The sequence below is a fragment of the Trichechus manatus genome, unplaced genomic scaffold (assembly GCF_000243295.1).
Source record: "Trichechus manatus latirostris isolate Lorelei unplaced genomic scaffold, TriManLat1.0 scaffold00013, whole genome shotgun sequence".
In the NCBI taxonomy this organism is placed as follows: Eukaryota; Metazoa; Chordata; class Mammalia; order Sirenia; family Trichechidae; genus Trichechus; species Trichechus manatus.
Window position 1 is genome coordinate 11,916,725 of NW_004443949.1, and position 55,701 is coordinate 11,972,425.

A 55,701-nucleotide genomic window follows, 5' to 3' on the forward strand; every position below is an offset into this window, starting at 1 on the left:
AGTTCTGTAAACCTTCATCTAAGGTACAAAAAAAAAAAAAAAAGAATTATCTATGTGAGATCAAATTGACAACAACGCAAAAGGTTTGATGGGAAGCCTAGGGGCCAGTGAGTTAAAGATAATGGTGATGGAATAATTTGCAAAAGGATAGTGAGAATAGCAGCACAACTGGAAGAATGTAATTGATGTCATTGAATTGTACATGCAGAAATCTCTGAAATGGTCTGTCTTTGGCTATGTATATTTTTACCAAGAAAAAAAAAAAAACAGAGGTCTTCCAAGGTCGAGAAGGGAGAGTGTTGACATGTCGTGGGGTTGTTAACCAATGTCATAAAATGATACGCAGTGACTGTTTAATGAGAAACTATTTGTTCTGTAAACCTTCACCTAAAGTACAATACAAAAAATTAAAAAACAGAAAACCCTATGGAGGAGTTTTGTTGTATAACACATGGAGTCACCATGAGTCAGAGTGGACTCATTGGCAGCGGCTTTGGTTTGTTTTTATATTACTTTGAAGTTGTCTCTTCATGGTCAGGGAGAATTCTCATTATATGTCTTCACCCTCTAAGCTTCAGAGGAGTTCTGTATTCTATTTAGAAGTGGGCATTTTTCCTTTGTAACCCATTCTCTTTTACATATTAACAAACAAGCAAACAAAACAGTGTGACTTGTCAACTCCTCACCCCAAAATTTGTCTTATTGATATCTTGACGATACAAAACCAAAAACCAAACCTGTTGCCATTGAATCAATTCTGACTCACAGTGACCCTATAGGACAGGGTAGAACTGCCCCATAGCATTTCCAAGGAGCAGCTGCCTAGGTTTCGGTTAGCAACTGTAGCTCTTAACCACGACACCACCAGAGCTTCAAATTCATACATAACCCCTCTACCTACAGAAGTTCATACATTAACATGCTAAAAAACAAAATAAATTTTAATTCGGTACATGAGGTTGAGTAGGACCAGTGAGTCATAAGTCCCTTAATTGTCTTCCTCATTTCTTCTTTTCAGTCATGGTGTACATACTACCTTCATCCCAATTTACATGCAAATTTTCTCTGACCAATATAGTAAACAAAAATCAAAGGCCCTTATATAGCCACACTTCAGCACCTTTATTTGCTTCTTTGTTATCAAAAACAAAAACAAAGTAAAATGAATTTTACTGAAGTAGTTATAACTGGCAAAAAATAATGCTTCACAACCGCTATTTTCACATCAGAAAGCTTTACTTCGACTTCTGAATTTAGACTGAATTTTCATTGGGGAAAAAAAAAAAAATCTGTCCTCAATTCGATTCTGACACATGATGACCCTTTGTGTTACAGAGTAGAACTGCTCCACAGGGTTTTCCTGGCTGTAATCTTTTTAGAAGCGGATCACCTGGACTTTCTTCTGTGGTGACACTGAATGTGTTTGAACTGACAATTTTTAGGTTAGTAATGGAGTGGAAACAATAAATTGAAATAAATTTATGAGGTCTCCTCCTTATATTACATAACTCTGTTCTTTTCTGTGGCCATATCCTGTATCTGTGGTTCCCAAACTACGCACATGCACCGAAGTGGAATGAAATATTTTCAATTATTTTTAACATCTACACTTGACATCAATAGTATATTGTGCAAAATACTAACTCAAAGTAATTTACAAATTTAATGTTAGATCATTCTATGTTTCTTGCAATTATGTCACATCTTTACAAAGTTGGATTTTTGGTGGTTGCTGTTAGTGGTTGTCGAAAAGCAAAGATATCACCTTGAAGACTAAGGTGTGCCTGACCCAAGCCATGTGTCTTCTATCGCCTAATATGCCTACGAAAGCTGGATGTTGAATAAGGAAGACCAAAGAAGAACTGACACCTTTGAATTGTGATGTTGGAGAAGAACATTGACTATACCATGGACTGCCGAAAGAACGAATCTGTCTTGGTAGAAGTACAACAAGAATGCTCCTTAGAAGTAAGGATGGTGAGACTACTTTGGACATGTTGTCAGGAAGGATCAGTCCCTGGAGAAGGACATCATGCTTGGTAAAGTAGAGGGTCAGCGAAAGAGAGCAAGACCCTCAACAAGATAGATTGACACAGTGGCTGCAACAATGGGCTCAAGCATAACAACGATTGTGAGGATGGAAAAGGACAAGCCCATGTTTCATTTTCTTGTACATAGGATCACAGTGAGTTGGAACTGACTCGATGGCACCTAACAACATAACAAAAAATAGCATTGATGGGAAAGTCAATGTACACCATGACCAGTAATACTACAAATTATGATCATGTAACCTGCCTTAGTTATTAGTGCTGATATAACAGAGATGCCACAAACGGATGGCTTTAACAAACAAATTTATTTTCTCACATTTTGGGAGGCTAGAAGTCTGAATTCAGGGTGCGGGCTCACTGGGAAGTCCTCTTTTTGTCAGCTCTGGGGGAAGGTCATTGTCTCATCAGCTTCTGTTTCCTAGTTCCTTGGAGATCTCCAAGTGGTTTGGCATCTATCTTCCCCATCTCTGCTTGCCTAATCTGCTCCTTTTATATTTTGTAAGAGATTGACTCAACACACACACTACACTAATCTTGCTGCATTAACATAACAAAGAAATTTCATTCCCAAATGAAATTATACCCACAGGAATAGAAGTCAGGATTTACAACATATATTTTGAATGAACATAATTCAATCCATAACACTGCCTACAGTCTTATAATTAGGCAAGGAAAAGCAACATTTTTAATTCACATTCTGTTATATTCTGTAATGTCATCAGTTTAATCATTTAGATAAAATAAAGACATATTTTATTTGGAATGCTTATGATGAGTCAGATATTTTGCTTGTTAATAACCTGAACGATAGTTTGTCAAATATTTTATTACTTGAGCCTGGTATAACAAGTTAGGAATTTACCTTTCACAACTCACTTAGTTGAATAATAACTATGTATGTTTCATTTTTATTACTGATTTAATCTTCCATGATCCCTTCTTTTCTCTGGATATCCTTGTGTGTGTGTGTATGTGTGTGTGTGCACAGAAATAAGTTTTAAACTGACAAATAATGAAATCTCATTGAACTAAAATAATCTTTTTTTTAAAGTATTTCTATTCCTTTTTCCATGTCTTTTCAATTTTCTTTACTTTACTTGCATCTGTCTGTATAGGGGAAGGGTAACGTGAACCCTGGCAGTAGGAAAAAGTAGAAATTGTACACATGATCTGTCCAATAGATTCACGTTATTCCTTTTTTTTTTTTTAAATATTGTCTTGTTTGTTCTATTTTTGAACTGGTTTTAATGAGATAGACTGGTTCTATCTGACTGTTTAGGAAACATCATGTAGGAACTCACTGCTACAGTGCATGGCCTCAGCTATATGTGTTTAAATGCAAATTTCCCTCACACTTTGACCTCTTTGTTGTGATAGAACTCACCAGCTCTCCCTCCCTTCACTTTCTTGCTCCCTCAAGTTCCCCATTATTTAAGTCGTTGTGCTTTCTCTAATATATCAAAGAGATTGGGTAACATTTATTTCTTCAAAATATCTGCCTTGCCCCATCACTGCTGCATCAGTGCTCCAAAACTTGCTGCACAGGCAAACTTTTAGAGTGAGGTGCTCTTCTCCTGGAGTTCCAAATAGGGATGGAGGCAAAAACTCTCTTGTCTTTCAATTTCCATTCAACCTCTTTAACATACTTCACAACAAGACTTGAACCCTGAAAGATAGGTCAGGCCACAATTGACTAAACACTTTTTCTTAGTTATCTAGTGCTGCTATAACAGAAGTACTCAAAGTGGATGGCTTCAACAGTTTATTCTCTTATAGTCTTGGAGGCTAGAAGTCCAAATTCAGGGTGTCAGCTCCAGGGGAAGGCTTTCTATCTCTGTTGACTCTGGAGGAAGGTCCTTGTCATCAGTCTTCCTGTAGTCTAGGAGCTTCTCTGCACAGGAACTTCGGGTCCAAACAACATGCTCTGCTCCTGGCATTGCTTTCTTGGTACTATGAGGTCTCCAACTCTCTACTCGCTTCCCTTTCCTTTTATCTCTTGTAAGATAAAAGGTGATAGAGGCCACACTTCAGGGAAACTCCCTTTATATTGGATCAGGCATGTGTCCTGAGTAAGGGTGTTATATCCCACCCTAATCCTCTTTAACATAATCTAATCATGCCTCATTAACCACAGGCAGAGATTATGATTTACAACACATAGGGAAATTACATCTATCACAAAAACGAGGACAATCACACAATACTGGGAATCATGGCCTAAGCAAGTTGACACATATTTTTGAGGAACACAGTTCAATCCATAACATATGAACTGCCCTGTCTTTCATATGAACTGCCCTGTCTTTCATTCAGTTCTCTTCTTGGCTTCCCAGAATGTTTGGTTTTTAGTTTCCTTTTTGCCCACCCTATATTTTCCCTACGTTATATCCTCCTTAATTCTGATGTAGAATTTTTTCTGCCTTCTTCTGGGACAAAAATGACAGAATAAGTGCAACCAACAATTATTTACTTGGTAGAAATGAAAGTCAGATCAAATTGATTTTTCTTTATAGGAGCACAGGTGTAAAAACACTCTTAGGTGATATTACATATCATTTACATTTACAATATTGCAATACACTGTTAAAATGGGACTTGTTTTAAATCAGTTTTTGCTGAGGCATCAGAATACCAAGATAAGACAATATTTGGTAAATATTCCCACATGCAAAATGAGATGGTATACATTATATTACAAAGAAGGTGTATATAAACCTGTTTTGAGACTCTTAGCCATCAAAAGCCTTAAGGATGTAAATAATTTAGAGGTTATTATGAAGGAGTGATAATTTCTTTGGAAAATGTTGTTAGAATATGTTGGATTTTATTAATTTGCATGGAGAGGGAGAATATGCAATTTTAACTTAAGTCCAGTGAGAGGAGTTTAATTTGCATTTAATCTGAGGGAGATGCACCAGAACAGCCTCAAACTGAAGACTGTCCAGGTAGGTCTGATGATGGAGTAATCAAAGGTGGGTTCAAGGAGAATGAGCAGGGCAAAGGATAACTGAGTGTTGCCCACGAGCTAGATGTATGCCAAGAGGGAAAGAGCAGGTCTGATGTCATCTTAGAAGTTTGTTGCCCTTGAAGACTTTCTGGAGGCATGAGACCAGAAGTGACAACTCAGAAAGGAACTGTAGTTGAGAGTACCTGAACTGGCCAGCCAGAGTAGACGAGTTCCCATATCATAGGAAGTGAAGTAGAACGTTACCAGAAAGGAGCACCAAACAATTCATAATCTGCACCTCAAGTTAAAGTGTCAGCTTTAAGCATCTGCCAATGCCAGAGGAAGCTGATGCCAAATTATATCAATGTGAGTGAAATCGTATTTCCCCTACTACTTACCTCTCTTTCTTCCAGCTGATCCAGATTCACAAGGGGCTAAAAAGCAACAGAGAATGTGTAGTTTAGGTGGCAAAGTAGAGCAGTCTCAATGTAGAGATATAAATAAGCTGACCGATCGTTTTCCCAATTCAGGCTCCCTAAATCAGAAGCAATTCCAGCTAATTGGGAATCCCTAACTATAAGTGGATTTCAGGGTACTTAGAGATCCCTCTGGACAGAGAAGAGAGATTTTCAGAGAGTGAAGAGTCCCAGGAACCACACAACCACTGTCAAAAATGTCTGTGTATTAGTCAACATTTTGGGACAAGGACATACTGTCTACTCTCCTAGGGAGAAGCAGAACAGCAAGTGTGAAGGAGCTATCCATTTGACCTGTAATTCCCTCAAGTCTTTAGCCTGTCTTGACTTCTCTGTTGTATAGTACCCTGCCCGCAATCACCAACCTTGGCTATGGCTGTTGAATTCTGTATCATGGAAGAAGGGGCCGGGGATACATCTACCAAGTGAAAATGGAAGTGAAGCAAAAGTGAAATTTAAAAGCTGTTCTTCAAATTTATGACAAGACATTTTCCATTTGAAGCTATCTTCACCTAGACACACACCAAGTTATGACAACTTTTGTCTCCCCAGTGCTTGCTCAGAGACGTTGTGTTTACAGATGTGTGTTACATATCACATTTATAGTTTCTCCAGAGTTCACTTGGGAGTAGAAAGCCCTCTTTAGCCACTTAATCCATCGTTAAAATGGCTTTCACTTTTCTCTGTTTTAGAAAGTTTACCATGTGCATTTCATGGCCTGTTTGGTTATGTAAGTTTTCATCTACTTCAGATCTGTAAAAAATGAAGAGGGGTCAGTTACACACATGGAGATTTTCCAGTTGTTCTGATGAGAAAAATTGTATGAAAAACTTAAATCGTCAATGTGCACAGCTCTTTGACTTATCTTAGTCTCCTTGTCAAAAAAAAAAAAAAAATTACTAGTAAGAACTGCAACTACCAGAATCCAATATATATCTTGTCTCTGTCCCAGCAGCACACACAATCAAGCAACTTTTTGACTCATCATTTTTCTAGGCATTTCAGAATAAGTGTCATTTGTATCTGGAGCCTTGCCTAAATCCTCAAATTCAATTAGGTCCCTGTATTACAAATCACATGATTTCTCTTTTTTATCATCATTCATAATTGTAATTAAAGTGTATTGTAGTTATCGCTTTCCTATTGCTTTTCCAAAAAAGGTATAAACTAGAAATGCCTGAATATTTTTTCTTAGTGATTAATATATCCAGACTTGTTATTGTGTCTGAAGTAATTAAGTTTTCGATAATTTTTTAAAATAAATTGATTAATGAATATATAGTGATTTCCATAGAATAAGCTATGGAAAGAGAAGTGTAATGATTGCAACAGTCTGGTGTTCAAAACAACAGAAATCAAAATGATGCTAAAGGTAAAGAGATATAGGTGTCCAGATTTTTATTCAAGGGTCTGTGTGTACATGTGTGCATGTGTGTGTGAGTGTGTGTGTTTTCTAATGGGGGGTGGCACTGGGATACTCCATATTGAATAATTTTTTAAATGACTTTCAAATAGAGTTGTTAAGTTTTGCTGTATTATCTTTCTGAAATAAGATATATTGTTTAGGTTTATTTGACACCCATATTGGCAATAATAACATAGTTCAATGATGATGTTAAATTAGAGATCACTTAGCTTGTCAAGGAAGTTTTTTGTTTTTTGTTTTTTCCCCTAATGAATGAACTCTAAATATTGTTACCCTGTGGCTAAACTCATTCAGGAGGTACAGAAATAAACCTCATTATTGCTAGAATTACTTAGGGCACTGATTCAAGACCTATCTGAGGATTTTGGATAAAGCTCCACAGTAAGTGAAGGAACAGATGGACAAGTGTTATGCTTTTTGGCAACCTGTTTTCCATTATAGAAACTAAATTGGCTGTTTTGCATATGTGTAAGACAGAGTACTAAATACCTCTTTGATCTTTCCCACTACTGCAAATATTGCATATGTCTGTTCTGCAAATGCCATTTAAAACAAGTATTAAATCAATTGGTATGCATCCAATCATTCTGGAACTTTGATATTGCTTTTAAGGCATGTTAAAGGGCCTGAAAAAGAAAGCTGATGGAAAGTCAGTTGGACAGAAGTTGAGCATCTCAAATTAAATGACCAACTACTTTTGTTACAAATGCATTTTACCTACATGTTTCTTATCAAATTGCCTGTCTTTGTGCTACTTTGTACCTATTTGTATTATTCTAAAGACCACTTCAGATAAAGCTTAGAATTATACATAGAAACATTCTGAAATGAAATAAAGACATAGAAATAAACTGAAAAATATTACTAAAACTAGAACTACAAAGGGAGTTAAGTTAGACAAATAACACTTAAAGACACATTTTTTCCATTGTTACATGAATAACTAGTTAAAAAAAAACTGTATTGCAAATAAATCCCATTTACTACTGCACCAAACCTGTCTTAAAAAAGAAAAAAATCACATAAGATAATATTAATGACTATTACTATAATAATTTAATAAATTATGTTTTAAATGATAGAAATAAATGGAAATATATACCATATTCCAGGATAGGAAGACTTAGTGCTTTAAGAACACTAATATTCCACAAATTAATTTATAATACTAAATCTGTAACTATCAAATTTTAACTTGATAATTTGATTGCAATATCAATCTAGATAAGAACAATGTATATGACTAGCTAAATTAAAAGAGAATAGTAATGGGAAGTTCATAGATAAGGAAGACTATAAATGTGCAGGAATTTAAATGACAGTTTAAGAGCATCTTTAAGCATCTATGAAATAACTCACAATGGCACAATGGAACTTCTGTATATCTTGTACACCATAAGCAGAGTGCAGGGAAGAGCATTTCCTTGGGCTCTTATAGCTATTGACCTCCTACAGCATTTTATGTTCTATCACTGTATGTAGTTGCATGTAAGGACTCTCTCGGAGACTTAGAACCACTTACAGATCACATTCGGAGAAGGATGCCACTAGTTGATTCCCCATTATCGTGTTCCTTGATATTAATTGTAAATATTCTGTAGTCTTATTCAAAGTTAAACCATGGGTTAAAAGGGAAATTATAGAACAATATATTAATGTCACATGCAAGTAAAATTATGCCAGAGAAAATTCAAAATGGTTACAGCAGTATATTGACACGGAATTGCCAGAAATTTAAGCAGGATTCAGAAGAGAACATGGAACAAGGGATATCACTGCTGATGTCAGATGGATCTTGGTTGAAAGCAGAGAATACCAGAAATACGTTTACCTGTGTTTATTGACTATGTGAAGGCATTTGACTATAAGAATCATAACAAATTATGGTTGACATTGTGGAGAATGGGAACTCCAGAACACTTAACTTTGCTCATGAGAAACCTGTACATAGATCAAGAGGCAGTCATTCAAACAGAACAAGGGGATACTGCTTGGTTTAAAATAAGGAAAGGTGTATGTCAGGGTTGTATTCTTCCACCATACTTATTCAATCTGTATGCTGAGCAAATAATCCAAGAAATTAGACTGCATGAAGAAGAATATAGCATCAGGATTGGAGGAAGACTCATTAGCAGCTTTCCATATGAAGACGACACAACCTTGCTTGCTGAAGTGAAGAAGACTTGAAGCACTTACTGATGAAGGTCAAAGACCACAGCCTTCAGTATGGATTACATAAAGAAAACAAAAATCCTCACAACTGGAGCAATAAGCAAATATCATGATAAACAGAGAAAATATTGACATTGTCAAGGACTTCAGTTTATTTGGATCTACAATCAACACCCATGGAAGCAGCAGTCAGAAATCAAATGATGCATTGCATTGGGTAAATCTGCTGCAAAGGACCTGTTTAAAGTGTTCAAAAGCAAAGATATCACTTTGAGGACTAAGGTGTGCCTGACCCAAGCCATGGTATTTTCAGTCACCTCATGTGCACATGAAAGCAGGACGATGAATAAGGAAGACCAAAGAAGAATTGATGCTTTTGAATTACGATGTTGGCGAAGAATATCCAATATACCATGGACTACCAGAAGAATCAACAAATCTGTCCTGGAAGAAGTACAGCCAGAATGCTCCTTAGAAGAGAAGATGATGGAACTTTATCTCATGTACTTTGGACGTATCATCAGAAGGGACCAATCCCTAGAGAAGGAGATCATGCTTGATAAAGTAGAGGGTCAGCGAAAAAGAGGAAGACCCTCAAGGAGATGGATTGACACAGTAGCTGCAACAATGGGCTCAAACATAACAATGATTGTGAGGATGATACAGGACAGGCAGTGTTTCGTTCTGTTGTACGTACGGTCACTATGAGTCAGAACCAATTCCACAGTATCTAAGAAAAGCAACAGGAAGGAAAGGGGAAGGGAGTAGATATCTGCGATCTTGATATCTTACTTCATTGTTTTATCTTTTCCTTCCATCTTCTCATACTTTTCCACAACAAAGTTAAGACTTCCAATATGCTTTTTTTCCCTGTGAGGGGCTGTGTTTTAATCACATCCTCTTTCAAATTGAGAGGCAATAGTAGTTTGATACATTTATCGGAAGGAAACCTGCAACATGCTTACCAATTAGGAGAAATACAAAATATCAATGCCCCTGCCATTTAAAAAAAAAAAAAGAAGCAGCAGCAAGTACAATAAAGAAAATGTAATAATGCCTTCTAGGTTTCACCAATATCCATTGCATCCAGAACTGCAGTGGAGTGTGGTGGAAGTGAGGTGCTGTGTTTAACCATGTAACGATCTGGCAATCCATCATGCACTTTCTCTATTTCCTTGTCCCGACAACCAGGATTGAAAGCTTCTATGGTCCTAGCAGTTGTCAGCACCCCAGGCATAAAGAGACAGAATTCCTTAACTCGGTGGATAGAGAAGTCATTTAGAAGATATTCCTGGCCAGAAACAACTACAGTAGATCCTGTCTAAGCAAAGAATATATTTTTTTTATTTCATGAAGCTAAGAAAAAGTAGGCTATAAAAAATAATTAGAAGTCCATATTAGGTTTTAAAAAAGTAGTATGGGGAGTATTTGAAAAAACTAGGAGGCCTGAGCGAAGACTGTGGTGAGAGAGGATCAGCTGTGTGCAGAAGCTGGCTCATACCAGCTTGCAAGTGTTGATTGTGTCCTTCTCTTCACAGCTCTGTGTTCAATGGCATTACATCAGTAACTTGAAATTAGGCGCTGCGGGGTATTTACCCCACAGACATTGGCAAACACTGCTTATGAGGGCTCTGTTTTCCTTGAGAGGGATGAATATTAAACATTCACCATCACACCACTGAAGAGGGTTGTGCTTGAAATCATGACTTAAAGATGGATCATCTGGAGGATATTACAAGGAAAAATGTGTGATCACGGAGTGAACGGCTGAAGAAGAGATTAGAGAAAAGCATTGAAGTCTTGCATGACGGTTTAAATGGTGGTTTGAAATAGAAAAGAAGACAGTTAGTCCCTTGTCATTTCCTTAAGTAAAAAATATGGTGAATTCTTGGCAGAGAGGTATATTGCTAGGAGGAGCTAGGGGAGAATATGGTACAGTATCGGCCCTGGGCCTCAAAGAAACAGAGATTTTTTTATAAAGAGATCAGGAATTAAATTCCTGGAAGTAAAAATGGAGAACAGTCTTAAGACTGTTAAGTTTCAGCTCATACTATGTTAAGTCATTAAATTTGATATTTCTATAAATAAGAAATTATTTTCATTTCTAAATTAATTTCATTGGATTATAAATTTCTTTATACTTTCTTTCCTGGAATTATCTGCATTAACTTTTACTTTCTCTCTTTCCTTTGATAAAAGTGCTTAATTTTTCCATTTATGTTTATCTTGAGTTTCTAATTTTTCTTGATCATCAAAAACAATAGAGTATTAAATTATATCCATGCAATACTACCTATCCCAAGTATACTTTTAGAAAACAACTTATAAACGTACATAATGGTTTCTGTAAAAACTTACATTATATATGCATTTTAATACCTACATTATGCACTCATCTTAGAGAGAAAAAGCTTGTAATGCTATAATCTTTTATTTAGATGATTTATGGTTTGGGTTTTGTATTTATGACTGTTACTCTTCATCAAGTTTTTTTTTTAAGTAGTTTTATCATTTCAAAAATATAACTATTGAAAACTTCTATATTCAATCATATTTTGGTCTTATCCTAGAAACATAGAACACTTAAAGCTTTTTTTCCCCTAACTTCAATTTTATAACGAGAATAATAACCAGTGAGTGTTCCAATGGCAATTAACAGACAAAGTAAATGTGTATTATTTGGGGCAACATGAAAAAAATGTGCATATAGTATTTTACAGGTAATCGTTATTTTAGATAATAAGTACTTAAACAAATACATGACATTGACATAAATTTCAGAAGACTAAGTTCATCATATAAGTTATTCACCATTAAACTAATGACTAACAGTTACTATTGTTACTCGCATTTCAAGAAAATGAAACATTTTCCTAAATATAATCTAGAATTCACAAGGCATGGGAGAATTTAGTTTGTTTTAATATCGTTTAGTATTTTAAATGTATAAACATAGTTTATCATCTGAGTACACTTCATGCTGGAACTATTTTCATTAGTATTTGCTAACAGCAGAGGGAGATATTGAACTATAGATTACATATTTTTCCCTGCATGCTTTTTGCAGAATGATTTATGGCCAATTAACATTAAATTTTGAACTTTATTTTCTTTAGAAAACACTTTCATTTACATATGTTTTCTGAAGATGTCTTTTCCTTGAGATATGTTTAACAACCAACAAGGTATTTTATAAAATTCACAATGTAGTTTATTTACATTATGGTAATATGTCTTTTGACATTTTACTTAACTTTTTCAGAAACATCAAGTTAATTAAATTCCTTAAAAAGTGTATTAAAGAAATAAAAAGTGAGGGAGAAGATAAAACTGATATCATATAGAAATAGCCTTGAAAAATATGTTACTTTGACAACTTCAGATGGAAGTATCAGCTTAGATTTAATAACATTGCAATTGCAGTGTTTCTAACTGTGGGTTTAACTTTGGGTTCATGTCATTAGAAGCATTGCTATAGGTTCTATTGAGACCCAACATGATTCTATATAGAATGATTAAAACATGGTTTTTGTTAAATTAAGCCACCTCATTTTATGTTTCATTTTATTATGTTGATCTGTATTATAAAGGATATTTCTAATAAGGTCACATTATGGGGAACAATTTTCCCCATTAGTGGATCCCTACAGCTGAGATTTAAACCATTTAGAAAAACAAAAAACAAAATTATTTTCCTCATTTTCAGGCCTCTGCAGCTGAGATTTATGACATTTCATTTGACTCATAGAGGTAGAAAAGAAACAAGAGGGCTCAGGGGAGATGCTGGGTATAAAATTAATCTATAAGGACAGATTAGACATTGACAGGCAAGATAAGCTAAAAGAAACCATAGAAAACCAGAAACCAAAACAAACCCTTTGCTATTGAGTTGATTCCTACTCGTAGTGACCCTATAGGACAGAGTAGAACTTCCTCATTCATCCCTGGGTGGTGCAAAGGGTTAATGCGCTCAGCTGCTAACTGAAAGGTTGGACGTTCAAGTCCACCCAGGGGCACCCTCAGAAAAAAAGACCTGGCAATCTACTTCCAAAAAATCAGCCCTTGAAAACCTTATGGAGCATGGTTCTACTCTGACACACATGGAGTCACCATGAGTCAGAATTACCTAGATGACAACTTAGAGTATATATTTCAGGCAGAAGGTGCAGTTTAAGCAAGGCAGTTTAAATAAGGAAGGAGAGGCAAAGATATTAAGGAATCAAAAATTATAGGTATCATCAGTTATGAGGATGTAAATAGATATGTAGTAAGATTACAGAAGAATTTAACCAGGAGTCAAATTGTGTAGAATTCTGAATGCCAGACCAAGTCATTACACTTGTAAAAAAAATAGAAAAATTTCCTAAATCACTAAACCAAAATACCAAACCCACTGTCTTCCAGTCAGTTCCGACTCATAGCACACTATAGGATAGAGTAGAACTTCATTGATTTTCAAGGCTGTAAATCTTTACAGAAGCAGAATGCTACATCTTTATTGGCAGAGCTGCTGGTGGGTTTGAACTGCTGACCTTTTGGTTAGCAGCCCAGTGCTTTAACTACTGTCACCAGGGTCTTTAAATCACTAAAATCTATCATGAATGTGTTTTCCAAACATTAGCTGATGAGTCTGAGAGTCATCAAGACAAGTAAAAAATGGAGAGCCAATCCTCTAACAGAGGCCTGAGCACTTGGGGAACCTGTGGTGATTATCTGAGGCAAGAGTGCTTGAAAGTGAAATCCTGAATGTGGAGATCACAGGGATTGGAGACATTTTCTACAGACCCTTGAACACCAGGGTAAAATGATAAGGTTATCCTGTTAAAATATTAATAGGTAAATTTTAGTCTATAGGTGTTTTCTTATGTCAGAGAACTACAGTGAAATCCGGAAGAGCCGGAACTCCGCGGGACTGCCTTGTTTTTCCAGGCCTCATAAGATTTCTGCCTTTGACAGAGTGTACTTGTACCACTTTTCTATCTCTCGTTGTAGTGAAAAATACTTGAGTTTTTCTTTTCTGACTGGTTTCTGTCTTACACAGTTCCCAGCTTTCGCATGTTTTGCTGTATATGTGGAAACCAAAGCTTGTTGTTTTAGAATCACGTGTAAACCAAAACTACACCTGTTGTCACTGAGTTGATTCTGACTCACAGGGACCCTATACTTGAGAAGAAATATTTGGATTGTAACTTTCTGGCGCACATAATCGTAATTACGGCAATTAATTAATCTTGCCCTTTAGGCAGGATATGACAAATATTTCTTGAATCCTACAAGAAAAACCTACTGCCTTTGGGCTTATTCCCACTCATAGCGACCCTATGGTTTCCAAAGCTGTACATTTTTGTGAAAGCAGACTGCCACATCTTTTTCCCGAGGATCGTGGGTAGAGTTAAATAATCCATTCTCTACGTATTTGCTTTAACACATATTGTCTTAGTTATCCAGTGCTGCTGTAACAGAAATACCATAAGCGGATGGTTTTAACAAACAGAGATTTATTCTCTCACAGTCTAAGAGGTTAGAAGTCCAAATTCATGGCACCAGCTCCAGGGGAAGGCTTTCTCTCTCTGTTGGTTCTGTGGGAAGTTCCTTGCTATCAATTTTCCTCTGGTCTATGAGCTTCTCAGTGCAGGGACCCAGGGAGTAAAGGACATGCTCCACTCCTGGCACTTCTTTCTTGGTGGTATGAGATCCCTCTCCTCTCTGCTCACTTTTTGTTTTATATCTCAAAAAAGATTGTATCAAGATACAACTGAATCCCATAGATTGAGTCCTGCCTCATCAGCATAACTGCCTCTAATCCTGCCTCATCAACATCATAAAGGTTAGGATTTACCACACTTAGGATAATCACATCAGATCACAAAACAGAGGACAACCACACAATACTGGGAATCAGAAAATTAGAACAAGTCCACGAGAGCCAAAATATGACCTTGAGTATATCCCACCTGAATTTAGAGACCTTCTCAAGAACAGATTTGATGCATTGAACACTAATGGCCGAAGACCAGGTGACCAGATGAGTTGTGGGATGACATCAATCATGAAGAAAGCAAGAGGTCATTAAAAAGACAGGAAAAGAAAGAAAAGACCAAAATAGATGTCAGAAGAGACTCTGAAACTTGCTCTTGAATGTTGAGTAGCTAAAGCAAAAGGAAAAAATGATAAAGTAAAAGAAATGACCAGAAGATTTCAAAGGGCGTCTCCAGAAGACAACATACAGTATTATGATGACATGTGCAAAGAGCTGGAGATAGAAAACCAAAAGGGAAGAAAACGCTCAGCATTTCTCAAGCTTAAAGAACTGAAGAAAAAAATCAAGCCTTGAGTTGCGATAGTGAAGGATTCTATAGGGAAAATATTAAACTACGCAGGAAGCATCAAAAGAAGATGGAAGGAATACACAGAATCACGACACCAAAAAGAATTGTTCAATGTTCAAACATTTCAAGAGGTTGCATATGATCAGGAGCCAATGGTACTGAAGGAAGAAGTCCAAGCTGTGCTAAAAACATTGGCGAAAACCAAGGTTCCAGGAATTGACGGAATATCAATTGAGATATTTTAACAAACAGAAGCAGCACTGGAAGTGCTCACCTGTGTATGCTAAAAAATTTGGAAGGCAGCTACCTGGCCAACTTACTGGAACAGATCCATATTTATGCCAAGTCCCCAGAAAGGCGATCTAACTGAATGTGGAAATTATTGAACAATTATCATTAATATCATGTGCAAGTAAAATTTCACTGAAGATCATTCAAAAGCGACTGCAGCAATATGTCGACAGGGAACTGCCAAAAATTCAGGCTGGATTCAGAAGAGGATGAGGAGCCAGGGATATCATTGCTGATACCATATAGATCCTGGCTGAAAGCAGAGAATACCAGAAAGATGTTTACCTTTGTTTTCTTGACTACGCTAAGGCATTCGACTGTGTGGATCATAACAAATTATGGTTAACACTGGGAAGAATGACAATTCCAGAACACTTAATTGTTGTTATAAGGAAACTCTACATAGATCAAGAGGCAGTTGTTCGGACAGAACAAGGGGATACTGTGTGGTTTAAAGTCAGGAAAGGTGTGCGTCACGGTTGCATTCTTTCACCATACACATTCAACCTGTATGCTGAGCAAATAATCCAAGAAACTGGACTACATGAAGAAGAAGAACAAGGCATCAGGACTGGAGGAAGATTCATTAACATCTTGCATTATGCAGATGACACAACCTCGCTTGCTGAAAGTGAAGATGACTTGAAGCATTTACTGATGAAGATCAAAGACCACAGCGTTCAGTATGGATTACACCTCAACAGAAAGAAAACAAAAATCCTCATAACTGTACCAATAAGCAACATCGTGATAAACAGAGAAAAGATTGAAGTTGTCAAGGATTTCATTTTACTTGGATACAAAATCAACAGCCATAGAAGCAGCATTCAAGAAATCAAAAGACACATTGCACTGGGCACATCTGCTGCCAAAGACCTGTTTAAAATGTTGAAAAGCGAAGATATCACCTTGAAGACTAAGGTGCGCCTGACCCAAGCCGCGGTATTTTCAATTGCATCATATGCAGGTGAAAGCTGGACAATGAATAAGGAAGACCAAAGAATTGACACCTTTAAATTGTGGTGTTGGCGAAGAATTTTGAATATACCATGGACTGTCAAAAGAAAGAATAAATCTGTCTTGGAAGAAGTGCAACCAGAATGCTCCTTAGAAGAAGGATGGCGAGACTATGTCTTACATACTTTGGACATGTAGTCAGAAGGGATCAGTCCCTGGAGAAGGACATCATGCTTGGTAAAGTAGAGGGTCAGTGAAAACGAGGAGGACCCTCAATGAGATGGATTGAAACAGTGGCTGCAACAATGGACTCAAGCATAACAACGATTGTGAGCACGGCACAGGACCAGGCAGTGTTTCGTTCTGTGGTACATAGGGTCCCTGTGAGTTGGCACCAACTCGATGGCCCCTAACAACAACACGTAATAAAAATATATATGTATTTGTATATATGTATATATTATCCCACGTATATTTAAATGTATACAAATAGTCTGTGTGTTGTTCTATTTTTTCATATGTATTAAGTTAAAACAAGTATGATTAATTTCTGATTATTTATATTCTACCTATCTGAAACCCTGTGTGGCGTAGTGGTTTAGAGTTACAGCTGCTGACCAAAAGGTTGGCAGTTCGAATCCATCAGGCATTCCTTGGAAACCCTATGGCACGGGTCTACTCTGTCCTATAGGGTCGCTATGAGTCAGAACTGACTCGATGGCAACGGATTTGGTTTGGTTTTATTGGAATATTGTATTAAAAAATTTAAAAGCAGTTATGGTAATATACCTACCACCCATCTGTCAGTTTGTCATACTTTAGTGGCTTATGTGTTGATATTATGCTAGGACTTACGCCATGATATTTCAGATATCAGCAGGGTCACCTCTGGTGGACAGGTTTTAGCTGAGATTCCAGACTAAAACAGTCTAGGAAGAAAGGCCTGGCAATTTACTTCTCAAAATTAGCCAATCAAAACCCAATGGATCACAGCAGAACATTGTCAAAGTTACTGACTTTGGACATGTTATCAGAAGGGATCATTTGCTGGAGAAGGACATCATATTTGGTGAAGTAGAGAGCCAGTGAGTGTGTGGGAGGATCTTCATGACATGGATTGGCACAATAGCTTCGAGGTTGTACTCAAATATGCTGACGATAGAGAGAATTATGCAGGATTGGGCAACATTTCATCCTGTTTTACATAAGGTCACCATGCAGTCAGAGTTAACTCAACTGCAGCTATCTTTCTATCTATCTGTCTGTCTGTCTGCCTGCCTGCCTGTCTATCTACCTATCATCTCTCTATCTCTTTTTATAGTAATATATATCAATATATAAATCAATATTCCTAAATAAACAAAAATGCATATATTATTTCTTAGTGATATAAGTTGTCACACAGCTATGGTAATATAAATTAATATTTTAACTAATATATAAATAAAATTAAATATTCCCCTTTATTCTCTACATAAACTATGTTGTTGTTTTTAGTTGCCGTGGAGTTGATTCCAACTCATGGCTACCTCGTGTGCACAGAGTAGAACTGCTCTGTAAGATTTTATGACTGTGACCTTTGGGAAGCGTATCGGCAGGGCTGTCTTCTGAGGTTCCTCTGGATGGATTTGAACCACCAACCTTTCAGTTAGTAGTCCAGTGCTAACCATTTGTGCTACCCACGGACTCTAATGATTTAAATCTCTAAACCATCAAATGCTTACCTACAGTATCAAATCAATCAGGATTCAACCAGAGAAGCAGAACTTTTATGAGATATATATCAATTTATAGGTAGTTTTGTTATAAGAAATTGACCTTTCACAATTAGGAGAACTGGTTAAGCAATCTCTCTAAGGCTGTTGCCTCTATGGCTAATGCTGGAGCTTGACGTCCATAGAACAGACAGTCAGGAGAGGAGGATAACAAGCAATCTGGAATCATGAACATGAACGAGGACAGGCTAAAACCCATGTCCATTCTTATTGCCTTTGACCTTAGTGACAAGGAGGTCTTGCATGAGCCAGGACCCTTCAATGAGCTAAACAAACTCAAGTGATAAAAGTTCCATATATATTCCAATAATTTCCTAAACATTGTCTTAATTTTAGAATTTGCTTACAATGTAATTGTCAATAATAATGTTATGACTTCGTCTTAACCATAATTTGACATATTGAACCAAATCAAACTCTTGCAACAAATTACCTGTTGAATTTCTAGATATAGGTCCTGGCATGAGGGGTTTTGGTACAGTCAAAGCGCAGCTAGGTCTGCTGTCTTAAAGTTAACCCAGGAGACAAGGCCTGGATGCTAGCTCTTCCCTCATGGCCTGAACACGGTCTGCTGCTCTGGCATGCTCAAAGCCGTGCATTTACCCCACGACTTGTTCAAACACACCTTCTACTGGGCTGCTCTGGGCTATGTGCAAAAGTTCTACATATTCCCTTATTTGTCATGACTTTTCGAGGCCATTCACAGAAGAACCTAAACAACTCCTAGACGCTGTTGCTACCAGCTACTGGATAACATATGTTTATGACTTTGGGTCCCAATAAATAATTTCTCATAAAGATCAATGATATTGTTCAGTGTGTTTAATTTTTCCTCACAAAATTCTTTTAAACTATTCACAATTTTATTAAAATCTATTTTTAGGTTTCATAACACTTTCTGATATTTTTTGATTCTCAACACTCCATCAACTAAGACATGCTAGCAGAGGCCTATGTATGATTGGTAGTTGTAACTTTGTATGAAAATTTATTGAACCGAAACATTTATATTACATTATCATTTAGTGTCATCATTATTCCTATACTATTTTATATACCACCCAGCGGGAGACCATCAACATTAGTTGTGATACACCAATTAGCAGGAAATTCTGTTAATATCAGATATGCATCTTTTTAACTGATATATAAATGTGTCCATGAGAGAAATGGTGATGATATTGTTAATTTTACAATGAAATAAAAGATAAGCCAACAGAAATTTATGTGATTATGACTGAGGAAGCTATTAGGAATACACACACACACACACACGCATGCACATATTCAAAAACAAAAAAGAATGAACCATTTTGTATAGATTAAAAAATAATGTTTGTTTTATTTTTTAGTATCCAAAAAGTTCTTTACATTTTTATTTTGTGTGATACAGAAAGAACCCTAAAGTCAAAGTTGCAAGTGACATCTAACTCTGTTGTATAGGTGTCAGATAGTTTTGAACTCATTGCTCACTTTTCCTGAACAATAATTTCTTCATATAAAATTATACTGTGAGCTAAGTAATCTCCAAACCTCCTTTGGGTATAAATCACTGATTTTATGACTTTTGTTATATAAGAGTTTCAAAAATCATCTATATATTTAGGTAACTGTGCATTTATCAAAGTTAATGTGTACTCTGAATTCATATTTTGTTATAAGGATTAATTTTATATTTTCCATAAATACACCTGATTAGCACAGATATGAAGCCATTTTACCTATCTACGAGAAGTAGAAAACAAGAAAATTCAAAATTTACAAAAGGCCTCAGTACAAGACTAACTAGAAATCACAATTTTTTTTTTTAAATTGTACTTCAGGTGAAGGCTTACAGAACAAATAGTTTCTCTTGAAACAGTAGTACACATATTGTTTTATGACATTGGTTAACAACCCCACAACATGTCAACCCTCTAACTTCTCAACCTTTTTTTTTGTTGAAAATATACATAGCCAAAGATACACCATTTCAAAAATTTCTACATGCACAGTTCAGTGACATTGACTACACTCTTCCAATTGTGCTGCTATTCTCACTTAAGATGAAGGCTTACAGAACAAAATAGTTTCTCATTTAACAGTTACTACACATGTTGCCCTATGATAATGGTTAACAATCTCACAACACATCAACAATATCCTTACTCAACCTTGGGTTCCCTATCACCAGCTTCCTTGTCTCCTTCTGCCTTTTGGCCCTTGTCACTGGACTACTGTACCTCGTTAGTCCCATTTGGTTTTACGGGGCTGTCCACTCCCAGGCTGAACGGTGAACCTTGGGGATAACTTCAGCACTGAGCTAAAAGGGTGTCTGGGGGCCATACTCTCAGGGTTTCTCCAGTCTCTTTTAGGCCAGTAAATCTGGTCTTTTTTTGTGTGAGTTAGAATTACGTTCTACGTCCTTCTCCAGCTCTGTCCAGAACCCTCTGTTGTGATCCCGGTTAGAGCAGTCAGTGGTGTTAGCCGGGCACCATCTAGCTATACTGGACTCAGTCCGGTGGAGGCCTTGGTAGCTGTGGACAATTAGTCCTTTGGACTAATCTTTTCCTTGTATCCTGTTCTCTTCCTTCTCCCTTGCTCCCAAAGAGATGAGACCAGTGGAGTATCTTAGATGGCCACTCACAAGCTTTTAAGACCCCAGACACTACTCACCAAGGTAGAACGCAGAGCATTGTCTTTATAAGCTGTGTCATGCCAACTGAGCTAGATGTTCCCCGAGACTATGGTCCCCGCAGCCCTCCACCCAGCAATTCAGTCCCTCAGGGAGTTTAGATGTGTCTATGGGGCTAGAAATCACAATTTCAATAAGCTAAAGATTATGCATACCATATGAATACCACTAAGAACTTATTTTCTCAAATCATACATACCTCTAAAAAGCGTATATTTTTATTTTAAAGAGAGATGGTAGAAAGGAGTTCCCTGAAGGCAATCAAAATAAAAGTTGATAGTATGGGAAAGAAAGGACTGTAGTTTAAGGTCATATAGTGAAATAGTCACAACATAATTACTAGTGAGACATTCAGGTGGTTTATCTACTGTATTTGGGCAGAGTATAATAACTGATATCCATAATGATGTTCTCAAGGTGCCCTGAAACTTATGGGGTTTAATAACTTAATAGTTTAACAAAAGGACAGCAATATAAAATTCTTAGGAGATACTGAGAAGTTACTGAGCTACTGTTTTTGTTGCTAGAAGGAAGAATTGTGGGATTGTCTTAGTCATCTAGTGCTGCTATAACAGAAATACCACAAGTGAATGGCTTTAACAAAGAGAAGTGTATTCTCTCATAGTCCAGTAGGCTACAAATCCAAATTCAGGGCATCAGCTCCAGGAGAAGGCTCTCTCTCTCTGTCGGCTCTGGAGGAAGGTCCTTGTGATGTATCAGTCTTCCCCTGGTCTGGGAGCATCTCAGCACAGGAACCTCAGGTCCAAAGGACACACTCTGCTCTCAGCATTGCTTTCCTGGTGGTGTGAGGTTCCCTTGTGTCTCTGTTCGCCTCTCTCTTTTATATCTGAAAAGAGATTGGCTTAAGACACTATCCAATCTTGTATACCTCATCAGTATAACTGCTGCTAATCCATCTTATTACATCGTAGTGATACAGTTCACAACACATAAGGAAATCACATCAGAGTACACAATCATACAATTCTAGGAATCATGACCCAGCCAAGATGATACACACATTTTTGGGGGGACAAAATTCAATTCATGACAGGGATCAAAAAGAGAAGGTGATGATATCACAGTCACTTGTCATGTCCCGCTCCTGTCCCCATTTTTTCTTCAGACAACCCAAGTATCTAGTGCACACCCATCCCAATCATTAGTGCATGTCCACACCAAATATGCTAAATATATATTTACCTAAATATATTTATACCTATTACCAGCTGAGGGTGAGGATGAGGCTTCAGGGCCATGTATATTGTAAAGGAAAGACTACATAACTACTTGAGCAGTCTTGGAGTCCCTGGGTAGTGCAAGGTTCACGTCCACCTAGAGGTACCTTGGAAGAAAGACCTGGTGATCTACTTCTGAAAAATCAGCCATGGAAAACCCTATAGAACACAGTTCTACTCTGACACACATGGGTTCATCATGAATCAGAATCAACTTGACGGCAACTGATTTTGAGCAATCTCATGAACTATCAAGGTCCACCCTAGATCAGGGAATCCCTGGGTGGTGCAAACGGTTAGCACACTCACTGCTAACTGAAAGGTTAAAGGTTTATGTCTACCCAGAGGTGCCTCGAAAGAAAGGCTTGGCAATTTACTTCCAAAAAATCAGCCATTGAAAACTCTATGGAACACAGCTCTACTCTGACACAAATGAGGTTGCCATGAGGAGAAGTCTACTGGACGGCAACTGGTAACCCTAGATCAAGGATACTCCAGGGCTCTCTGTAAAATGATTTGGATCCAAGGGCTTTGGATCTGTGTATTGCAGAAGTTCTCCCTTAGAGTAAGGTAAATGGAGTCGAATCTTTCAAAAACTGATTTCCTCTTAGTGTCCATCCTTAGAGAAGATTGGTTCTTATTTATCTAAAGATAGAAGGACAATGAAGTATATAGATGTTTAGTATAAAGTAGCATGATGAGGAAACTTCTCTTTTCAATTTATATCATATTTTATCACTCAATATTTTATAATGTCTTTCAGGTACATCTAAATATATATGAATCATATATATATATAAAATCTCATGTAAGTGTGTATGTGTATACATATAAATGGCTCATCTTTGTGTTTTCAGTTGATACAATAATTTGCACACAATTGATAGTAATGGTTACCTATTGAATGAAATGATTCAGAACACTTTTTTAAATTCATAAAACAATTAAAAACCATTTTTTCTTGATTCCTCTTATTTGTAAGCCTAAACCAGATATTTCTATAAATTCTGTACATTTAATAAAATTCTGTCATCAGAGAAGCAGTGTCATCCGTTGAATTCATAGACCTTGAATCCAGAGATAGTAAATTAAAAAACAGACTCTGTCCCTTAGTAGTTTTGTTTTATGGGTTAAATTACATAACCTCATTAATGATCCAATTTTCCCACTGTAATAGTAGTTGCTTCATAAGTCTGTTCTACAGGTAAATGTGTTACTACATACAGAGTGGTTAAAGTGGTTATAAACACATGGATTCTCCCAGGTGTATATAAGCATTACTTACTATTATTGATCTGAAAAATTCAATATCTAAGATAGTTTGACTCTAATGAATAATTGCAGCATGCTCTTTGACAGTGTTATTTGAAGGGCCTTTATATTCCTTTGCAAGAACCAGATGAATAATAAAAACAATGGACATTGTCTATGATTCCTACAAATAATCTATTCTGTTATACTTTGATTCTAATCATGCTCAAATTAAGTTAATTTTCTTTAAAAAATTGACATGCTAGAATAATAATTATGGACTAGCAATAGAAAAAAGACACATGATATTCATAATTGGAATAAAACGTGAAGAGTTGACATGTTAGACTGTTTTCATTTGGTAAGAATTACTTAAAATATCCACTAGAGGGTACTAAAACAGTGAAAAAGCTGTAAAGCAGCGGCAGTGTTGGGAAGGATTCTCTTAACTCTTATTAATTAATATTGCACAAATGTTCAAGGTTGGTTTTAGATTGAAAACTCCTATTTTTATTCTTTTTTCATCCTCTCCAAATCAAGGATAATTAAAAAACTTTTTTTTCGTATCAAAGATTTATAGTATTTTGTGAAAGCCATATGTCTCTTTGTAAAGGAAGGAAGAACAGGTAAGTTCTATTTAGGATTGGTTTATTGCTTAAAATAGACAAACTGTGCTTTTACTTAATTTTGTTCCCAAATAATTGTGTAAAACTGTCAAGTTTATAAAGATCAGTGGTTCCCTTTATTTATTTTTTGGTAGGTTGGAGCTACAAATAAAAATGAGGAATTGCCTGCTTGATTACTGTTAACCAAAGATAAAGATAAAGAATGTTCCAAGGAGTATTTGTTTTATTGTAGTCCGGTGACTTCAAATTGGACACTGTTTTGGGGAAGGAGGAATTCAAAGTTCTTCTCAGTTCAAATGAGTGTTTTGTGTGGATTGAATGTTATTTCTTATCACCCATGAAAATTTCCTCCTACAGATTATTACTGGGTCACTCTCCCTCTCCCCCATAAAAAGAGGTACCTGTTCATTGAAATAGCTATAACCTAAAGTATAGTTTTTTTAGATGGTTATTAATATGTATTAGTTTTTATTAGTTTATTATTATTAATAGTAGTACTTTGTTAGTGTTTACTATTTATTAAAAAAATATAATGCCCTGCCCTATTTTAATGTAGGTAAACATGAAAATCATAAATAATACTGCCTTTATTTTCTTAACATGCATACTGATGTTACATGGGATAGCTGTGCTTTTGAAATATGTTGTAAAGATACCTCAGTTATACTAGAAGACGTATCAGAGATTGATATAGAGAATAAGTATACCGTATGATCCTCAAAAGGATAGTTACAGTAACCAAAAAGTCCGTATATATTTTTGTCTCCTTAGTTTATGTAGATGGGTAGGCAAGATATGAAATGTGTTTCTAATGTATTAAATACAGATTTCTTCCAAAGGAATAACTTTTTGCTTGGTATCTCAGTGAATTATTTATAACTTAAAGGGTCATTCAGTGAGTTACATAACACTTCCGAAAATGTAATATAGCAAAAATTTAATACTTTTTCTATTTTGTTTTGTTGCTTTTTAGCAACATTTTGCTTAGCAAAAAGCTAATGATATTCAGTGAAACCTGTCAGTAATGATTTGCTCACTTTCTTGTTTAATATTAATACTCCAGTGATGCCAGTAATAGTTCAGAAATGCATTTTTTACATTAATTCCACCGTTTTCAAGTCAAAAAATACGGAATAAATAATGAACTGACTCAAATGCTGACCTATGCACTTACATTTCTCAATAAATACGTGTATCTTACCAATTATTTTCTTTCTTTACACAACATAGATCCAGGAGTAACAAAGAGCTTTATTTCTATTTAAAAGGATATAAAAGCAAATTTTTAGTACTTAAATTAGCATATAAACTAATCAATCATAGGTTGCTTTTGACATCCTTTGAATTTACTTGTTATTTTGTATGAATCTCTTTTGATGGCTACAAAATATCAACCATGTTAAACATGTTGAATGAACTATTAGTGTTTCAGGTAGCATTTTCTTGAGTGTTAACTGTGCAAATGAAATTAAAAGTTATCACTTTCTACAATAGAGAAATATTATTATCTCCACAAAGATGATCTCAAGAATAGTAAACCAAGAATATATCTATTTAGGCATGATATGGACTGCCATGTGTTTGGACATTTTATTTAACTTAAAGGAATAGGTTGAACTGAGTGCAGTTAACATTTTTACAGTAAAATGATTAAACATCACAATTTTATAAGATTAAAACCATTAAAATAAATTTGCCTCTCTCAGGATACAGTGATAGGTGATGGGCAGTGGTAGTGGTGTACAAGTTCTGATTGGCATACGAAGACTTTTGGGAATTTAAAATGTTCTGCAGTTGATCTGCCTAGCAGATAGTCTGCCTATCATGCATATCTGATTTATTGGTATTTGTCTATCATTATTGTTAATTATCTAAACACAAAACAAATCACTCACACAGGTTGTGTTATAATAACTGCCATACATCAACATTTGGAAAGTTCCACGGAATCAAATTCTTTATTCTTAGTTTTCCATATTAATCTTAGGTCTTATGCTTTTGTTATGTGGGGATGGGGAATCTATCTATAGCCACTCCTGAAAACAAGTAAAGTAAATGTCCTAAAATTATGCATAGTGAAAACAAAGAACCTATCCAAATTTAATAATTATTTACTTGACTATTTTTAAAATTTTTTTTTTATGAGCAACACACTCTATAGAGTGTACTCCATGAAGGGTTGGGGGGGTCATGAAGTAGATATGACCTTTTCCTTCAAAGAATCTCTACAATTAAATAACTTACAGTCTAGCATTAGTCCTTAGAACTTGCATTCTTAACACATTGCTTTATCCATCATGGAAACATTTATCAATGTTTTTAGAATGCTTTTAGGATGCCTTTTATTTTATTGCTGTTAAATTTGCTTAGTCATCTATGTGAAGTAGGGATGATTATAAAATATCCAATATATTTTTAAGAAGATAGACAGCTCATAGTCCAAGCTTCCAAGAGCTAGTTTTTCTTTTGTTTTAAGTATTGTCAGGTCAAACAATGGTATCAGAGAGTTCCTTTGTATCAACAGACTTCAAATCACCAACAAAAAGTTTTATTGTAAAACTTCTCTTAGAATAAAGCAATTTCACTATTAGTATTATACCTGTGCTTTCAGATCAAAATAAGCATGCAGGAAACATAAGATTTAAAAAAAGTTAATTTTTCTATTACAGGTTTAGTGCAAAAGAAAAAAGGCAAGTTTCCTAAATGCCCATTTATATAAAACTTTATGAAATACTACATCTATCATATAAATTTCATCAAAGAACCACAGAGCTTTCATGGAGAGAAGATATTATGTATGATAAGCATATGTAAATGGCCTTCTCATTTCCAGGGATGTATAGTGCTAAAAGGTGGGAATATCTTTGGTTTTTTCTGATCCAAAAGTGATGTTCCCTTATTAAATGATATGTATTTTCAGAAACCAAATCCATTGCCATCTAGTTAATTCCAACTCATAGGGACCCTATAGGACAGAGTAGAGCTGCCCCTTAGGGTTTCCAAGAAGCACCTGGTGGATTCGAACTGCTGAGCTTTGGGTTAGCAGCCGCAATTCTTAACCACTAAGCCACAAGGGCAAGTTGGTTATGAAGATTGAGTGCCCACTCTAAGGACACCATAAGAAGTAATAATGGTAAAGTGTTGTGAGCTTCCCTTCACATGAGACATAAAGAGACCCCTAGGTTCAAGATTTGACAATCAATTTCAAGGCTTACTGTATAGCATGGAATTGTGGAAGATAAAAAGCAAGATTTATTATTATTATTATTTCCTATGAATGAGATTTGTATAAATAAGTCAAGTTATGTATTTCAGTTAGATTTTATCCCATGATTACTATTTTTCATTTTATAAAAACTATCATTTTCATATACAGTGGACAGGAAGAGAATCTAAAGTAATCAAAATTGAGTTGAGTTTAAGCATGGGGTTGTTAAGAAGTTTTATTTTTCTTACATTGTTCTGAATTTCCATTAGGGTTTTTATAATGAAACAAACATAAGTTTGTTTGTTTTTTAAGTACATACGTTTAAAAAAATGAGGTTAAAATGAGGCACATGGAGTAGGTCTTTATTAGTGTTTAAAATATTAGTGGATTGGAGTCTCTATAGATGGATAAATTTAGGTATTATTTGTAAATCTTTGTAATATTTTATTTTAGTAGAATTATCATGAGTTTAGAGTCTCTGGGTTGCACAAACGGTTAAGCACTCATCTGCTAACCCAAAGTTTAGTGGTTTGAGTCTGCCCAGAGGAGCCTTGGAAAAAAGGCCTGGTGATCTATTTCTGAAAAATCAGCCATCAAAAACCCTACAGAGCACAGTTCTACTCTGACACATATGAGGCTGGCATGAGTAGAAGTTGATTGGATGGCAACTGGTTTGTTTATTATCATTAATTTAACAGCAATCCAATGCAGGCAGAGTCCAGACTATTGACTATTTCTCAAGACTTTTGTTGAATATTACTTGTAATTATTTAAGTACTTAAAAAGTAACATTTATTTAGGATTATTTTGGAGGCTAATTTTTTCTTCAAAATATGAAACTACCAGTGAGTAATTAAAATCCATCTATAGTATCATTATCCCCAAAGGGTTTTATACTTTCTATCGTTAGAGTACTTATATATGCCCTAGTCTACACCACAGATGATACAAAGTCCTTTCTCTGCAAGCCTTCCAAATGCCCCAGTTGAAGTCAATCTGACTTATCTCTTCACTTCACCACTTTCAATGTGGTACTGAAAAAGATGGGCAGATACTCAGAGGTAAAACCAGTCTTACGTAGAATGAATAAATCTCTTTCATTGTTTTAATTGCGTTTGTTTTCTTTTCAATATACTTCTTAGACATACAATGTGCCATGGCAATCAGTGCTTACACTTTGTCTTTTCGTTCTGTTTGTTCCACATATGTTATCCAGTCCAAACTCATTCATGAAACATTCTTTCACCTGATCTTTATGGCCATTGAATATATAAGATGAATTTCCCTATCTATATAAGCAGAGGAGGGCAGACATTCCTGTCTCACATCCTGATTTTGAATGCACTGAACTGGCTTACATCATCTCTGCTTGCAATGATGGGTTCATTTCTTCTGAATGCCTAATATTCTGCAAAGTAATTAGAATGTGTTCGCATTTGTCCTTTAGAGATGTACACTGTGAAAAGCAGAGATTCTGATAAAAGTCACAATAACACACAGCTTCCAAGCTGTGATTAGAATTAATCCATTCAGTTTTAAAATCTTTTGCTATGGAGTCACTGGGGTGGGGGGTGGGGGTGGGAAACATAAATTTAGTAGAAAGACTAATCAAATCTATTGTTTATCATGATTGTGTAATAAATAATTTGATTACTAAAACACGGGGGAGATTACATTGAAGAAGCACTTTTTCATGAAATTGTTGGAAATTATAAATATTCTTCAAATAAATGTTGTCCAATGCATTCTCTTATAAACATTTTGGGAAGAATGATCTCATCACTGATTTAATGTAATAATCATGAAATTACTGTTAATAAAATCTAGAGAATAGTGAATTTTAAAAGTGCTTCTTGTTGTTAGTTGCTACCAAGTCAATTCCGACTCATGGTGACCCATATGTGCACAGTAGAACAGTTCCATAGAATTCGCAAGGTGGTAGGAAGCAGATTGCCAGACCTGACTTCAGAGATGCTTCTGGGTGGGTTTGAACCTCCATCCTTTTGGCAAGTAGTCAAGCACTTAAGCATTTGTGTCACTCAGGGACTCCTTAAACGTACTTAGTAATATATCATTTAGTTTCAGATAATGCTGAATAAGTTTTACAAATATTATCACTTTTAACTAAGTTAAAAGTTGCAGAATGCTCCTCAAGGGACAATTATTTTTGTAGCTTTTCTTCCTGTCCCAATCCAAAATTTGAAAAAAAAAAGAATAAATAAAGTATCTTTCCTCTGCCTTAAACCCATTGCCATCAAGTCAATTCCAATTCATAGTGACTCTGTAGTTGAGAGTAGAACTGCCCCATAGGGTTTCCAAGGCTGTAAATCTTGACTGAAACAGACTCCACATCTTTATCCTGCAGAGTTTCTGGTGGGTTTGAACTACCCACCTTTTGGCCAGTGGCTGAGAGCTTACTTAATTACTGTGCTACTAGGGCTCCTTACATTTCCTCTGCTTTAGTATTATATAATTAACTGATAATTTATTCATGGAATACAAATATGTAATATATGTTGTTGTTAGGTGCTGTTGATGTGATTCTGACTTGTAGCAATCCCATATACAACAGAACGAAACACTGCCTGGTTCTGTGCCATCCTCACAGTTGTTGCTGTGTTTGAGCCCATTGTTGCAGTCACTGTGTTTATCAATCTCATTGAGGGTCTTCCTCTTTTTCACCGACCCTCTGCTTTACCAAGTATGATGTCCTTCTCCAGGGACTGGTCTCTCCTGATAACATGTCTAAAGTTAGAGAGACAAAAGTTACATGAGACAAAATCTTGCCATTCTCGTTTCTAAGGAGCATCCTGGCTGTACTTCTTCCAAGACAGATTTGTTTGCTCTTCTGGCAGTCCATGGTATATTTCTTCACCAACACCATAATTCAAATGCATCAATTCTTCTTCAGTTTTCCTTACTCATTGTCCAGCTTTCACATGCTTATTAGGTGATTGAAAATACCATGGCGTGGGTCAGGAGCACCCTAGTTCTCAAGGTAACATCTTTGCTTTTTAACACTTTAAAGAGGTTTTTTGCAGCAGATTTGCCCAATGCAATATTATGTTTGATTTTTTGACCAATGCTTCCATGGGTGTTGATTGGTGATCCAAGTAAAATGAAATCCTTGACAACTTTAGTATTTTCTCGGTTTATCATGATGTTGCTTATGTAATATATAGGCAAAGCATTCAAGAGAAGTGCCTTCAGACTTCTGATATGTGCATATAATAAATAAAATAAACACATGCTCAATTTGGAGGAAATGGAAGAAAAGGTTAAACAAGCATAATTTAATTCTATTGGTCCCCCTGTAAGTTCAGACAAGTTTTCAGCAGAGACCTAATTTACAGACAATTTCTCCACTGGTTTTCCTTCTAAATCTAAAGCAATACATTTGGAAAAACATGTAAACAGAGTCAGAAGGGTAATTATTTTAGTTCCTTGTGTTTCCAGTGATTCATATCATTTTTTATTACTACCTGTCTAAGTCATTAGGTTTATGTAATTTAACTTAACTTGGCCCTCAGCTAACAGCAAACTGGGCCAAAGAGTAGTTCCTTATCTTCCCTCTGTTCTCTTTATTCTACCTTATCTTTAAACTCTTTCCCCAGCGTCTCATCTGTGTTACAATCTCTATTTCATCTTAAAATACCCGATGTCATGAAAATAAATATGGAACTCAAGGAACAGGAGAATATGCTAGAAAGGAAAGTAGATATGTTAAAAATTGTTTCAAAACATGTATAAAAAAGATATAAAAACTTTATGAATTTGAGCACATAATCAATAATTATACAATTATTATACAATAATAGTCTGATAATCTTCTATTTTTCTGATATAAACCACATAACATTCCCTTTAAAAAAAAAAGCATTTGCCGAAATGAGTCCTAATATTATATAGGCTGCTTCTAGAACATATAGGCAAGAGTGTTTCTATACATAGAGTGTTTCAAAATAAATGTATGATCGCATCTAATATATTCATTTCAGATGTGAAAGTGTTCAGGTACTTGGAGTGCTAAAAGGAATGATTTTTAAAACATAGGCCTTTTGGGAAATAAGGAATCTGACAGTTGAGAGTTTTATTAGTGATGATTCAGAAACTTTTAACAGCTGAAGAAATAGGCAGCTCTTTAAATATGGGGAAAATAATTCTGAGCTAGTACCATAAAAATAAGGATACTGTCATTTCTATGTATTTATTTTATTTACAAATATGCAATTCCTTATTTTTGAGAGTGATAAGCAGTATTCAGTTAATGAGAATCATGTTATAATTAAAGGCTCTTGAATATATTTTAAAATAATCATAGTTCTATTCCAAATAACTTAAAATAACTGCAAGAGAATCTCATCCTTAGTCTCATTATTTAACAGTAGCTCCAGGGAAAGAAATAACGAAGTATAAAACTTAGGGTCTCTGACACAAGGCTTTTACATTTTTTTAAAAAAAATTTAAAATGGGAATACAAACATACAAATGTTGCAAGAAAGTTGTACATGTTAACGTTGTAAAATTTAATTAATGCATAATTTCAACTATAAATACCAGTAAAAGAACCCCTGAAGCAACTATGCTACATGTGGAATGCTCACAGTTTTTCTCCACACATGTGTGCAAACAGCACTGTGTAAGATGAGATTTTAACATAATGCATTATTTAGCTTGTTATAATAGCAAAATATATTATTAAACATTTAAAACAATGTGTAATTATTTCCATCACAATTCCCTTGCATTATATTTGGTATTAAAAAGGAGAGGAAAGACCATTTTCAGAAAGAGGAGGAGTTGAACAGTCCCAAGGTGGAGCTGTCTCTTGCATTAAATGACACTGGGAGATTAAAGTGCTCTGATGGGGAAGGGCTTAAAGGCTGAGTCAAAAGCCAAGAAGTCTCTTTATTTACGCCTCCCTCCCAGCTCTTGGCAATCTGACTAATAGCAAACTGAGCTAACAAGAAAGACTAGAAAGGGAGTAAAGTGAACATTGCTGCAGCTTGGATCTACAACCTAAGAAAGCAAGAGTGATCAATTGCAACTCTGTTAAAGATCTTGTCTATTTACTGTGTTCAACAGCTTGCAAATGGTTAACTATATGCAGAAAAGTCAGCATAGCTGTGAAGTATGCCGTGAATTTTAATTGGGGGCGAAAAAAAGACCACTGCTTCAGGATGATCTAGTTATGCACTCTGCTTGAAATATTTTTAATGAAATGCAAGCGTTTTGTCTTTGACCGGAGAGTTTAACTTCAGGAAGCTACAGGACTTGCCAAAAAGTGATATTTGAGAAGAAAGTACGTGGTGGGTGGTGTTTTCTTTTTTAATAAAGAAACTGAACTGTTTTGACCAGCTCTTCCAGCTGTGTATTACAGATAACGTCAGGAAGTCTGCTTTACAGGTAAGATGAATGTTTCCAGGCTTTTCTTATCCCTATTTTTGCATTATCCTAAAGTGATGGAATTTATATGTTTGGCTTTTTTTAAAAATAACTTTGCATGAAGGGATATCTGATTTCAATCTTGCTCACTGGCATTGCAATGCTGGAGCAGATGCCTGTTTTCTCTGAGCAGCAGACATTTAGCCCAACAGCTGGCTGTAGAGCAGAACAGACATAAAAATATGCCACTGTATCTTTTACAATAGGCAGTTTGATATTGGAAATTAAATATGTGGGCTTTCTGAAGAAAAGATCACTTAAAAACGCCATTGCTGAATTTCAAACATCAGCTGAATTTCAAGAGTCTTTATAGTTGGTATGCTACTTTTATTATTTTCAGATTTGCAAATATGTATTTTCTGAAAATACATACAGTGACTTTTGTTCTCTTTAAAATTGTCTGAGATATTGCCAATATGATATCGCTCTTCATATTTGCATGTGTTCCTGAGAACATTAGAAAATGTTTTTTACCTGGGCCATTTTCAAGAGCGTAAATGTTTAAGACTTAAATGCATAAGATTAAAGAATAATAATAAAATGAATGAAGGGTAATCATCTGGGAATTATTTATCATTTTCTCAAGATGCTGTGCCTGGTGGAATTAATTATACTCTTTCTTGGTAATTGACGCAGAAGTACTTTTATTGTTTGGGGAAGTCAATCCACAAGTTGAAAACTTCAACTTCAAGATCCTTGATTCTAAGCACAACATTCAGATCTGTTTAAAATCAAACTCTTTCCCTATGGGAACGTTAAGTTGGATAAGTTTTCCTGTACATAAAGAGACACTATCTTGTTCTGTTTCTTTGGTTGCCTTTTGTCTTTAAGAAACTTGTACTATGCATGTTTTCAATAAAACAATGTATTTTCATGGAATGAAAGCTCGTTTTCAGGAATATTGACTGAACTCCGGGATATTTTACGTGATCGTGAATTTTAATTAGATTAAAAGTTACCGGTCACATTTCATCTGGAAAAATGAAAGTAGTTATCATTTCAAAAAGATGAATAGCCATAAGCTATGATGTTTGCTTCTCTTTCAATTTATTTTTTAGGAGGTTAAGGTACAACCTTTAAAGGTAGCCGGGAGAGTTAGGCACTGGTAGAGTTATATATATACAGTTACCTTTTCACTGCGGTAATTTTTAAGTTTTTCTTTTTTTTAAAAAAAACTGCTGTTTCAGGTGTATAATTTTTAAGCAGTTGGAATATGTGGTGGTGTTTTCTTGAGCTGTCATTTTTTTATTTATCACATTAGAGATATTCTTAAATATTCCATTATAATGCAGTTTGTTTTAGAGTTCATTGTTTGCATCTTTAAGCCTTATTATAAAGGAGATCAACCAGTCAATTATAGATGACATTCAGTGCCCTAAAGCCTGCTTTAAGACCACACCAGGAAGTCACTTGCTGGAAGTGTATATGAGACACTGTTTATTCTTTTATAATGGCCCAAGTAAGATGTGTGTTAAAGATCTTTTTTTTTCCTTTAGTTTTTATGATTTTACCTGATTCATAATGGAATTATAAAGCTACAGTAAATATCTTATCCACTTGAAATTCAATATAAAGTATGTCTAGGTGAAATTTGAATGGGTACTCTTAAGCATATACCTCTGATAATATTATGCTTCTATAAACTGGCTTAGACAACAGAATTAAAATGAACTTCTTTTATAGTATTCTTTATTAAATAATCAGAGGTATATTTTAATAAATAGATAAGTTAAAAATCATCTTTATTCAAAATCAAAACAAGTTACAACATAGATACTGTTATTAGATATCATGACACCCAGTTCAAAAATATAAATAAAGGAAATGTATATATACATGCATGCATGCATAGATACTTTGATACATACATACATTTCTAATTATCATTTTTATAGTCCCTACAGTTCTTTTTGTTTCTTACTAAAACCTACACTTCTGTCTCATACTGTATTTCTTAAACCTTAAATTCATTTATTTTAAGTTAAAAAATAATCAAGGTATTCTTAAATATATACTTTGCACCATATTATAGTACCCATGATACATTTAGCCAGCACCTTTCTCATCTATTGAAATGCAGGTTATTTGACACATGTAAACATTCATGATAATATTTTAAATTCTCCTTGACCTTGGTTTTGTATTTTGACTATGATGCAAGTTAAAAGTAGTCCAATTCCTAGCTGTCCTAGTATTAGAAAAAAAGAAAAGAAAATTTGGATGCAGTAAAGTATTCATATTTTCCTAGTATTGAATATTTTATTTTTAGAGGAATACTTATCCTTTTTTAAGTATCAGATTTATGTTCTCCCTGCTCCTGCCCACTAAAGCCCTTTGCTATCATATTTTATTTTACAGAATCGGATTCCATCACATGGCAACATGAAGCTGTGGGTTCATCTCTTATATTCAGCTCTCCTTGCCTGTGTATCTTCACAGTCTCAATCTCCAACGTCCTCAGCCAGAGGTTCTTGTGATTCTTTTTGCAAGTGTGAGGAAAAAGATGGCACAATGCTAATAAATTGTGAAGAAAAAGGTATCAAGAAGTTATCCCAAATTAGAGTGCCACCATCACGACCTTTCCACCTAAGTTTATTAAATAATAGCTTGACAATACTTCACAAAAATGACTTCTCTGGGCTTACCAACGCTATCTCCATCCACCTTGGATTTAACAACATTGCAGATATTGAGACTGGTGCATTTAAAGGCCTTGGCCTTCTTAAGCAACTTCATATCAATCACAATTCTTTAGAAATTCTTAAGGAGGACACCTTCCATGGACTGGAAAACCTGGAATTCCTACAAGCAGATAACAATTTTATCACAGTGATTGAACCAAGTGCCTTTGGCAAACTCAACAGACTTAAAGTGTTAATTTTAAATGACAATGCTATTGAGAGTCTTCCTCCAAACATATTTCGATTTGTTCCTTTAACCCACCTAGATCTTCGTGGAAATCAGTTGCAAACATTGCCTTATGTAGGGTTTTTAGAACACATTGGCCGAATATTGGATCTCCAATTAGAGGACAATAAATGGGCTTGCAACTGTGACTTACTGCAGCTAAAAATTTGGTTGGAAAACATGCCTCCACAGTCTATAATTGGTGATGTTGTATGCAACAGCCCTCCAGTTTTCAAAGGGAGCATACTAAGCCGACTAAAAAAGGAATCTATTTGCTCCACTCCACCGGTGTTCGAAGAACATGAGGATCCTTCAGGATCACTAAACCTGGCAGTAACATCTTCAATGAAAGACAGTCACATATCAACCAAGTCCACATTTCTGTTAAAACCACCCACTAAAGCACCAGGCTTGGTACCTTATATTACAAAGCCATCCACTCAACTTCCAGGATCCTACTGTCCTATTCCTTGTAACTGTAAAGTACTATCCCCATCAGGTCTTCTAATACACTGTCAAGAGCACAATATTGAAAATTTATCAGATCTAAAACCTCCTCCAAAAAATCCTAGAAAGCTTATTCTAGCAGGGAATATTATTCATACGTTAATGAAATCTGATCTAGAGGAATATTTCACTTTGGAGATGCTTCACTTGGGAAACAATCGTATTGAGGTTCTTGAAGAAGGATCATTTATGAATCTAACAAGATTACAAAAGCTGTATCTAAATGGTAATCATCTGACTAAATTAAGTAGAGGCATGTTCCTTGGACTCCACAATCTCGAGTACTTATATCTTGAATACAATGCTATTAAGGAAATACTACCAGGAACCTTTAACCCTATGCTTAAACTTAAAGTCCTCTATTTAAACAACAACCTCCTACAAGTTTTACCACCACATATTTTTTCAGGAATTCCTCTAACTAGGATAAATCTTAAAACAAACCAGTTTTCTCACCTACCTGTAAGTAACATCTTGGATGATCTTGATTTACTAACCCAGATTGAGCTTGAAGACAACCCCTGGGACTGCTCCTGTGACCTGGTTGGATTGCAGCAATGGATACAAAAATTAAGCAAAAACACAGTGACAGATGACATCGTCTGTGCTTCCCCAGGACATCTCGACAAAAAGGAATTAAAAGCTCTAAATAGTGAACTCCTTTGCCCAGGTTTAGTAAATAATCCATCCCTGCCAAGTCAGCCTAGTTACAAAGTGGTCACTACTCCCACAACCACCACCAATACAGGCGACACCATTTTAAGATCTCTTACCGATGCTGTACCACTATCTGTTTTAATATTAGGACTGCTGATTGTGTTCATAACTATAGTGTTCTGTGCTGCAGGAATAGTGGTTCTAGTTCTCCACCGCAGGAGAAGATACAAAAAGAAACACGTAAACGAGCAAATGAGAGACAACAGTCCTGTGCACCTTCAGTATAGCATGTATGGCCATAAAACAACTCACCACATGACTGAAAGACCCAGTGCATCACTCTATGAGCAACATATGGTGAGCCCCATGGTTCACGTCTATAGAAGTCCATCCTTTGGTCCAAAGCATTTGGAAGATGAAGAAGAAAGGAATGAGAAAGACGGAAGTGATGCAAAACATCTCCAAAGAAGTCTTTTGGAACGGGAAAAACATTCACCGCTCACAGGATCAAATATGAAATACAAAACCACAGATCAATCGACTGAATTTTTGTCCTTCCAGGATGCCAGTTCTTTATACAGGAACATTTTAGAGAAAGAAAGAGAACTTCAGCAACTGGGAATCACAGAGTATCTAAGGAAAAACATCACTCAGCTCCAGCCTGATATGGAGGTACATTATCCTGGAGCCCATGAAGAGTTAAAATTAATGGAGACACTAATGTACTCAAGACCAAGGAAAGTATTAGTGGAACAGACTAAAAATGAGTATTTTGAGCTCAAAGCTAACTTACATGCTGAACCTGACTATTTAGAAGTCCTGGAGCAACAAACATAGACGAAGGGTGAGGGCTTTCGCAGAAATGCTGTCATTCTGTCTTAAGTCCAAACCTTGTAAATAAGTGCCTTACATGACTGTGTCATCAATCAGAACTTAAGCACAGCAGTAATCCTATGGGGAAAAAAAGAAGAAAAAGAAACTCAGGGATCACTGGGAGAAGCCATTGCGTTATCTTCAGGCAATTTAGTCTGTCCCCTATAAAAAAAAATCCTTGTAGGTTTATCATCCAAGGATTATAGTAATAGCTCTCCATATATTGAGCGTTTCACAGAAGTCCTCTTGCACATTTAAAAGGGTTGAACAGTTAAACAATTTTTGTTTTCTGGAATTATTTTTACCGGTGGATTAAATAAAATTGGATTTCATTGCTTAAAAATATAACTGTATATGTAGTTATACTATGTAAAGGATATATTGTTTATACAAGAAATATATATGTACTGCAAAAGTGTACATTGTCAATTACACTTAATTTTCAATAAATGCAAAAGGACCTGTAATTTGATAATTACGAATAGTAACTGTAAAGAAGGAAACTATAGTTATTTATGCTCTGAGTGGACTAAAATTTTGAACATTTGAAGATTACACAAATGCCACTGCTATGCTTTCTTAATTTAAAATGAGCAAAACTGATGACTGGTCCAGGTGGAATAAATAAGCAACTGTTTTTATTTTTTCTGCCCGTTTTGTGTAGACAATCCTATTGTCAATGCTGCTGTGAGATAAGGTATATTATCTGTGCTCAAACTTTGTTAATCCTTGGGATATTATAAACATGCTACTGAGATTCAGCTGTAAATATAACTAGTGCACATATTACGTTTGGTTCATTTCATAGCATTAATCCTTTGTAAATCTGAATGACCATGGTAGACATAAGTTTCTTGTGGCAAGTAATTCACAGGTGTTAATCAAATAGGAAAAACTATTACTGTATTTTTATTGATGTATATTGATATTTGCCATAAATTTGTAGCAAAAAGGCACTTCTAGGGTAAGTGATTTAAGTTGCCCCAAGAGTGGACAATGTAGCTTTATTTTACAAGAAAGTATCGCTAGATTTCTATGAACTATTTATTCTGTACAGTTTTGTATATTTTTGGCTCACAAAAGTTATCATTCTTGGGTGCCTTTCAAGAAAATTAAAAATACTGCTCACTACAATAAAACTAAAATGAAAACTCCTTTTTAAATGTTCCTTCTTCAATTAGTCTGACCTGTGATTCTATCAAGTCGAGATTAACACACCCCCACACACCCACACCCACAATAAAACAAAACAAAGCTTCTGTTTGTTGTCATGCACACAGAAGCATCTTGTTCACAGTGTGCAAAAAGGCCATTCAATTTCTGGGTAGGATTGATACAGAGCCAAAGTAAAAGTCCTACTATCAGTTCTTCTATTCAAGGAAATAGGCTGCCCACTCAATACAAATGGAAATGATTTTTTTTTTTTTCTGGTTACAGAATAAACCATACAACAGATTTTCACAAGGCAAAATATAATTGATCAAGGTGATCTATTATTTTTTTTTTCTGAACACCGTGCAGACCTGTGTACAGATTAAGGCAGGAACACATTTCCTGTAAGAAAGCATTTTATTTAATTCACTTCACACATTTTTGTCATTCCTGAATATTCCATCAAATTTTTGGTTCTCAGGACTTAACACTCTGTACTACTTGCAAATCATATATTATTTTTGACCTTGAGTAAAGAACCATCTTTTTGATAAAAAAAAGTAGGTGCCTGAGGTACGTAATATGAATGCTAATTATAAGCCTACTATTAAATCGTATCACCAGGTTTCTCTTTAATTCATTGTATATATTAACAGAAAATAATTGGGAATTATGTATCAAAGGGTTCACTGATAAATTATTCTATAAATTTCCAAAGTTTGGAAGGAAAAGGTGGGGATTCTTTTTAAGTAAAACTTACTAAACGATGATCTGTATACATATGAAATAATCTATATACTTACCCGAAAAAATAATACTCAGCACAGTAGTGAATATTCAACCTTCCACAGCATAAGTTAAAAAATTAAGTTCTAAAGAGAAGAACAAACCAGGAACAGAATTCGTTTTATTCTACTTCTCTTACTTAGTTGAATACCTGCCAACATTTTTGGATTCCAATTTGGTACATAGAAGTATTAGGAAGATTTAAGAAATTCCCATGCCTGGAGAACACTTGAAATGAATCCATGGTGGCGAACAGCAACATGTCCTCAAGGACATTCATCTGCTTTTCAGTGGGGAAAGATTTTTTGAATCTTTATTCATTGTTAATTGCCTAAAGTAATAATGTTGATTCTTTAACTTATAATCAAGAAGGAGTGGAGTTGTTCATGGAGACATGTAAGTATATCCAAAATTTAAAGTTCAACCCCAAGACTGAAAGCCTACAGGAGTCTGGGTATAATTTATAATGACATAGAAATCATATCGTTTCCAGGAAGCAAGGGGTTTTTAAGGCTTAAACGTTACATTCCTGATGCACTCTTTCTTATATGACTTATTTCTCTAATAGAAGTATTTGAGAGTTTAGAAGGCTAGTGATGTTGTTAACTTCTCTCTCTCTTTTTTTTTTGGTGGTAAAATATACTAGCAAAACATATGCCGTCTCAACATTTTCTCATGTACTGTTCTGTGACATTGATTACATTCTCACAATTTTTTTCCAAATCATTTCATGACCATTGACATAACCTCAGTGCCCCCCAAGGGAAAACTCCCCCCTTTCCCATCCCTCTCACCCTGGTAACCACTACTGATCTTTGGTTTAAATATATTTGCTTATTTCATATAAGTCAGATCATACAGTATTGGTCCTTCTGTGACTGAATTATTTCAGTTAGCATGATGTTTTCAAGGTCCATTTAGGTAGGGTTATTAACTATTAACATGTCTTTTGCCCTGTGAGAATCTCTCAGGATTTTGGTGATTTTACCTGCATTTCCTATTCTCCCTCCCACTAAAGAAGAAATTTCCATACATTTTCCCTATTTAATTATTTACTTACACAGCGAATTTAAACAGTTTCTGCAACTAATCGATTAATTCAGAGTTCCAAGTCGTAATCCAATATCCTTAGGCTTATTCACATGTACCTTATTAAAATAGGCCATTCTCAAACAAATTAGACATTAAATTATACTAGTGTATTTATTGATATGAATGCAATTTACACTTTACTCATTACACATCAGTGTAAGTTCTAATTCATGTCTGAATCTTGAATTTTTATAATGCAGTCATACTAGTTTATAATCACACTAGGTCAAACTTTTCAAACTCTAAATCAGTCTGTTAGACACGTGCTGTACTAATCCTCGTTTAAAATCATTTTCACTAAATTACAATAAAATACTTACTGTAGATTTATGAAAGTGTTTATTCAGATATTTTCGATTGATCCTCATACAAAGGTGGAAATTTTACTGCTTAAATAAGAAAGGTTTATATCAATCATGTTAACTCTCCCTCTTGAATTAACCTCTTATATCATGGAGAAAAGAGCTTTTTCTTGTTGCTCTAGTATTGTGTAAACTGAAGTACCATCTAAGTTGCCCTTAAGCTGCCTTCATCCTTTGGCCAAATTAATTTAAAAGGCTTAGGCTTTGATCTAGGATTGAAGAAGCAGATATGAATTTCTCTTTGTCATTAAAATATGACTTTTTAAAATAATGGGTTATACTTTTCCTTATATCCTACATACTTTTGGAACTAACTAGGCTAAAATGATAGATAGATGGAGCCTCAATATACATGTAAATTATTTTGTTATTTATTTTTCTGTGTTAAATAATAGGTACATAATCAAACATGCTTTTAAAACAGGAGTACTACTAACTTGCAGAGTTGTTTCAAAATAAACTGGTGTTTTGAATATAAACTAACACACACAAATACCCAATAAGAACTCAGAAACTTTTCCCATATATAAGACTCCCTATAGTGATTAAGAGCTCAGACTGCTAACCAAAAGTTCAGCACTTCAAATCCCCCAGCCTCTTCTCAGAAACCCTATGGGGTAGTTTTACTCTGTCATATAGGGTTGCTATGGGTCAGAATTGACTCGATGGCACACAACGATAACAACAACATGAAATTATCGTAGGAAACTGTTCTACGTATGAAAAGAAAGTTATTTCTGTGTATAAAAAACGCTTGGAAAAGGAAGTTTGGATTTCATGGTAATCGGAAAATGGTTTTATAGTGAATTTGAGAATTCCTCTCTACTTGTTTTTCCTGCAGACACTTGTGTGATACAGACATGAACGGCAACGGTTTTCTTCCTGAGGAGATGGAGTATCATAAAAGGATAAGCTTGCATTACAGGAAAGGAGACAATTACAAGTCTTTCTCAGGAGAAGTGGTCCTGCATCTGGGTAGTTACATCAAGAATGACCTCATCCATGAAGAATGGACAAGTGATTAAAAATATGGCATTCTTTTTTACCTTTTCTATTCTGCACATCTTGAACCATAATCATTTCCCCAAATATTGTCTGAGGTTTATAACTATAGTCATGTGTCAAATTAAAAAAAAATAGAATATGATAGTTCTTTATCAGTGAATTATAAGTCAATTAATCGGTATAGTAAAATTACATTGTTTAATATCTTTCTTTTTTTCAAAGTAATATTTTATTTTTTGGTGAAAGTTTACACAGTAAGTTAGGTTCCCATTTGACAATTTCCACGTACATTGTTCAGGGACATTAGACACATTTTTCACCTTGTGTCAGCATTCTCTTCAGTTGTGTTCTGTTTGTTCCATTTCCAGTACTCTAGTTTCCCTGCCTCCGTATCTCATCATCTTTGCTTTTGAGTAATTGTTGATGTTTTGCTTAACATGTTTCTTATATAAAAATAATCACCCCTATCTGTTTTACAGAACACAAATAGTTTTTTTGAAGATCATTTATAAGATTGATAGATTAATATTTATTAGATATAAACATCAATTTATGTTTATTAAGTATCCAAATGCATATACGTCACCAGATATACCATCCTCTTCTAGTTGCTTTGACAGCATAATCAAATAGACAAATTCCCTTCTGTTAGTAGAAGTCTTTCAACAGATTAGTGAATGAAGAATGGAAACAAATCAAAATCCAAACTACTAATTTCACATGAACATGCACACTAACGCACAAGCACACATGCACACCCCTTGCATTTGTAATTCAAACGATTACAATGTACCCTTTTTAAATACAGTATTCTTGTTTTAGAATTCTAAAACTTGGAAAGGAGGAAGATCTGACCTTGCACAAATAGTTATTTGGGTCTTTGCATCACCTAGATTCCACCAGTGGGGAAAAAAAAAATTGTTTCTCTGGGGTTGAGTAAGATATTTTGAATTGCTTGCTTTGCGTAAAATCTCTGGGCATTTATAATTGTCATTTCATTATATTTTGTCACATCATTTTGCTTCTGAAATAAACTCACTCAATATAAACTCTATAATGTTATCACTGGTGTAGACATCATTAGTGACTCGATGTGAAGTGTATTCCCACCCCATTCCTCGGTATTGTCAGAAAATCAAGGACATATAAACCCCAGTTCCTACCTTCATATGATTCATAATGTTGTAGGTAATAGAGAAATACATGGTAGAATAAGGTGCTTATCACTAGAGGAGCCCAGAGGAGTTCTGGTTCTAGAATAAATGCAACCTGTGGTGTTAGCCATTAATTTTTTTTTAAATTTTTTTTATTGTAGTTTAGATGAAGGTTTACAGAACAAATAGTTTCTCATTAAACAGTCAATACACATATTGTTTTATGACATTGGTTAACAACCCTACGACATGTCAACACTTTCCCTTCTCGAACTTGGAGCACTTTTTTTTTTTGGTGAAAATATACATAGCCAAAGATACACTTTTTCAAAACTTTCTACATGTACAATTCAGTGGCATCAATTACACTCTTCCAGTTGTGCTGCTATTCTCACTATCCTTTTCCAAATTATTCCATCACCATTATCTTCAATTCACTGCCCCCAGGCTTCCCATCAAAACTTTTGAGTTGCTGTTGTCAATTTTATCTCACATAGATAAATCCTTTTTTTTTTTTTTTTGTACTTTAGATGAAGGTTTACAGAACAAATAGTTTCTCATTAAACAGTTAGTGCACATATTGCCCTATGACAGTGGTTAACAACCCCATGACATGTTAACACTCTCTTCTCAACCTTGGGTTCCCTATCACCAGCCTTCCTGTCCCCTCCTGCCTTCTAGTTCTTGTCCCTGGACTGCTGTGCCTCATTAGTCCTGTTTTGTTTTATGGGGCTGTCTAATCCCTGTCTGAACGGTGAACCTTGGGGTGACTTCACCACTGAGCTAAAAGGGTGTTGGGGGGCCATACTCTTGAAGTTTCTCCAGTCTGTCAGGACAGTAAATCTGGTCTTTTTTTGTGAGGTAGAATTTTGTTCTACATCCCTTTCCGGCTCTGGCCAGGATCCTCTGTTGTGATCCCGGTCAGAGCAGTCAGTGGTGGTAGCCAGGCACCATCCAGCTGTACTGGACTCAGGCTGGTGGAAGCCATATTAGCTGTGGTCCATTAGTTGTTTGGACTAATCTTTTCCTTGTATACTGTTCTTTTCATTCTCCCTTGCTCTCGAAGGGGTAAGACTAGTGGAGTATCTTAGATGGCTGCTCACAGGCTTTTAAGACCCAGATGCTACTCACCAAGGTAGAATGTAGAACATTGTCTTTATAAAAACTCTGTTATGCCAGTTGAGCTAGATGTTCCCCAAGACCACGGTCCCCACAGCCCTCTGCCCAGCAATTCAGTCCCTCAGGGAGTTTGGATATGTCTATGGAGCTTCCATGACCTTTCCTTTTACAAGTTGTGCTGGCTTCCCCAGTATTGTGTACTGTCTTACCCTTCATCAAAGTTACCACTTATCTATTGTTTATTTAGTTTTCCCCCCACCGGCCCTCCCATCTCTCATAACCAACAAAGATTGTTTCTTTTTGTGTGTAAACTTTTACATGAGTTTTTACAGTAGAGGTCTCATACAATATTTGTCCCTTTGTGATTGACTTATTTCACTCAGCACAATGTCCTCCAGTTTGATCCATGTTACGAGATGCTTCACAGATTCATCATTGTTCTTTATTGTTGCGTAATACTCCATTGTGTGTGTACCGTAGTTTTTTTATCTATACATCCGTTGATAGGCATCTAGGTTGTTTCCATCCTTTTGCTATTGTGAACAGTGCTGCAATGAAAGCATTAATTCTTTCACAGACACATTTGTGAGCATTCTGAAGTACTTTAGCTTACAAGTTTGAAGAAGATAATCTATTAGTTACAGCAAACATAATTCCCAAATATTAGCACATCATAAACCTTTGGAGTTTATCTGTTCCAGTGTTTTCATTTCATAAATAAAAGACTTAAGAAATTTGTCTCACATCATAAAACCATTAAGAGTAACAAGGTCAGAATTGGAATCTTGTTTTTGTTTTGTTTTACTCTCAAGGAAGAGGTCTTCTCTAGACTTCCTGCCATGAACATAAGTATTCACAACCTTATGGAATAGCAGAAAAAGTATGTCTCGCCATTGTGTATATTTTACTTCTGTGTTTAGGTAGGACAGTCTGACTTTTAACCTCTTTTTAGTACAAAAATCAGGTATTTGACTAACTTTAGTCATGGTTTACATAATACTATATTATTCAAAATTATTTGTTAACACATTTTTTTAAAACTTAAAAAATGCTGGTTACTTAGTTCATTGTATCACATATACATGTGGCAGACAGAAAACCATTGTGTATTTATTTTAATTTAGAACAATTAATTTCTACTTATCAATACCTGTCTGTTATGGATTGAATTGTGTCTCCCCAAAATGTATGTCAACTTGGCTAGGCCATGATTCCCAGTATTGCATGGTTGTCAACCATTTTGTGATCTGATGTGATTATCCTGTGTGTTGTAAATCCTAACCTCCATGATTTTAATGAGGCAGGATTAGAGGCAGTTGTGTAAATGAGGCAGGAATTAATCTACAGGATTAGATTGTATCTTGAGTCAATCTCTTTTGAGATATGAAAGAGAGAATTGAGCAGAGAGGAGAGGGAACTCATAACACCAGGAGAGAAGCACTGGGAGCAGAGCATGTCCTTCGGACCCAGGGGAAGGTTGATGACAAGGAAAATCCCCCAGAACCAACAGAGAGAGAAAGCTTTCCCTGGGAGCTTGCACGTACCCTGAATTTGGACTTTAAGCCTCGTAAACTGTGAGAGAATAAACTTCTGTTTGTTAAAGCCCTCCACTTGTGGTATTTCTGTAATAGCAGCACTAGATAACTATATTTTCAAACACAAATTATTAAGATTTAATTTCTTTTCTATTTCATAGAATCACTATTAACAAGGAAAACTAAATAAAGACAGCCTCATGATAACACATTTGTGTACAAATTCTCATATAAACAAGTAATTTAAGAGCTATTAGAATTATTATACATATGGGGATTATGGTAGCAGATACTTTCTTTTTTTCCATTTTTTAAGACCTCGGTGTGAAGCAACCTTCAACTCTCATGACATTGCTTGGAAGTTAAAACAAAGATAATTATTTCAAGAAATGTATCTCTCTTGCTCTCTTTCTATATATATATCTAGGATTCAGATTATATATATATATATAAATACACATGGAGATTATATTATATATATAATATTCAGATTTTATATATATATACATGGAGATTATATTATATATAATATATAATCTATAATTATATAATATATATTATATATATAATCTGAATCCTAGATATATATATAGAGAGAGAACAAGAGAGATTTTTAAAATTCCTCAATTAAAAAAATTATTTTCCTCTTTATTTACAATGTAATTAATTGTATTAATACTTGACTACTGTTTGTGTTATGATTATTGCACGTCTGAGGGAACATAGGAGCCCTGGTGGCACAGTGGTTTAGAGCCTGGCTGCTAACCAAAAGGTCCAGTTGGAATCCACCAGCTGCTCCTTGGAAACCTTATGGAGGTAGTTCTACTGTGTCCTGTAGGGTTGCTATGAGTCAGAACTGACTCAACAGCAAAGGGAGGGAACATAACATATAAGATTAGTATCACTGGGCCTGAATTACCTAAAACTACAAGAGCACTGAGTGTGAATGTAAAACACGAAGCTTATCAAGACTTTGCTTAGCTGTGGTCCTTTGTAAGACCTGATTTACATCCGCTAGTTCACATTGGGAGCCTTGGTGGTGCAATGGTTAAGAGCTCAGCTACTAACCAAAAGGTGGGCAGTTTGAATTCATGAGCCACTCGTTGGAAACTCTGGCACAGTTTTACTCTGTCCTATATGGTCGCTATGAGTCAGAATTGACTCAATGGCAGTGGGTTTGGTTTTTTTTTTTTAGTTCACATTGATGATAAAGATAGCTAAAATTTAGTGTTTCCTGAGTGTCATGGACTGAATTGTGTCCTTCAAAAATATGTGCATCAATTTGGTTAGGTCATGATTCCCAGTATTGTGTGATTGTCCACCATTTCGTCATTTGACGTGTTTTTCTTATGTGTTGTAAATCCTACCTCTTTGATGTTGATAACGTGGAATAGATGGCAGTTATGTTAATGAGGCAGGACTCAATCTACAAGATCGATTGTGTCTTGAGCCAATCTCTTTTGAGGTATAAAAGAGAGAAATAAGCAGAGAGACAGGGGGACCTCATACCACCAAGAAAGCAACACCAGGAGCAGAGTGTGCCCTTTGGACCTGAGGTTTCTGCTGAGAGAAGCTCCCAGTCCAGGGGAAGTTTGATGACAAGAACCTTCCTCCAGAGCCCACAGAGAAATCCGTCCCCTGGAGCAAATGCCCTGAATTCGGACTTCTAGCCTGCTAGGCTGTGAGAGAATAAACTTCTGTTTGTTAAAGCCATACACTTGTGGTATTTCTGTGAAGAAGCTCTAGATGACTGAGACACCTACTGTGCAGCTATACCCAATGTCATACACTGAGTTTAATCCTAACTCAAGCCTGCAAATAATGCCATTATCCCTATTTTACCCATAAAAACAATGAGGTTTGGGAAATAGAATTGCCCTGAATCACATACATAGTAGTGGTGAAGTTCAGATTTCCCTGACTTGGAAAATTCCTGCTTCTGCCTTAACATGCCTCATTTTGAAGTAATCAGAAGTTCAATTTTTTTTAAATGGAGATACCATTTTCATGTGATTGGTGCAAATACTCGTTATTCACATTTGTAAACACTGAACTTGTTCATCACACGTATCATAATTGTTAACATTTTTTAAGATGTTTATTTTTAGCCTCTAGTCGTGTCTTAAAACTATTATCATTGATATAAATAGTAACCTTTGATATCTGGGAAGTCTAAAGATTTCATATGTTTACTTATATTTACTCAATTAAAAAAAATTATTGAAGAACTTCTGTATTTCAGACACAGTACAGTGTTGCATTAAGGTTCTTCATCCAAATGCAAACTTTCAACATCGCATTAATGTTATTCATGAGAACAAAATAAAAAATAAATTTCTTATTCTAAATTTTTAATTTGACCACTATAAGTAGTTACAAATCCACCACAAAAGCTTGCCTTTTTGACATGAAGCTTAATTTTCATTTGTAATCTGTATTTCCTAACTTCTTTGGAAATTTTTTAACTCAGTTGCCTGTGCCTTTTGATGCAAAGCCACATCCACACAGCCTGCTCTAGGCAATCCTCTTGTACCTTCATTAAGAAGGAGGTCATGTTCTCTCAATCTGTTTCTACATTATGCTAAACTAATTGTGTCCGTTTTAATGTGCCTTTCATACAGGCTATTGGGAGCCAATAGCATTCAAGTCATACATAACATACTTGCTGACTATAAGGGTATTTGTGTTCATCTCCATCTTCATACACCTCCTGCATACACTTGTGAAAGTAGACTCCCGGCCATTTACAATACTCACCATCATTCCACTCTCTCATCATTCCACTCACTTATACTGCCTTGAAGTAATAAAATGCATATATACTTACTCTCCCATGACAGATTCAGTGATCCTTGTGGAACAATTTCTAATTGTCACTAAAACAAAGAAAAATGTGTTAGGAAGAGTTTACAGAAATTAACTTGTAAAATGTCTTAATTACGGGATGAGAAGACTGAGGCTGAGAGAGAAGATAAAATTGTTCTTTTGTGTCCTGCATCCTGTTTCCTTGGCCCTCATTCCTGATTGGTGCTTCTTTGTCCCTAGCCATACATTGTTAGTAACTTTCTACAGCCAAATGCTGCTTATAGTTCCACAAGTAATCAACCTTTACAGCACTTTAGGCCATATATTTCTCTACTCTTTAATCTTTTCCCTAATGCCTTCCTCTTAGCACTGTTGTTATCTCTAAAACAGAACAGAACAACACACAAAACACACACATACGCCCCACTTATCTCTTGGGTCTAGCCACGCAAGCTGTGAGCATTTTAGGAGTTTATGCTGAAGATAATTCAAAAAGAGTTGCAGCTGTACATCGACAGAGAATTGCCAGAAGTTCAAGCTGGGTTCAGAACAGGATGTGGAAAGAGGGATATCATTGCTGATGTCAGATGGATCTTGGCTGAAAGCAGAGAATACCAGAAATATATTTACCTGTGTTTTAGGACTATGCGAAGGCATTCGACTGTGTGGATCATAACAAATTATGGATAATACTGTTAAGGACGGGGATTCCAGAACACTTAATTGTGCTCATGCAGAACCTGTACATGGATCAAGAATCAGTCGTTCAAACAGAACAAGGGGATACTGCATGGTTTGAAATTGGAAAAAGTGTGCAGCAGGGTTATATTTGTTCACCGTATGTATTCAGTCTATATGCTGACTAAATAATCACACAAACTGGGCTATGTGAAAGAAGAATGCAGCATCAAGGTTCAAGGAAGACTCATTAAACCCTGAGATATGCAGATGATTTCTGAAAGTTAAGACAACTTGAAGCATTTATTGAAGAAGGTAAAAGAATACAGCCTTCGGTATGGATTACACATGAACATAAATTAAAAAAAAAAATCCTTACAATTGGATCAGTAAACAACATCATGATAAACGGAGAAAATATTGAAGTTGTTAAGGATTTCATTCTTCTTGGATCAAAAATCAATGCCTACGGAAACTCAGTCAAGAAATCAAATCTGCTGCAAAAATCTTCTTTAAAGCATTAAAAAGCAAAGACTTCACCTTGCTAAGTTACGGATTATGTGAGCCCAGCCATTGTATTTTCAATCAATGAAAAAGGAAGACTAAAGAATTGATGCATTCGAATTGTGGTGTCTGCGAAGAATATTGAATACAGTCATGCGCCACATAATGTCCATTCTAGCAACGTCCAACCACATATATGTTCCTGGTATGATAAGATTATAATAGAGTTCAGAAATCCTGCTCAAGAGGGGGACGCAGTGGACGTAACCAGACATAGTGAATGCAACAGCTTCCTGTACACAGCAAGTATTTCTCATGTTTCTTGTAAAAACATCTCCTGTGAAATATCCTCTGAAATACAACCCAAGTCTCTCTGCTTATCCCCTCTGCTGCTACTCCATTCCAGTTGGCCATCATTCTTTAGGACTATTCCAGTAACCTCTTCCCTGGCCTCTCAGGAACCCTGAAGTGTCCCTTGACAGCAAGGCCAGAGAGTTTTTCAAAAAATCAAATCAGAACATGCCATTCTCCACACCCCCTCCCACCCAACACCCTCCAAAAGTTCCCATTGCTCTTGAAATAAAATCTAAGCCTTTAACTCCAATAACAGGTTCCTGCCTATGGTGTTCACACAAAGTCCAAATCACGTAAGTCTTGTTTCACAGAATGTACCATGGATGTTAAGTGAACACATGACTGTATACTACGGACTGCCAGAAGAATGAACAAATCTGTCTTGGAGGAAACACAGCCAGAATGATCCTCAGAAGCAAAGATGGTGAGACTTCATTTCACTTACTTTGGACTTGTCATCAGGAGGAACCAATTGCTGAAGAAAGACATCATGCTTGGTTAAGTAGAGGGTCGGAGAAAAAGAAGGAGACCCTCGATAAGATGATTGACACAGTGGCTACAACAATGGGTTCAAACATGGCAAGGATTGTGAGGATGGCACAGAACCAGACAACGTTTTGTTCTTTTAAACATAGGGTGGCTATGAGTCAGAGCTGACTCCAGGGCATCTAACAACAACAATAGCAAATGAAAAATCAGATAAAGCTTTAATATATGGAATTTCAGATAAAGCTATCAGGTAACCATTTCAACAGTACAGAGAAGATACTTAAGAAAGAGTGAGCCTGAGGCTATATATAGTTATATCATAAACTCAACCTCAAATATCACTGGACATAATTCTTCAGAAGCTTTTTGTTAAGCACAATTCAATTAAGAGATGTGTGCCTTGTGTAGTGAGTGCTACAGAACCATGGATAATCAAATTTTGAATATTTCTTGCACTTCAGTATTTTAACCAAAGTGCTATTTCTTTCCTACACTAACCAATTTTAAAAATTCCTGTCTTTAAGATGCGTCTGGATCATTGATAACTCATTCAATTCATAACTCTATTCAAAAAAAAAAAAAAAAAACCCAAATCCATTGCCATCAAGTGGATTCTGACTCTGAGCTAATGCAAAGGTACTCCTAAAAAATCAAGGCTAGTTTCTGACAAGGTCAAATATTTCTGTCTATCAAACCGTGACAATACTGAAATTTTTATGGAAAGAATATCGGCTTCAGAATCAGGCTGATATTAGCTTCAGTTCCATTTCACTTACACACTACATGACCCTGAGCAACTTATTTAACCTATATAAGTCACAATTTTTTTCATAAAAGAAACATTAAGTTATTTTTCAAAGTTAATTTTATGATTTAATAAGATACATGAAACAAATTCCTCTTCCTGCCTATTTTAAGGAAAGTTTAGACATAGTGTGGTACTGTGGTAAAGTGAAAAACAGAAGGTATTTGAGTAAATTTTAGGAAAAGCAGTTACATTCTCAGAAATTCATGTCAACTTTTTTTGTAAAATTTAAAAAAACTAATATTCCAATAATTATAAAATTGTTTTGAGGGCTCATTGAGACATCCTAGGTGAAGGAATTTTGTAAATAAGTTAGCAACACACACACATACACACACACACACACATATTCCTTTTTTATTCCTATTGAGAATTCAGTATTTATAATTGCTAAAAAGCCCTGTCTTGTTTTAAACTTCAATATGCCTATCTAATATATCTATTTCTTAACTTCATCTTTTATATGATAATTTATTATGTATTTAAGGAAGATAATTGCATCCATTCTGGTTCACTCCCATATTACCATTTACCTAGGAAAAATGCTAGTTTTTTTATTCCTATTACACATAGTATATATACATATTTCCACTATACTGACTGATCTTTCTTGTAACTGCTGTGATTCATTAATGTGCTCATTAAAATGTAACCTGTTAGCAATGTATTCTGAATTTTATCTGGGCACTGTAAAACATAGATACTCTTCAATTGCAAGCTACTCTTCTATGAATGCATCCAACATGCTTACTTACTTACTTGACTGATAATTGCGCTCACATTCAGTTAAATCTCTCAAGTCCTTTGCAAAAACAATAACAACAACAAAAACTGTAGTCTTGATCATTCTATCTTACGCATGAACAACAGGTTTAAGTTTACATTTATTTCTATTAAATGTCATATCAGATGCTGACCTTGGAATTCAACTGAAACCAAGATGTGTGATTTAAGAAAGGCATTGCACCCTTAATAGATTAAATCTGACAATGCTAAGAAGACATTCTACACTTAATGACAGGTTTAGCAAAAGAAAAGACAAAAGGAAAAACTCTTCAGTAATAATTGTCCAAAATGCAGTTGACACTGAATTCTCCATTGCTTGGGGTATTCAGCAAAACACGGGAAACAGCAGGAGAAAACGCTCCAGCAGAACTTCTTGAATGGTGGAGAGCAAGCTGAATGAGTTCTGCAGTCCCTTTTATTTCTGAGATTCTTTGAAGCACAACCCAAAATCTCATTATAGGCTTTTAGTTTATTGAATATTATCACCTAAAAATCCTGCTTCTGCTTCTTATGCACTGGCTCTTGCTTAAGGAAATATCTAATTTTTGCTTAGATGACAACACTTACCTTCTCAGTTTTGTATAGTGATATAACGGTCTGGTTTGCATCAACAGCTGTACTACCCCTTCGGAGTCAGTGGATGAATGTGGCAGAACATGTGGTAGGACATCTTACCTTTTTTTGAAGAATAGTAACTGCACTGCGTTAGATTAAAAAATAAATACATAAATTCGGCTGCAAAATTCTGCCCTTAGCTATTTAGTGAAATGAATTCTGTTTTGCATAATTTGAGAATGACGGATCAATGCGTCATCAGTTTTTACTTTAGTTTTATGCAATATTTTCAACATTTTGTTTTGGTTTTACTACATTTAAAAACTAGTTTCTGCAGTATGGATCACTAAATAAGTGTTTGGACATGAGATTTCTATTACCAGTAGTGGTAATACCTAACATTTTATGTAACACTTTATGCAAGACATAGTTTTATAGACTGCATGTGTTACGTGATTTGAATTTCATAATAATCTAGTAGTTAGAACTGTCATTATCCCCATTTTGCAGAGTAAGAAACAGAGACACAAAACTTGCTTATGTAGAAAGTGACAGGTGCTGAATTTTGCCTGAGGTCTCCTGAAGGTCCAGAATCTATGAAATGAAATATTAAATTAGCTCATATATACTATGTTATAATTTTTAACAAACCTTTAAGGCAAAGATTTTCTCAGGAGTCTGAATAGGATCCAATATTTTCCAAATATTAATTATGGTATATGAAGTGTTATACATTTTTAATATTTAAGTTGGAGAATTTCTTAATTTAAAAAGTAGCAAATAGTTACTCTATACTAGTTGAGAAACACATAAGAAAATTAAAATAATTAATAATTCTATGGCTCACAATTTGATACTAGGGTTAAGATGGTATATTTTCCCCAGTTTTTCATCTGTAAATATATACGTATGCCATTTTTAACAAAATTGGAATTATATATGGTTTTGTATCAAATTACTCTTAACTTTTTATTGTAAATGCATATTCCCATGACATTTCATATTCTGAGAAAAAATATCTTTAAATTTGGCATAACATTTCAGTCTACTCATATATTATGTCTTTGTACATAAATATTCATTTATATATCTGATTGTTTCTTTGGACTAAATTTTCTAATAATAAAATCATTTTATTAAAGGATACAAATTCATGGGACATTAACATAAATGGTTTTCTGATAACAAGATTCCACAGATGAAACCATAAACCAGCCCACAATGTCATACCAGAAAAAATGATCTATTTCTATATAAATATGTTTTGGGGGAAATAGTGTGCACTAATTATTAGCCTACACTAACACAAAATAAACATCTTCTGAGATGTTATAAATTGAATTGTGTCCCCTAAAAAGATATATTTTAGTCCTAACCCCTGTACAGGTGAAAGTGACTTTGGAATTAGGTTTTTTTTTTTTTTTTTGAAGATGTTATCAGTTAAGTTAGTGAGGTCATAACAGCATAGGATGGGTCATAATCCTTTCTCAGTGATATTTTATAAAAAGTGAAAACAAACGTGGAGACAGAGTCATAAGCGGGAAAATGCAACGTAAAGATTCATCTACCAGCCAAGGTAATCCAAGAGACACCTGGGGCTACCAGAAGCTGGAAGAGACAAGGGAGGATCTTCCCTTAGGGTGAACAGAGTGTATAGACCTGCTGATGCCCTAAATTTGGACTCTTAGCCTCTAGAATTGTTAGACAACAGGTTCAGTGAAAGATTCAGACTACATTGTAATTCTAAAAATTTGGCAGTTGGATGGTGTCATGGATTGAATTATGCCCCCAAAAAATGTGTGTATCAATTTGGCTGGGTCATGATTCCCAGTACTGTATGATTGTCTACCATTTTATCATCTGATGTGATTTCCCTGTGTGTTGTAAATTCAATCACTATGATGTAATAAAATGGATTAGCAGCAGTTATACTGATGAAGTCTACAAGATTAGGTAATATCTTAAGCCAATCTCTTTTGAGATATAAAAGAGAGAGTGAGCAGAGACACATGGGAACCTCAAACCACCAAGAAAGCAGTGCCGGAAGCAGAGCGTGTCCTTTGGACCTGAGGTTCCTTCACTGAGCTGCTCCCAGACCAAGGGAAGACTGATGCATTACAAGGACCTTCCTCCAGAGCTGACAGAGACAGAAAGCCTTCTCCTGGAGTTGATGCCCTGAATTTGGCCTTTTAGCCTACTGGACTATGAGAGAATAAACTTCTCTTTGTTAAAGCAACCCAGTTGTGGTATTTCTGTTATAGCAGCACTAGATGACTAAAACAGATGGGTTCAAGTCAAAGCTGGCTGTCAGAAGAATCCCAGGTCTTTAGGCTGCATTATTATCCCTGCAGCACCCAGTCCCTGGATGGGAGCATCAGATAGGGAGCCCAACCACAGTGCAAACGCCACACTGGATTTCAGAGTTCGGTAGCTTTTGCTGTGGTCAATGCCCTCCGTGTACACAGAGATCTGAGAGGTGATTTTTATGATGGTCACACTGCCTTACTTTTGGCACCATTCATTAAATCAACCCAATTTCTTTGGGTCTATATTGAATTATAAAGTGAAACTAACTTGCCTCTACCAGTCTTGGATCCTTGCCTACAGTGGCTATGAGATTAAAGTATATATATAATATATATATGCATATATAATATATATAATATATGTATATTATATTATGTATACATATATAATAATATAT

At 35.4% G+C, this 55,701-nt stretch overlaps 1 protein-coding gene across 1 annotated transcript; it reads left to right on the forward strand.

Moving 5' to 3' along the window:
* The first annotated feature begins 32,291 nt into the window (after positions 1-32,291).
* On the forward strand, positions 32,292-38,970 carry SLITRK6 (SLIT and NTRK like family member 6). The gene is made up of 2 exons (XM_004371399.2): positions 32,292-32,833; positions 35,231-38,970. The coding sequence occupies exon 2, from the start codon at positions 35,255-35,257 to the stop codon at positions 37,778-37,780; it is 2,526 nt and encodes an 841-aa protein (XP_004371456.1). The 5' UTR covers positions 32,292-32,833; positions 35,231-35,254; the 3' UTR covers positions 37,781-38,970.
* The last annotated feature ends 16,731 nt before the right edge of the window (positions 38,971-55,701 follow it).

Coding starts and splice junctions, on each gene's coding strand:
- SLITRK6 (XM_004371399.2), top strand. CDS start 35,255: ATGAAGCTGTGGGTTCATCTCTTATATTCAGCTCTCCTTGCCTGTGTA.